Raw genomic sequence first — 69,574 nt, 5'->3', positions numbered from 1 at the left:
TATGTGCCCTGACCGGGATCAAACCGTGACCTCCTGGTTCATAGGTCGATGCTCCATCACTGAGCCACACCAGCCGGGCAAGAGGCAACATATTTGGAGGAAAGGGGTTGGGGAATGGGAGGGGAGGCCCAGGAGTGGGGGGAGGGTCCCATGGAATTCTACAGGAAATGGCTTAGGAGAAGTGGTTGGCAAAGGAAGGGTCACTTATGTTTGAGCTGATTAGAAGTAGAGAATCACTGAGTCCTTGAGAATAAAGGGGTGAAAAGAGTCACACAATGTCCATGTGCACATAGGTTGGTTAGGTTGGTATGTAAAAATCTTTAAAATGGTCTGGGAGGACAGAATTCAAATTTCTGAGAGTGGTGGCTGTTGCTTCTGGGGAATTGAATGGAGTGACAGTTAAAGGGACTGAAGTTCTTTCGCAAAGAAATCATTAAGCTCCTTGAAGGCCCAGCCTCTCATGTTCTGGGGCAAGAAGAGCTTGCATTCCCTATTTCCATTCCATTCCCGGGCAGACATAACTAATCAACCCCTGAGCTTGGACATGGCCTCAGAGTCCTTCTCCTTAGAGCTCTTTTGCATAGATGGCCAATTGCATAGACTGGGCGTGCGGAGAAACCTCTTTCCACGCCTGCCTGCACCTTCTGCACTTTTCCCAAAGCGCCAGGGTTGTTTGCAGAAGAGACTCCGAAGGAACCAGCATTATCTTGAAAGCCCAGAATCATAAAAACTTAAAGCACATAAGGCTGAAGAAACCCCATAGCTCATTTTAGTGACATGCTGATGGCCGAGTCAACTGTTTGGGCGAGTCAAGGGACTAGTCTGGAAAGCGCCTCAGAGAAGTTGGCCAAGGATCACAGTGCAACGCCTAACGGAGTCCCAGACACCCACACCCTCGCTCGGCGAGTTAGCTGCCAGGCCGCAGGTGAACAGCTCGAGTCCAAAGGCATCCCCTCGTTTCCACCAGGAAGTGGAGGAGCTGCGTCCCCAGCTCCCCTAGACCACGGGGAAGCCCTGGGACCGGGGCAGGAGAATTGTGGGAACGGCTTCCAGTGAGACCGTTGGGACGAGGCCTCAGAACAAGCCCTCGGGCTGAGGGCTGGCAGTCTTACTCCGCCCCTAGGAGAGGTCAGAGTCCCGAAGGAAATACGCCGTGAGTTGACGGTTGTAGCTTTTCCCCATGGTGCCCAGCTCAGTACTGGACACACCTTCCTGGGGACAGACAGGACTGACGGACTGTCTTAAATGATAGAAACGCCCTGGCCAGTGTGGCTCAATTGTTCGGCGTTGTCCTGGGCACCGAAAGGTTGCTGGTTTGATTCCTGGCCAGGACACATGCTAGGGTTGGGGAGGGGGGTGTTGATCCCCCGAAGAAGCCATGTAGGAGATAGCCAATTGATCTCTCTCTCTCTCTCCCCCCACATCCCCTCTCTCTCTAAAAATCAATAAAAAATATTTTTAAAATAATAATAAATAAATGATAGGAACTCAGGCTAACCCATCTCAGCTTGTAAGTTTGCTCTGTGACCTTGGAAAGCTCCCTCAGACAGAGCGGGAGCAGCAGCTGGGCCCTCCATGAAGACAGTGCGCTGGGGCGACAGGACACACCTGAGCTCCTCAGGCCTGCAGTGGCTGAGGGCACACAGAACGCACGGGGTGGAGGAGGAGGAGGAGGAGGAGGAGGAGGAGGAGAGGTGGCAGTCCCTGCCCTTGATCTGCAGGCGTTCACCACAGGAACTGAGCAGCAGTTGGGGCTCTGGGGAGCGCCCCTGTCACAAGGGCGGCCCTTATCTCTTTGCAAGAGCCACCTCCTTCCTGGGCCCCAGCCGCCTGCGGTTGCTTGAAGCTCCCAAATGAAGTTCGACCCAACCACACACCCCCAACCTGAAGACCACAGGAGGCCCTGGATTTTCCAGGGCAGCAGTGATGCTGAATCTTTGTCTCACTGTCTGAACATGAGAGGTTGGACCACATGTTCCAGTTTGGGGCCCAGAAATCGAAGTGGGGCCCCCTAGGTGGACAGTTAACGTGGACACGTTCCCTGTCCCTCCTTACCCACTCCCCTCTCTGACCTGCAGTGCACGGGGGCCACCTCTCCTGCTGGTCCTCCATTTCCTTAGCTCTCAGCCTCGGTGCCCTAAGCCTGGGCCTTCCCTCTCACTGTGGCAAGACTCAGTGGGCCACTATGCCAATGGCCTCTGGGGCCCCGGAGACCAGAGCCCTCACCGTCTAGTGTATTAGGGACCGAGGCAGGGCAACCTCCGAGTCTTGGCCAGTGGCTGGGAGGTGAGGGGAGTGCTCAGGGGCTGAGGGTCTTGGGGTGGAGGGCTCTCTGGTCATGGCAGGTGGAAGCCAGAAGCCCCTCTGCCCTCCGATCCTGGGTGGGTGCACCGTCACAGGGAGCAGAGGGGGTGACGGGGTGACAGCAGAGGTGAGTGTGATCCTCGCTCTGCCCCTCGCTAGTACTGACGCTCTGCACCGGCCATTTCCTCACCTACAAAGGGGCCCACACCTGAGCCGGCTGGGTGCTGAGCGGCTGCACCGAGACCAGCACCCCTGCTACTTCTTGGGCTGGGGAACCCGGGTCTGTGCCAGCACCCCCAGCGCTGGCTGAGCTGCCCCCAGGCCCTGCAGGACCATGCCCACTGAGCAGGACCCACCCACTGGGCAGGACACACCCACTGGGCAGGACACACCCACTGAGCAGGACACACCCACTGAGAGGACACACCCACTGAGCAGGACACACTCACTGAGCAGGACACACTCACTGAACAGGACACACTCACTGAGCAGGACACACTCACTGAGCAGGACACACCCACTGAACAGGACACACCCACTGAGCAGGACACACTCACTGAACAGGACACACTCACTGAGCAGGACACACTCACTGAGCAGGACACACCCACTGAGCAGGACACACCCACTGGGCAGGACACATCCACTGATCAGGACACACTCACTGAACAGGACACACCCACTGAGCAGGGCACACCCACATCCACTAAGAGGACACACCCACTGAGCAGGGGAGGGCCAAGGGGAGATCCCAGGGCTGCGGGTCTGTCAGGAACAGGACAGTGAGGAAAACTGCGGGGAGCAGAAGCCAAGAGCAGAGAAGGTGGGAGAAGGGAGACGGAGCGGCAGGGGCAAGGGGAGCCGCTGCAGGCACTGCAGAGACCTGGCAAGCTGCGTCACGCCGGGGGCAGAATCACTGGGCCCGGCACAGGCACACCTGTGGATCCTGACCAGCATCCTGTCTCCCTGGAGGCCCCGTCGTCTTGACACCCACAGAGTCCCTGCGTTTCCTTTCTTCTGGGGTCTTTACATAAAACAGCCCACCCTGGCCGCTGAGCAGCATTGGTCTCCGTCCCCTGCAATCTGAAAAGGTGAAACAAAGTCCTACCGTGTGGGCCTGTGACCAAAATCAATCAAAACCATACATGGAAGATGGTCTCCGAGAGGCTGGGCTCAGCAGGTCCCATAAGAGGAGCTGCTATCGTGAGGCAGCGAACACACGGCAGAGCCCACAGCATCCCTCCAGCAGCCATTGTTTGCTACCCGTGATCTGGGCCCTAGGGAAGGAACCTCAAGCTCCTGTTCTGTCCCCGAGACCTCACAGCGACAGGAACAGGGTTTTAGGAACAACGCGCAGGCCTGATGCTGGCACAAGGCACACCCGTGCTCGTCCCGGTCCGAGAGGCATTCTGAGAATCCTGGGGTGGAGGCTGGCATGCTCAGCCATTTTGATGTCGTACGAGGCTCTCTGCAGAGAATATCCGAAAAGAAATCGGCGCTGTCCTGAAGTCCCAGAACACAGGGGGCAACGTCTTCTGGCGTGTCCCTGACCCTGGCCTGATGGGGGGAAGGTGGATGAGAAGGGAGGCACGTTGCCCGAGCCCCAGGGGCACCAGGACTGTGCAGGCAGTTTGACAAGCGATCCCATCGGGGGCCTGATTGTCTCGATGCTGGACTTTTTGCTGCGTCTCCTTACTTCCCGGACATTGTCACGATGGCCCCCCGTCTCCTGTGCTGGGCAGCGTTTGTCACTAGGCCTCCGACCTGAGAAAGTCAGCAACTGGGCTGCGGCGGCTCAGCTCAACTTTGCGGAGCAGGGAGCGCAGTCAGAGCGGGTGAGTGGCCCGCCCAAGGTCCCGTGCGTGGAAGTGCGGGCTGGGATTCACACCAGGCCGGCGGCTGCCTTCCCGCCTTGCCCGGGTATCACTGCCGAAAAAAGCGAAACCTGGATGTTACAGCGCACGGGGCAGAGGCGCGTTCCAGCCACGACCTGGTTTTCACACCACAGACTCACCCTGAACCTGCCGGTGGAAAGTGGAAAAGTGCCAGATTGGTTTGGGAAGGGGTGGGGAGAGGAAGCAGAGTGGGGGGGGGGGGGGGTCAAGCTGAAATTGTTCTCTGCTGCGTCACAGGGGAAAGGAAAGGGGCGCTCTCCTCGCTTTCCTTCACAGAAGCAACACAGGAAGAAAACAGCTCACCCGGACCCTGTGCACTCTGGCAAGCGAGCAGAAACCCCGATTTCAGTTCTCGAGGAGAAACTGTTCGCAAAAGAAGGAAAAGGAGAAATCAATAGCTTTCTCTTAAAAGAAGCCTGCACTGGCTTCCGGTGGGTGAGGGCCTGTTTGTGGGACCTGGTTTTACGGGAAATCCTCTAAATGTACTATCATAAGCTGCCAGGTCTCAGGGCTGAGGGCCGGTTTGCTGAATCTACATGGACCCCGCAGCCTGGGACGGGACTTGCATGCAGGAGGCGCATAATGAGTGCTCAGTGCTCAGAACAAATGTGCCACCTGACTACCCACCAGGCTCCAGCAGCTTGCAGGGGCATTGAGGTCACAAATAGCCCCAATGTCTGCTGGCCCCGTAGTCCCCTCCAATGTTACCAGTGGGGGCGGGGGGCGGGGGGCAGGAGGGGGAGGAGGTTCTAGTGACTCTATCCTCCAGTGGCCCCATCCTCTTCTAGGTGGACTTCCAACCGAGGGGGCCGGACTCCGTGGTTAGATGTCAACGGTAAGAAGCAGACCCGTTCTTCCTAGGATTATACATCATCTCGCTCATCTTTCAAAATCGAGTTTCACTGCCTCCTTCTCCAGGAAGCCTTCCCTGATGCTCCGCCTCTTCCCCCTGTTCTTCCGATTCTGGATGAAATCCCTCCCTCCCGCGTGCCTGTCTCTCCCTGTGCGACAGCGCCCCTCACCACCCTGGATTCTGACACCTATGGCCACACTGTCAGGTCCTTGGGGGTAAGAGGGAGGTTTTCTTTAACTTCCTGGCCCCAGTACTCAGCCAAGAGCCTGGCATAGCATAGGCACTCAGTACATTTTGTTAGATGAATGAAAGGAGGAAGGGAAAGGGGCGGGGGGGGGGAACACATCCTAGGACAGTGGTGGGCAAACCGCGGCTCTCAAGCCACATGCGGCTCTTTGGCCCCTGGAGTGTGGCTCTTCCACAAAATACCACGTGTGGGCGCACGTACAGTGCGAAGTTGACTTAAAACTTTAAGTAAAGTTTATTAAGTTAATTTTAGGGAACGTTGTGGAGTGAAAGAAGATGCAGTGTCGAGGATGGAGAAAGGCATGTTGAGACGGTTTGGACATAGAGAGAGGATGAAAGAAAGGAGATGGACGAAACAAGTATACAAGACGAGTGTGGATGGGAGAGTTGGAAGGGGCCGACCTCAGCGAACGTACCTCCATCAGACTGAGGACGTTTTTAGCAAAGGCCAGCTTAGGAGGACCCTCATTAAGTTAATAACAATGTATATACCTACCTATATAGTTTCAGTTTAAAAAACTTGGCTCTCAAAAGAAGTCTCAATCGTTGTGCTGTTGACATCTGGCTCTGTGGACTGATGAGTTTGCCGACCACTGGCCTAGGGGCTACGACGCCTTCTTTTTGAAATCTGTCTCATAACGACTTGCCCCAGCGCTTGTCCACAGCCGGCGACTGACGTTTGGATTCTATTTTCTGTCAGTGGCTGAGCTCCTCCACTCCCCGCTGTGTCCTTGGCACCAAAGGCAGGAGGAAACTGGGGGAGGTTGGGGGGCTCTGGGAGCACAGGGCCTGAGGAGTGTATGGCCAAGCACAGCCTGAACTAAACATGTCCCTGAACCACAAGCAAAAGGCACTCACAGTCCCGTCCGTCTACCTGGACCTTAGTGACTCAGCAATTAAAACTGTCAGGCCACGGCCAACGGCCATGAGCAGCCAGCGATGGAGGGCACGGAGCTCGCGCTCCTGTTCACGGCTGTCACCGCGGCGCCCCCAGAAGGCCTGGAACTGGGGGTGCGCAATAGCGACTTGTTGAATGATTCAATAGGTGAGAAAAGGTCCTGAGGCCCTTAAATGTCACAGAATTTCTGCTGTAGATTTCCTGAACTTGACTCGCAGGAGAGGCCCTTAGATTCTCACTCAAGTCATATTGACACTTAGCTCACAGACAGCTCTGTCGGGCTTATTATCTTGTTCTGTATCCGCTACAGAGTAAAAACTTGGAAGAGAAGAAAAGAGTTTTACTCTGCTGTATATATATATACGTTTTTATTATCAGAAAAGTGGGTACAAAACTTCCAACAGTGGACGAGGACCAACCTGGCAACAGTGAACTCTAGATAGTGTAACGGCTCATTCCAATAGATCACAGGACATCACCGATATCCAACATAATAAGCAAGTCATGAAAAGTAGGTAAAATTAACTTCAGCCTGCCCTTCTGAGGAGACAGGAAAGTGAAGAAAAGGTTTAAGATCTCCATCTGTGGTGGACAAGAGTGAACAAGGGCCAACTTGGAGAAGTGATCCCAAACGCATTCCCTTCGCTGAGTCATGTGGAGTCTGAGTAGTTTTTTGTGGGTTTTTTTTAATATATTTTATTGATTTTTTTACAGAGAGGAAGGGGGAGGGATAGAGAGTTAGAAACATCGATGAGAGAGAAACATCGATCAGCTGCCTCCTGCACACCCCTGACTGGGGATGTGCCCACAACCAAGGTACATGCCCTTGACTGGAATCGAACCTGGGACCCTTCAGTCCGCAGGCCGACGCTCTATCCACTGAGCCAAACCAGTCAGGGAGGTTGTTTTTATTCTCGAGTTGGTTGTTGTTCATTAGCGCTGTCCTTTGGCCTCTCCCCATTGCTGTGAGTGGTCACAGTTGCCTCGATAACACTCTCGGGGTCCTGCTCATCAGGGGACGGGGTGGGGTGGCTATGGAGACCACCAATTAGAACCCACATCTGAATCCATCCTCAATGGGCTCATTTCTGGATTCCTCAGAGGGCCGGGAAGAACAGGAATACGCGCAATGCTGTGCTGATGGGACAATAGTCTCGGTTGAAGTTAGAATCAGTGGGAACCTGCGAGAGAAAGCCACGCAGAGCGGGGCTGGCAGGACTCCTGCCCTCTGCCCGTGGGGTGAGGTGTGCAGGCACGAGCCCTGATTGCCCTCTCCTCCAGGATGGCACCGGGGGAAAGCGCCCCTTCTTCCTCCAGACCCCAGTGCGCAGAGCAAGTACTTTACCCGAGGGGGCGGGCCCAGGGGGAGCTGAAAAAACGGTGCTGCACCGTGGCCCCTGTGAGTCCCTGGGACAAGGCGTCTCGCTGTCTGGCACAGGGTGGAGCACCCACCCCTTCCTGTCTCAATGGATGGCTCCACGGGCCTCTGAGACTCCCACCTTCGAGGAGGCTAGCCTGGTCTGATGACTGGCAGGTCCTGGACGGTGGCTGTGGGGGGGCCACAGAGGGCCCCCAGGACACCCACCAGGGCTGGTGCCTATAGGATCCAGCTGGTTGTCTTTGAATGTTCCAAGCAGAACAGCAAGCAAACAAAAGCTGGAGAAGCCGCTGTGGCCCAGCTCTGCCTGCGGCAGCCGAGGACACCCCACAGACACCCCGCAGGCGTCCTGGGCCTCCGGGGGCCTTGGCTGCTTCCCTTCTCAGCCTGGCCTGTGTAAGTGTCTAGTGCAGACAGACCAGGACCTGACCACTCGCAGAGCCACTGCGGCCGTCTCCTGGGAAGACATGCTTCATGATAAAACGTTGCTTCCTTCTGTTTTATGTATGACCTTTTCCCAAAAGAAAAAAGAAAGTTGGAATGGCTAGCATCATTATTCTTTTCTCGCTTTTAGTTTCCACTCCAGAACCATCTGTCATCAGAAGACAGTTTCCTTTCCACCTCTCAGGCTGCTGTCCACGGCCGGCCAGCCGGCCGGAGGAGGCTGGCCAGGGGAACAGTGACCTCTGGCTGCCCCGCAGCAGAGGGGCTGGGAGGTGCGGAGAGGAGTGAGTCGCTAGCCCCGGGGTTGCTCAGGAGAGCGGCCCCTGATGGAGCGTCCGCAGAGGCAGGCGAGGGGACCGCGCTATTGCATGGGGGTGCCTGAGACAGGGGCTTCCTCCGTGAGCCCCTCCCGTCCGCTCAGTTGGTTGAAAACTGTTGACGTTCTGTCATTGTTGGTGCAAACATTACTTGTGACATGGGGGCCGGGAGCATGTGTGGGAGGAGCCAGCACAAAAGCTTTCAACTGAGATCTTTCATCCTAAAGTCCACAGGACCCTGTGGGACCACAAGAGACAAGAGGGCCCGAGCTGCTAATGACTTGTTAGCGGATTTCAGCCCTCTTGCTGCTCCCCATGCGAGGACCAGGGGAGAGGCCAGGCTGAGGCTGCTGCTGTGCACCCCGCAGGTGGGGACGGACAGGGAAGGTGACCCATGTCTCCATGCCTGTTGCTGTCACATCACACGCCAGCCATGGGGAGGGAGGGTTGACACCTTAGGGTTCTGGGTTGATGCTGAGCTAAGGAATCTGAAGGAATCTGATTCTTCATTCGAGTTGAGACGAGCTTTACCGCAACTTTGTGAGCTACATTTTCAGACAATCCGGACTGAGGACATTTCATTCTGGCCACCTGATACCACACTTCCTCATGCTCTCCCCCAGCTGGAAGGTGGGCGTTCACCCGACAGGGAGCAGGCTAATCAGAACTTTTATTTTTATAAATATATTTTATTGATTTTTTTATAGAGAGGAAGGGAGAGGAACAGAGAGTTAGAAACATCAATGAGAGAGAAACATCGATCAGCTGCCTCCTGCACACTCCCTACTGGGGATGTGCCCGCAACGAAGGTACATGCCCTTGACCAGAATCGAACCTGGGACCCTTCAGTCTGCAGGCCGACGCTCTATCCACTGAGCCAAACCGGTCAGGGCAGGCTAATCGGAACTTTATTTTGTTTTTGTTTTTGTTTTAAAACTATACTATACACACAGGGTCTCTGGGGAGGGTGAGATCCCCTGTTGGGAGCCTTGGGATGCAGCCCTTCATAACGTTTCAGAACAGTAGGTGCTCCAGGCCCCTCCGCACTGAGCAGGCTTTGGCAGGGGCCAGGCGCTTCCTTCCGATTCCCGCGGAGACACTGTCCTCTCCGCAGACCCCCCTCTGCCAGAACCTCCCAACCCAGAGTGAGTCAGGGAGACGCCTGACCATGGCCTCCCAGGCCAGAGCTCCGGCCGCAGCTCCCTGGTCAACACTCATATGGCAGGCCTGGCCGGTCTGGCTCAGTGGGTAGAGCATCGGCCTGCGGACTGAAGGGTCCCGGGTTCTATTCGATCAAGGGCACATACTTTGGTTGCAGGATCCCCGGCCCTGGTTGGAGTTCGTGCAGGAGGCGGCCATCGATATGTCTCTCACGTCGATGTTTCTCTCTGTCTCTCCCTCTTCCTTCCACGCTCTCTAAAAATCAATGGAAAAATATTGAGTGAGGGTTAACAACAACAAACCATTCATCTGGGCCCACTGGGTCCCATCCGCTGTAGTCAGGACAGGACCACAGGTCTAAATTATGAACAGGGCTGGGTCCATTTGGCAGGGTTGTGCAGGGAGGGCAGGGGGGAGGAGGGGGGCGTTTGCCAAGCCGTGGTTGGTACCTCTAAAGAGACCTCTGCAGCCTGCCCCGTTGGGTGTTAGAGCGAGGCAGGGACCAGGGAGGGCAATGGGCCCAGTGTTCAAAACTCCTACCCGAGAGATTGCGAGGAGGCGGCCCAAGACGCCCTCTGAGAGCTGCGGCAAGCTCCCGGCGTCAGCACCATGACGGCATCGGTGCTGCGGTGGTCACAGGAGGGCTGTGCCGATATGGCCTTTCTGGGAGGCCAGCCCTTGGGGGGAAAGGGGTCCCAGTGGGCGGGCGAAGGTGGCAGGAGCGCGGGTGCCCTGTCGTTGTTGCTGCCACTTGGAGCGTGTCCAGGGTGCGGCTTGCTGCGGCGGCAGCCCGTCTGCAGGCTGGCGGCGGCGTGGCGGGGCCTGCTGCCGCTCCTGTAACGCTGCCCCCCGGCTCCGGGTCCAGGGGGCTCCCGGGCCGTCTGACACTGTCGTCTCTCCAAGGGCATCATGGGAAGGAGCGTGGAATGATTCCCGATTCCCGATTCTCTGTGGTCAGGTGAGCGTTCCCATGGGCCTCCGAGCCCCTCGGCACAGTCTCTGGTCAATTTTATTTCCTTGGCTCCTCCCTGATGTGCCCTTGGCCCAAGCGCCTCTGGGGTCATGAGGCTGGATGAACAAAGGCTCCCGGAGGCAGGCCCACTCCCCCGACAGGAATGGAACTGGCAGGTCGCTGACTCCTGCGGCATCTCCCCCAGAAGGTGCTGGTCTCCGGCTCCCACTGCAGACAGAGTTGCATTCCAGGCCAGCTCTCGCAGTCCCCGGGGGAACCACCTAGTGACGGGCCAGGGCCTGGCTGGGTGATGGCTCCCAGCGCCGCACACAAGCAGCTTGCTGAACAGCCGAGCAGGCGATGACCTTGAGCCACCTCGCTCGCGATTCAGGTCCCTCCGGGACAGAGCCCACGCAGAGTGGAGGCTAGAGGGTGGGAAGAGAAATGTGGGATATATTGAGGTCAGCTTCCGGGGGAGTGGGGGGGGCGGTCCCGCCCAGGGCAGGACCGAGAATACGGCTCTCCCCACCTTGGAAAAAGGCCACTGCAGCCACACAGATCGCGGGCAGAATGGCCACAGCCTGAGGCAGAAGTGAGCACAGGCCTTTTAGGGTGCGGTTCCCCCCCTCCCCCCATCCCTCTCTCTGGGCCTCTCCGAGACCCAGGCGCCCAGGCTGCGGAGCCTGAAGGGTCCCCTCAGCCAGGCCGGGCCCCACAAGAGGGGCCTCCCAGCCTCCTCTGCTTCTCTTGGGATCAACTCCCAGGAGGACCTCCCCATCCTGTTACTGGAGGTAAATCCGCGTCACACACTCAAATGGAGTCGATTTATCATCATTTCTGCTCCCCGCCTGTGGGTGCCCTGTTTCTGGTTTTCGAATTTTCACTCTTCATACCTGTGGGTGCATACACCGTCTTCACATGGTGTCTCTTCTGAAAGACACGACCCACCCTCCACGGGAAAACACAGCGTCACCAAATGTAAGCGCGTGTCTGACGCCTGCCACGTGCTTTCCAAAACGCACCCCGCTTTGCCATGTCACCATGGATGTCTGAGCGCCCCGGTCCTGCCCGGCCCACCGGTGTCATTATCTGTGAACTACCTTCCTCAGTTGGCAGTTAGCAATGGACTCCCTCAGGGGTGTTTCAGGTCGCATGTCTCGGAGGACCAGTGAGACCGATATGTTCCCACTGCTGTTGATTGCTTGCACTCTCTCTTTTCTAAATCGTCTTTTCCCCTCCTCTGAGCACACCTCTGCTAGAAGCCCTGCCTGCTTTTCTTGTCAATGTATCTGCTAGTAATGTTTTGTGGTATTTGCTGTGCACGTCTGACAACTTGCAAAGCTATTGTTTGTCTTACAACTTCACTTGGACGTCTACTGGGCCTTTCAAATTTAACATGTCAAGATGGGACCCTAAACTTTCCTCCCTAAACCTGCTCTATGTCTCTGGTCTTCCCCTTAGTAAATGGCCCTACGACCCACCCTATCCCCAACCCTGAGTCCTTCTGGATTCTCATCCACCAGCCAGGTTCCCTCCCCCAGCCCTCCCCATCCGCACCATCTATGACCTCTACCCTAGTCACTAGTCATCACATGGCCCTATGCTCTCTTCCTTATGGCATCTATACTAATAAAAGGGTAATATGTTAATTAGACTGGACATCCTTCCGACAAAGCCACGGTGGCAGGGCCGAGGCAGAGGCGGTTAGGGGCAATCAGGCCGGCAGGGGAGAGCGGTTAGGGGCAATCAGGCCAGCAGGGGAGAGCGGTGAGGGGTGATCAGGCAGGCAAGCAGGTGAGTGGTCCCGGATTGGAGAGGGTGCAGGCTGGGCTCAGGGAACCCTTCCCATGCATGAATTTTGTGCACCAGGCCTCTAGTTTTTCATAATTGGATATCCTCTTGTTTATTCATTCATTTGCTTCTTCATGCTGTGTACCCTATCTAGATTTCTGAGTCTATAGTATAAGCTTCAAAAGTTCAGAGCCTTTCCTGCCAGATGCATCAGTGTATGCCCAGTGCTTAGAGCCACATCCATCCCTTAGTGCAGCGGTTCTCAACCTGTGGGTCGCGACCCCTTTGGCGGTCCAATGACCCTTTCACAGGGGTCGCCTAAGACCATCCTGCCTATCAGATATTTACATGACGATTCATAACAGTATCAACATTACAGTTATGAAGCAGCAACAAAAATCATTTTATGGTTGGGTCACCACATGAGGAGCTGTATTTAAAGGGCCAGAAGGTTGAGAACCACTGCTTTAGTGGGAACGCACTAAACACATGCTGAATGAGTGAGTGAGTGAGTGAACTTTGCCCTTTAACCCTATTGACACTGTACGAAGGAGGCCTCACATCAGAGGATTGGAGCATTGGCGGTGGGAGGGCAGCCCCGGGGATAGAGCTGGGCTCTGCCCCTGCCTGTGTGATCTTGGGCAAGTTACTTAGCATCTTTGAAAATGAAACTAGCAGAACCCAGAGGGTTGGAAAGTGCATGAGATACTGTGGACTAAGTGCTTAAAAACAGATGAGCAAGAAGGAGCATCAGCAAATGCCAGCCTGGCGGGGGTTCTTTCTCATTTTCCCCTGTGGATCCTGGGCTGAGAACTCACTCCCTTCTTCCCGCTAAAGCCTTAGTGCACACACAGGGCATTTATGTTGGTTTTTGTGGTGTGCGCGAAAATGATGAACCTTTAAAAGCTTGGGAACGTACTCCAGTGTATTAAACAGAGTGAACTTCTGTATCGGCTCCATTTGTTGACTGATCTGTCTCATTTGTTACGCGTCCTTTGTTACACATTCAATTTTTCCATACGGAGTGGACAAAAGTAGGCTTACAGCTGTGAGCATGCAAAACACAGAGTTTTTATTCTTGTGTTATTATTGACTAATTATCGTATTATTTGTTTGTATTGCAACTGTAAGCCTACTTTTGCGCACCCCTGTGTACCAGGGCGCTATTTCTGGCTGTCCAGTCTGTCCCCCTGTCCCTTCGTGGGCGGGGACTGCCCTGGGTCACACGGGTCTGCCCAGTGGTCAGACTCCCCCCCTTGCTCGAGTCGTGGAAGATCCCCACGTTCTCTGCTCACAGACTCGGCACCGTGACGCCCGCGCGGAAGGCGTGTTTGTGCTGGTGTCAGTCCCTCGCAGGAGCACTTGTCCTTCTTGCCCTGGGGCTCCCTGGGACACCAGCACATCCTGGTATCCCTGTCCGCTTTTCACGGGAGCCAATTCAAACAGGCTTCTGTGCCTGTGGCTCGCCCAAAGGTAAACGTCACCTTTTTGTGGCCTGAGGAGCACCCCCGGCCAATGAGACGGCATTCCTACCTGTCACAGAGATGAAAACGCCGTCCCCAACACGTCATCAGACACTTACTGCCAACAGGGTCAGCAAAGACAGGAGAGTCCTCAGGACATCCGTAAATGAGGCCACACATACCCACCCTGCCACCACGTGATGTTCACAGCACCCCAACACCCAGCGACAGATTCGGACAAACCCAGAAGGCAGGTTGTCCCTGACCCACGCAAGTTTCTGCCAGTTCACCCCGCCGGCGCGGCTCAGTTGGTTGGGTGCCGTCCCACGCACCGAGAGGTCACCGGTTCCATTCCCAGTCAGGGCACATGCCAGCGTTTCAGGCTTGACCCCCGGTAGAGGTTATGCAAGAGGCAGCCAATCGATGTTTCTCTCTCTAACATCAATAAAACATACTTAACAAAAAGCAAGCTATCAGTTCAAGTGGCCTTTGTAAGGCCAAAGAAATAACATATGTGGAAGTACTTGCAAAAAAAAATTAAAATAGATTATTATAATTGTTGTTGCCCTTTTTTTGTTCCAAAAAGAATGTGGATACAGATTAGAAATTAATAATAAAATACGATTTTTAATATGTCTGAGGAAATAACCATTTCTCAGCCTATAAAGGTACTAAGAATAGCGTGTGTCTGTGCCTGCCCTGGGCCCTGGAGTATATCCCACCCCTTTGTTTAAAAGTCCTCGGTGGCAGCTGGCTGTTGCTGAGTGGTTGGTTCTTGTTTTCTGGGGTGTTTGTTTACCATGTGACCTTCTTTCTTTTTTAAAAAAATACTTTTATTGATTTCAGAGAGAAAGGGAGGGAGAGAGAGAAACATCAATGATGAGGGAGAATCATTGATCGACTGCCTCCTGCACGCCCCCCACTGGGGATTGAGCCCCAAACCCAGGCATGTGCCCTTGACCAGAATTGAACCCAGGACCCTTCAAGTCCGCAGGCCGATGCTGGCTGGGGCTTGACCCTCTTTCTGAGTCATGAAGTATATAAGAGAAGGTCTCTAAAGCGAGTGTCCTGGACGCTCGTTAGATTCATTTGCTGTCCTAGAGAAGACGGGAGAGAGAGTCAAGGAAAAGGAAAGAAAGGCTGGAAAGACAGAGGAGCGTTTGTCCCACTCCCCAGGCAGGGGAGAGTGACTCAGCCGGATGTACCATCAGGCAGGAAAGCCTGCCAGGCTTGCGCATTTCCCATCGCCCCGCACCTGCTGGGATCTCCTGGCTGGCACGGCCTCTGGGTCACCTGGTGTCCCCAGCGCAGGACGCCCTGGGGCCTTTTTCCTACTCGGTCAGATGCCAGCGGGTGTGGCGGCTCCCAGTCACAGGCAGAGCTCCTAAGAGCCGGCGCTCTGCCTCTCAGAATGCCGGCACACGACAAAGATCTTGCATCAGCAGAGGGTCAGTCCTTGCGATTTATTCAAAAAGACCCGAACCAACTTAGCAAGCGGAAACCCTGACCTGCTGCCGCCTCCTCGTGCTGCTCCCACCTTACTGCTGCCGGGACCCTGGCTTCCTGGTCTTTGCCCCTCGCCCGTGGCCTTGGTCGCAGGCAGACTCCTGGCGGCCACATCTCTTCCTCAACTTTCTGAGAGGTGACACCATGGAAACCCACCTCCGTGCACCCACAGGGAACACGGAGACCCCAAAGATGTGCTGGGACCAAGCAAAACTGAACCATGAAGCTAGAGAGGGAGGGAGGTAGCCTTCTGGCCCAGTCCAGGCTCGCCAGCTGGGGGGGGGGGGGGGGGTGTTGGTCTCCAGGGGAAGGCGTTCTGCTAACGTTGTTCACATCCAATTCAAAACAGCCTCTGCGGGCAGCTCACCGCCTTCGCGTATCAGGAAATGTTCCCCTTGTCCCTGCCACCTGGTTATTCAAACACAGAGAGCGATGATTTACATACATCCCATTAGGAGTCCTCCCCAAGTCAAATCATTGCTGCTACTTTTTCCATGACCCAGAGATTTGGTTGGAGATGATCGGGTCTCCCAGGAAAGAAAGGGCAGGTGATCGGCTTAGGCTGCTGTCCCCAGCTCACCCCACCCCATGGTTCAACGGTAGGTGAAGGCCAAGCCTACAACAGGCTAAATCCTTCATCTCCGATGAAGCTTCTGATGGCTCTCCCTGGTCTGGAGCTTGTGCACGATGCCCCAGGCGCCGTCTGAGTGGACTGTGCGTGCCTGGTGGAGGCCTGAGTGCCGGTCTCAGACTCCCCGATTCTCAGGGGCTTGTGGGATATCAGATAACTTGGGTCCCTCGGCACCAACTGCCTTAACAGACGCTTCCGTGAGTAACGACCCCGTGCTGCAGGCCGTGCCAGGACTGGATCAGAAGAATCCCTGACTGTTTCTTACTTGGATCTTCCGCAGACTTGGCTCTAGGCAGCTCCTAGCCTCAGGAAGTGCCCTAGGTCTCCATGGAGACCCACATTCTTCAGCCAGGACTCCTCCCACCCCTGGGACTCTCCTGTGAAAGCTGAGAGAGAGAGGGGAGAGAGAGGGCCTGGGGCCCGTTTCCTCCTTGAGCCCCTTCGAGCCGCCCCCCCCCCCCCGCCCCCTGCTGAGGCCTCTGTTGGACCGGGCTGCCGCCTGGGTTCTGGTTCCTTTGGTCAGAGCAAGTTTAAGGAAGTGCACCCGGGAGTTCACAAAGGCGCCCCGTGCGCTGGGGTGCTACGGGGACTGGGTGTCCTTTCCCTTCGCCTACATGGCTTTAGTGTTTTATGAGGACATCGCCTGCCACTGTGCCTGGCTGCCTGAGCTGCCTGCTGCTGTACAATGAACGACCCAAACGCAGCGGCTTAAAACAATGCAGGTTCATTCTCATGAGTCTGTGGACGGGTTGGGCTCAGCTGCCCTGCACCGAGCCGGCCAAGGTCACACAGGCGGCCGTGTGTAGCTGGGAGCTGGGTTGGGGCTGAGGCATCCCAGGTGGCTTTGCTGACGTCTGCAGCCTCAGCCGTGCAGCCTAGAAGGGCAGGAGCTGCCTGGGCCTCCCTCTCACTCAGACTCACACTCAGCACTTTCACCCCAGCGCCTGCGTGGTGGCTGCATCCCGAGGCCAAAGCAGACACGTTCAGGCCTCGCCAGGCCTGGCCCCGGAGCTGCCCGAGCACCACGGCCTCCAGAATCTTTTGGTCAAATCATGTCACAAAGACCGTCTGGGCTCAAGGGCAGAGGAGATGGGCGCTCGGCCGGTCGGGAGGAGTTGCATGTGGTCCTAGGGAAGGGAGGAACTGTTGATGCCATTTCTGAAAACAATTTACAACGCTAACAAAAGGAAGGAAGTCAACAAAGGGATATGTTGTGTGTGGCTCAGATAACAGACCAATTGCCATTTTTTTCAATATTAAAATTGTCTCATGTGGTCCACTTGCAAAGTTTCAAGCAAAAGCACGCAGAACTCCACTGTATTGAGTACAGGACAATAGGAAACTTTCTGGGGTGATGGGAAACATATTTTAGTATGTTGGTAGTTAAATAGGTGTATACATTTGTCAAAACTCATTGAATTCTACACTTAAAACAGGTGTATTTTATTATAGGCAAATGATATCTCAATAGAGTTGGTTTAAAACAACAACAACAACCAGAAAGCCAGCCCTGGATGGGTAGTTCAGTTGGTTAGAGCATCGTCCCAATATGCCAAGGTTGCAAGTTCGATCCCTGGTCATGGCACATACGAGAATCAACCAACGAATGCATAAGTCAGTGGGACAACACATGAGCATTTTTTCTCCCTCTCTCTCCTTTCCTTTCTCTCTAAAATCAATCAATAAGTAGAAAAACAAAGCCAAGTTAGTGAGGACTACCAGAAAGACTAGGTTTGAGGTGTGGTTAAATAAGGCTGATATTCGGGGTATGCTATATTTACAAACAATAGCAAATTCCTTCGGGCAGGGAGAGGAAGCACAGGGCTGGAGGGGATGTTTTATTCGTTCCAAAGCAGGATACAGGTTAACGTTACCATGTCCTCCTGCTGTAATTGTCCTTAACAGCGTTTGCTGTCATTTGCAGAATGTGGAGTATGTGGTTCTTGGTATTTTATAGATTACTGAAGAGTGACTACATCCTGCTTCCTGGGGTGCAGGAAGGGCTGGGGTGACCTCAAAGCAGAAACAAACAACAAAACGTGCGGGTGACTCCGTGTGAGACCATCTTGGCATGACACGGGCCGGCCCCGGGGAAGCTGACCGGTGACCATTACAGATCGCTCCGGGATGCCCTAACTCAGGAGTCAGGATCCGGCCACGAGCACATCTTTGCACATTGTTTGGGTTCTAGGAAGTGTCATGAAGGGCTGCATTGGAGCATCTGGGGGTGAGCTGGTAGGTGGGCATGTTAAGTGCGTTCTGTCTGCCAAACGCACCCTATCTGGACACATGGAGACAGCACCAGGACTGCCAAGCTCTGGACCCAGCTTTGGGGAAAGAGATGATTTGGGGCGAGCAGGAGAGGGAATAAGGTTTAGACTTTCTGGACGGGTGCAGAGGCTTGACCAAGAATGCCCATGAGAAAGGCAAGACGCTTGCTTCAATAATGGAAAGGGTCAGAGGTCAGCCCCCCTGGGTGCATTGGGTGGCTGTGGGGACAAAGGGACATGAGCCAGGGAGCCCTGGGTCTCCTGTCTTGTCCACTACGTAGACCAAGTGGTTGGTGGGAACCGGAACTGGAGCTCTGCTTTAAATGAATGGCCACTGGGGGAAACAAGCGTTAAATAGAAGCTATTGATCAGATAAAGCTCAGTGTATCCACATCCGCCTTGATCTTTATTTATCGCAGCCAGATCAGCAAGGGGCAATTAGCATGGACCACTGATTTTTGTATTTCACCGGGGGGCAATCTGAGTTATGATCAGAATTCTGCTTGCGCTTTTAACTGGTAGGGGCAGGCGCAGGCCAAACCCGCTCTAGGGCTGAAGTTCCCCGTGTAATTAACAAGCACACGCACCATCGCGGGGGGGGGGGGGGGGGGGGGGGGAATGTGCCCACCTCATCTTCCGGCCGTCCCCTCAAAGGACTCCGTTTATCCATCGGTTCGCCCCTACGTGTGAATAGCTCCTCAATGAATATCCTCACATACTCCCGCTTCCCCCAACCAAAGAACTGTTAATTTTTAAAAAATATTTTTTTAATTGATTTTAGAGAAAGGAAAGGAGAGGGAGAGAGAGATAGAAATATCAATGATGAGAGAGAATCTGTTGCGTTCTGCATGCCCCCTACTGAGCACTGAGCCCACAACTTGGGCAGGTGCCCTGACCAGGAATCGGACAAACCATGACCTCCTGGTTCATAGGTGGATGCTCAACCATTGAGCAACACCAGCCGGGGGGGGAGACATAACTGTTAAAATTCATTTCTTGGGAAACTGTTCTGCTGAAGGGCCACTGGGCAGGACCTGATTAAATACTTACATGGATCATTACTGAATTATTCATTATTGGCACAGTCTTCACTTTTGCCATTCTAAGGACTTCGGAGTAGGATGCTTTAGCCTTAAGCAAAAAGAAATAAAAAGGTCTAAGGATCGAGCGCAGGCCATGGCGACCAGAAAACGTCTCCTCAACAATATTTTGTGGAGGAAAAAAATCTTCCTGGGATTAGCATTCCTCAGACGAAGCCGTTCGACCCTGTAAGACCCAGGCAAACACGAACAGCTTTCCGCGGCGGGGGGACCAGGGAGAGAACGCGGGTTTGATTTCACAGCCGCTGACATTCCTATGCCTTCTGAGCATCCGCTCACCATCCGCTGCCCTTTCCTTAGGCTCCCTCATTCTCAAGGGCCTCTAGGCAACAGTTAATATTCTGGTCAACATTCTCGGTCCCAGGTTACCAGAGCAACCGTGGGAGGGAAGGCACAGGATAAAACCTGACTCACAGAGAGGCTGACAAAACCCTCGCTTTCCACAGCGCCTCGTAAACGACAGTGACTCAGAAATGCCAAGGACGGACCCTGACGGAGCCCAGCGGGAAAGCATGACTTCATCGGACACGGAGCCGGGGAGCCGGCACATCTGCTCCGTCCTTGACAGTGTTCCGAGCTGAGCACGGGCTCCGGGAAGCGGGGGTGTCCAGGCCCGGCCTCAGCTGCTGCCTCCCCCTGACAGCTGTCAGCCCGGGAAGGGCCGGACCCCGCAGGGCGCTCTCTCCACACTGGCCTGGCCGTGGGGACGCTACCCCGGGAGGCTGGCTCTGCACGTGCTTCTGGCAGCTCCCTCGCCTGTGCTGGAGGGGACTGTTAGCTGTCCCCACTTCCCGGGGCCCTCCTGCAGCCCGCCTGAAAACCAGAGCTTCCCTCCTCCTCGTCGTCAGGACCGAGGTCTCTCCCCGCGGCCACTCCAGGCGTGAAGAGGACCGGCTGCGCTGTGGTTGTGAGGCTCTGCAGCTGGAAGGGGGAGCTGATGTGCCCTTGGCCTCCATTTGCTAATCCTGCTGATCCCTTCTGCCTGGCCGGAGAGGCAGACACTCACCGCCCAGCGCTGAAACGGGCAGGCGACTGACTACCAGCCTCGAGGTGGCCCCTCAGTCCGCGTCCTTAAGGGCAAGAGGACACCCACGCTGCCAGGCTAAGGAGCAAGCCGACTTATTGGACACTATTGTGTGGCTCGAAGGGGCTCCGGGACGGCCAGAGATTCAGGCCTGGAGGCTGTGTAGCCGACACTCGAATCATCTTCCTGCCACTGCCAAGTGCAGGTTCAGACCCTGAGACGGGACCACCACCAGGACCTCTGCCGCTGCTGCCCCCGTGCCCTCCATGCTGCTCCCCTGAGCCCCCAGAAAAGGATTCCTCCAGGTGATGTGCTCACCAAGGTACATTGATTGGTGGGGCCACATGCCTGTGTCCTAGCTGCAAGGGATCCTGGGAAATGTAGTTCTGGCCTAAAAGTCTCTAAAAATAGGACAGGTATTCAAAAGACGCTAAGGAGTCACAGATATGACATATTCATCCTACATGGCCCCTCATTTTAGTCACTGTGGCCTGAAAATAAGCATTTAACATATACCAATACTATTCATTTATTTTATATTAATATCTATAATAATAAAAGCGTAATATGCTAATTAGACCAGACGACCTTCCGGACGAAGCCAGGGCTGCTAGGGAAGCCCGGGTTCCGGGTGCTGGAGGGAAGCTGGTGCTGGCAGCAGGGGGAAGGAAGGTCAACTCTTGCATGAATCTCGTGCATTGGGCCTCTACTGTTATTATGTTATTTATGCATTTATTTTAGTTTAACATATTTTTATATTAATTTATTTTAAATACGCTGTTTGCTGTCTCAAGGTGAGGTGGTGCAGTTGGTGTGTGTCTTGTTTCCTATTATTGCTGTAACAACTTATCAGAAACTTAGTGCCTTTAAACATCACAAATTTATTATCTTACTAAAGGCCCAGTGCACACATTCGTGCACCAGTGGAGTCCCATGGCCTGGCCTGCGGCTCTCGGACATCCCCCAAGTGGTCCCAGATTGCAAGAGGGTGCAGGCCAGGCCAAGGGACCCCACCAGTGCATGATCGGGGCTGGGGAGGGACTGTGGGAGGGCTCTAGGGAGTGTCCGGCCTGTCTCACCCAGTCCCGATTAGCAGGACCCCAGCAGCAAGCTAACCTACCAGTCAGATCATCTGCCCCCTGGTGGTCAGTGTGTGTCATAGCTACCAGTCTAACGGTTGCTTAGGCTTTTATATGTATAGATATTTCTGGAGGTCAGACTTTTGAAATGCATGCCACTGGGATGAAATCAAGGTGCAGAGGCGGCGTCTCTCCTGCGGGCCCTAGAATCTAGGGGTTGCCTGCATTCCTTGTCTCACGGCCCCTCCCAGCATCACTCTGACCTCTTCTTTTGTTGTCACACCTAATTCCCTCTCTGATCCGTCTTTTCCCTCTTTAAGGGCCTTGGAATGGCATTGGTCTCCCCGTCTCAAGGTCTTTAATCGCTTCTGCAAAGCCCTTCTCCCCACATCGGGAAACCCAGTCACAGGTTGGAGGTCCGGATGTGGACGTCACGGAGCCATCCTCATCCTCCCACATCCTACCAGGCCAGCTGCTGTCCACACCAGGCCTCCGAGAGCAGAGGGGAGTTCCCTGGAGGAGTGACTGAGTCCAGGGCCCAGTCTTCCTCCTCGTCAGTGTCACAGAACTGACCAGGCTTGAAGAGGTCGGCTCGGACCATCAGACACACAGGACGTTGTTGAGTAAACTAGGATGCCAGCAAATTCCTTTTCAGTTCGCACTATCCTTTCCAGAGGGGCTGCCTGGTGTCTGGCTGCCTGTGCGGCCTAAGTAACAATCAGAAAGCTGTTGGGTGGGTGTGACCTCAAGCAGATGGCGATGGAAATTTCCACGAGGTGTTCACTCGGGCAGCCTGAAGGCAGGGCAGGGACCAGGACCATTGTGTTCACTGCCACGTCTCCAAACCTGGCACACAGCAGTGGCTCCGTAAAAGGCTGGTGGGTGAGCCCTCGCTGGTGTGGCTCAGTGGATAGAGCGTTGGCCTGCGGACTGAAGGATCCTGGGTTCGATTCCGGTCAAGAGCACATATCTGGGCTGCGGGCTCCATCCCCAGTAGGGGGCGTGCAGGAGGCAACCGATCAATGATTCTCTCTCATCATTGATGTTTCTATCTCTCTCTCTCCCTTCCCCTTCCTCTCTGAAATCAATAAAAATATTCTTTTTAAAAAAAGGTTGGTTGTTGAATGGGCAAGGTGGCTTGAAAGAGAGTGTGCATCTCGGGACAGCCTGGTGTGTGCAGAGAGAGAATGTCTCACTGGGAGAGTGGCCAACCACAGAGCCCGGAAGGGGGAAGCACAGGGGCGACTGTGGCCGAGCCCAGCCAGGCACCATGGTTGAGTGAACTCAGCATCATGAGCTCCTAGTACATGCCTTTGGGCTCCTACTACGTGCTAGTTGCTGGGCTCCTACTACGTGCTAGTTGCTGATAACTAACCGATGCGGAGAACCTCTTCCAGTCTAATGAGGAGCTAATGAGGAAAGACAGCCCTGTCAGCTACTCGAAATTCTGACTCTTGTAGCCGGTATCCGTGCACCCACTGTGAAGGGCGATGTTCAGAATATTTAAGTGCCATGGCAGAGGCGCTGCCCAAACAGAACAGGCGCCAGCCGTCCGCAGCTGGTGCAGTGGTGGAGGGCGGTCCAGCTGGGTATCGGCGCTGAATGAATGCAAGCAGAGACACCCCCCCCCCTTCACGTGGGAATCACACTCCTCACTACACTTGTTCTGGGCCACGGCCACCAAGGAAACAGGCCCCATCCCCTGCCCCCGCCTGCTGAGCTGGTCGGGCTGACACATAAGCATCTGACTGTATTTTCCATTGTAAGTGATGGTTCAGACCTCAGTCTCTCGGGAGCCTCCTTGAGTCCCAGCACCGCTGAGCCATGGATGAGTGTTTCCCAGCCTTCGGGGTCTGGGGCCCGGCCCCAACTTCTTTAGGGCCAGGCCAACGTGTCAGCCTCCTTCCCTGGAACTCGGGGCCTCTGTGTGCTGCCAAGCGGTCGTCTTAGATGGCTGTCATTTGTGCCTCTGAGTTCATGCTTGCCTGGGAGCAGGGTCGTGGGGGGGGGGGGGGGCGGGGCTCGCAGAAGACAAGCCGAGAAGCAGTCTTCCAAGAGGCCTCTGATGTTGGAGCCGCGTGGGGGCTCAGCACCAGGTAATCAAAAACTGGCGACAGAGTTACCCTGAGAGCTCAGGCCCCGGCTCGGCAGATAGCCAGGGGCTGCCAACCAGAGCCGAGGGGTTAGTGTGAGAATTAAGCAAGAAAGTGCTGGAAGCTGGGAGCCTGAGAGTAGCGGGAACGTGCACGTGTGTGCGCGCGCGTGTGTGTGTGTGTGTGTGTGTGTGTGTGTGTGTGCGCGCACACTCGCCCTGCAGATGCAGCCGTGCACGCTGCCGTGTGTCTTAAAGGCACCATTGGTGCCAGACTGAGAGGTGCCAGGAGCCCCCCTTGCCATTACCTGTCGCTTGTGCACCCGCTTCCCACAGTGGGTTTCGCTCAGCATGTCCTAACCTGGCCATCCCAGGCGTGGGAGGGTGATGGCCGACTCTTAAACCTGTTGGCATTAACTTTTACCAAGTCCATCAGGGCAGGAGGCACCATACGAAGCCTGAAGAACAGCCGCCCTCTGGCCGCTGGGCTGGGCGCTGAGCACAGCAGCTCTAGTTAGAGCTACACTGTGTGGGTGGCTGTGTTTGCCGAGTGTGAAGGTGGAGTTGAGAGAAGCCTGGGGTGTGGGGGGGGGGGGGAGGGAGAGGCCCAACCACACTCTCTTTTGGGGGCCCCTATCCCAGGAGGCGAGCGTTCTCCCATGAAAGCAGTTAGAAGGCTGCCGGCCCAGGGAGGCCGAAAAGCTTCCAGGGCAGGAGGCTGAGGGCCTGTACTGAGGTGGGGCTGCTGGGAGACACCCCCTTTCAGAACCCAAGGTAGTGCCTGCTCAGGAGGCTCAGGGTTATTTTAAATAAAGTGGGGGGGAGGGGGGAGGCCTGACCGGTTTGGCTCAGTGGATAGAGCTTCGGCCTGCGGACTGAAGGGTCCCGGGTTCGGTTCTGGTCAAGGGCATGTACCTTGGTTGCGGGCACATCCCTGGTAGGAGGTGTGCAGGAGGCAGCTGATCGATGTTTCTCTCTCATCGATGTTTCTAACTCTCTATCCCTCTCCCTTCCCCTGTAAAAAGTCAGTAATACATTTTTTTTAAAAGGAGGGGCGTCTCTAAAATATTAAAATTTATGGAATCCCAGCATAATTTTATGGATCTTTCATTTCATCTATAACTTTATAAAACTTCCAGTAGAACGCTAAGAGGAAGGGAACAGCGGAGGACGCAAGTCCAGTGAAAACTTTCTCAAAGTGTGGCTTGGGGGTCATCTGTCTGCCTGGAAGTCACATGGGGTGTTGACCAAAGAGCCAGACTCGTGGGCCCCACCCTGGAAGCTCAAGGTGTGGCCGGTGACTCCCAGGGCTTGCACGGTCCGCGTGCCACCAGGAGGTCACGCATCACGTGAAGCCACGGAGGGGATGGCTTCCCTGCCGCCCACACGCTGCCCGGCTTTTCAGGAAGTCCCAGAGAGGAAGGGATGCTGCCTTTGGGCCTGGCAAGTTTTCTTTTCTTTTAAAATTTCACTTTAGTTCTGAGAATTCACCATGTGAGGAGGACAAAGGCATTCTCTGCCCCCCACCCGCCTCCCCCAGTGGGCCTTGAATGTTCTGCAAAAGGTGATCTGTCTGTCTTACTCCACCCTGAGGGTCATGCACGGCCAAGGTCCCTGACTCAGCGGGTCTCTGGGCCTGAGTACCCGAGCCCAAGGCAGAGGGCAGAGACCTAGAGCCCAACCAGAAAAGGGCAACAGGCCGCCCTGGATTGTCAAAGACCGATATGAACAAAGGAGCCTTCCGCCCCCTGGTGGAGAGAAGCTGCTGTGCAGCCCTCGCCAAGGCCCCGCTGCCAGGACTGGTGCTGAGCCCCTGGGAAGGGGGCGGGGGGCCAAAGGGAGGGGAGGGGGTAACCAAAGCCTTGAGTGAGGCCCTGGAAACACACCTTCTTAAGATCCCTGATCGGAGGTAGGAAGAGAAACACTGTGCTACTTGCATGTATAACTTCCACGTGGTTTTAGAATGCATTACTATAATGTACACCAGTGGTTCTCAACCTTCCTAGTGCCGCGACCCTTTAAATACAGTTCCTCATGTGGTGACCCCCAACCGTAAAATTATTTTCGTTGCTACTTCATCACTGTAATGTTGCTACTGTTATGAATCGTCATGTAAATATCTGATATGCAGGATGTATTTTCATTGTTACAAATGGAACATAATGAAAGCATAGCGATGAATCACAAAAACAATATGTAATTATATACGTGTTTTCCGATGGTCTTAGGCGACCCCTGTGAAAGGGTCGTTCGACTCCCAAAGGGGTCGCGACCCACAGGTTGAGAACCGCTGATGTACACTGTCTTAATAATGAGTACCTTCCGTTATCACGGGGTTTCAGAATCTTTTCATTATTTCTCAGTGAGATTAGGGCTGCTACTGAATTCACACACGGGACGTGTCTTGTGTAAATATGCCCAGGCACCTCGGACTGTCCAGCTGCGAGATGTGCAGAGGGCTCTGCACCAGGGCCGGCAGGGCCCGTGGAAGCAGAAGGCGCTTCCCAGGCCGGGAGCCCACTGCACCACCCAGGCACCCTCTGGGGGAGCAGGTGCCTTTGCTGGCTAAACTTCCTCCCATCAGGGACACCAACTCAGCTACACTTGAAGCAGAGACTGAAAGCACATTCTGAGAAAGAAAACATACAGTTGGACAGTCAGGTGCCTACTTAGGGCTTGAAAGAAATCAGATGGTGACTCAGGGACACCAGGCCCTTAATAAAAGCTTTACAAGTAAACGTTCACCCCACCTCACACCCGATAGGAAGGCTACTATGAAAACAAGAAAGAGAGAAAGAGAGAGAGGGAGGGAGGGAGAGAGAGAGAGAGAGAGAGAGAGAGAGAGAGAGAGAGAGAGAGAGAGAAGAAAGAAGAAAGAAAGAAAGAAAGAAGAAGGAAGACGAAAGAAAGAAAAGAAAGCAAGCTAAAATGCAAACAGCTGCCTTGGAAAATGGGGAAGAGAAGGCTCGCAGCTGGCCAGCGTAACCGTTCCTTTTCCGATCACTAAGGGGACACGCCCAGGGAAAGAAAGAAGGCCGGTGACCCGGCCTAATCGCTTTGTAAATACACTGATAGTGGGTGTTTGCTAGCGGGAGAGTGCTTATTAATGAAATTCCTCCAGCCTGAGGTCTCTGGCTCAGAGTTGCTTATGGTAAACAACGCCAGACTCCAGGGACTTATAACGGGAGAAGGTCACATTCGTTATACAACCACCTGGGATAGGAAACGGAGATTTCCGTAACCTCGACGCTCTCCCCGACCCCACAGTGCGAGCTGCCTGCTTTCCAGAAGGGCACCGTTCGCTGCCCACTTCTATGGAAGACCTGGTCCAGCAACAGGTTTTTGTTGTTGTTAAAGTGAAAATCCTCTTGGATTTCTTGCGGTTAGTGAAAGCGGGTCCTACTCATGTGGGTCTTAAAAGTGAAGTGGGCCTTGGCCGGTGTAGCTCAGTGGATAGAGCGTCAGCCTGCAGACTGAAGGGTCCCAGGTTCGATTCTGGTCAAGGCCACATGCCCGGGTTGTGGGCTCCATCCCCACTGAGGGCGTGCAGGAGGCAGCCGGTCAATGATTCTCTCTCATCATTGATGTTTCTATCTCTCCCTCTCCCTTCCTCTCTAAAATCAATAAAAATATATATTTTTAAAAAGTGAAGTGGCCTAGTGAGAACGGGGAACCTGTGCTCTGAGCACAGGAAGGACAAACCTGCAGCCACTCATGTGGGCCCAGACCCGCCCCGCCTTCCATGTGTGTCTTGATTCAGAAACTTCGATACAGGCAAGATCTCTGCTTCACGTAAACATGGTTACATCTGATCCTTCTTCTTAGCGCAAAAAATATTCATAGCCTTTCTTTAAATGGGGCCGCTATTTTTATTACCAAAAGTTCATATAAAATATTAAGAAAAGCATCAGAAAACCAAGAGATACATAGGCTAAGGACCCAACAGGCAATTCACAACGAGAAAATATAAATGGCAAACAAACATAGAGAAAGAGTCATACTTCCTACTGACTGATGCAAATTAGTGCAGAGGGGTGTGGGTTTTTTTGTTTTTGTTGTTGTTTTTGTCTTTATTTTTCTTTCTTTTTTAAAATTTATTTTATTAATTTTTTTACAGAGAGGAAGGAAGAAGGATAGAGAGTTAGAAACATCGATGAGAGAGAAACATCGATCAGCCGCCTCCTGCACACTCCCCACTGGGGATGTGCCCACAACCAAGGTACATGCCCTTGACCGGAATCGAACCTGGGACCTTTCAGTCTGCAGGCCGACGCTCTATCCACTGAGCCACACCGGTTAGGGCTTGTCTTTATTTTTCAGTGGATAGGTGTGCTTTTTTAAATGGTAATATCTAAAAATGGCCAGGGGACAGGCAAGAAACATTCTCATGCCTTGCCCTTGCTGTGGAGGAGTAAGCCTTAATGCAAGTCCTTTAAAAAGCAATTTGATGCAATGCCTTAAAAGCACCCAATAATTTAATTTCTGCAGATTTAGCCTAAGGAAAGAATTCTAAAAACAGAAAGAAGAAGTCTATGCCCTAAAAAAATGTTAAACTGAAAGTAATCTAAAAAGTACAACATTAAATTAGTGTTACATTAGTGTGCTATATCCACTCACCGGAATATGGTCCTACTATTTCACATAATGTTTATAGAGACTATGTAATAATTCACGAATATAATGCAGTGTTAAGGGGGGAAATGGAGGCTACCAAATGGTTCACATCCTGTATTTTAAAAAAACAATTGGAAGGAAACGCACCAGATGCTCTCATTGGTCAGCTTGGGAGGCGGGACAACTAGCTGCTGTCTTCTCCTTTTCCCTCCTGAGAATTTAAAGTTTTCCTTGAATGAATATTTACTACTCGCACCATAGAAACAGCTTTGTATGGTCAGAGGAAACAGGTCTTGATTAGCACAGCATAACCCAACATTCCCTTTTGATGTGGAGGAGGAGGGAAAGGAAGTGTAGTGAAATGAAATATTGTCCAGACATACGCATGACAGAAGGTAACCGCGGCAGGTTAAAAACGTTTCTCCGGGAGTTTGTTGAGCGCACAGGGATCCGAACTGGGTAGTAAGTACCAAACCCAAGGTCAGAGCTCGCCAGTGACAGGAGCTGGGGGAGGGGCTTTTGTGGAGAACATGCAAAGCAAAGCAAGGAGACTGTTTCAGTGGCCATAGTTTAGGCAGTTGCCTTATTTGGCAAAGCCAAGTTGGCCGTCTCTGATTGGTGGTTGTTAAGTTTCATTTTCTCAGCTTTAAAGCATTGCCTCTGGTCTAGGTTCTGGTTTGCTTGCGTGGACTACCAAGGCATGAGAGCCACTTCAGTGTAAGAGCCTCCTCATTTGATACTTTAACATGCATTACATCCTTTCCCTCCATGTCCAACTAGGGAGTCCCCACTGCATGTCCAGAGTGTATACAGAACCAAAGGAAATAGAAAGAGGGAGCCAGGCTATTGAAAAGGAAAGCATGCCCTAGCCAGTTTGGCTCCGTGGATAGAGTGTCGGCCTGCGGACGGAAAGGTCCCAGGTTCGATTCCGGTCAAGGGCACCTGCCCGGGCTGTGGGCTCAATCCCCACTGGGGGGCGTGCGGGAGGCAGCCCATCAATGATTCTCTCCCATCACTGATGTTTCTATCTCTCTCTCCCTCCCCCTTTCTGTCTTTCTAAAAGAAAAGAATCAATAAAACATATTTTAAAAGAAAAACACTTGCTGCATTGCCTGCACAGTATGTGCTGTGAGTTCCATCAGTCTTGCCAGAAACATGACAAGGTGGCATGCACATCCTTGAAATGGTTGAAAGAAACAAACACCGTCATGTTAAGCCCGTCCATACAGGCCACAGAACTACGGAACAAGGCAGAGCGAACCGGAGACAAAGTGGCCCCCGTCGGAGGCTCTCCAGGTGTGACCTGCAGGTCCCCGGGGTATGCGCGGCAAACGTCTTTGTAATAACACCAAGACTTTGTTACGACCCCGTTGCCATGTGCACAGATGGGACGAAGCTGTGGCGGGTAAAACTGCCGGTGCCCGAGCGTGCAGGAAGTCCGAGGCACCAAACGGTACCGGGAACCTGTGTTCTGCACGGCCACGAATCGGTGACTTTTAAAAATGCCAGTTTCGTCACTAATCATCCGAGAGATGCAAATCAAAACAACAATGAGGTACCATCTCACACCTGTCAGACTGGCTATCATCAACAAATCAACAAACGACAAGTGCTGGAGAGGATGTGGAGAAAAAGGAACCCTCGTGCACTGCTGGTGGGAATGCAGACTGGTGCAGCCACTATGGAAGACAGTATGGAGTTTTCTCAAAAAACTGAAAATGGAACTCCCATTTGACCCTGTGATCCCACTTCTAGGAATATATCCTAAGAAACCAGAAACACCAATCAGAAAGGATATATGCACCCCTATGCTCATAGCAGCACAATTCACCATAGCTAAGATCTGGAAACAGCCTAAGTGCCCATCAGTAGATGAATGGATTAGAAAACTGTGGTACATCTACACGATGGAATACTATGCTGCTGTAAAAAGGAAGGAACTCTTACCATTTGCAACAGCATGGATGGAACTGGAGAGCATGATGCTAAGTGAAATAAGCCAGTCAATGAAGGAAAAATACCACATGATCTCACTCATTCATGGATAATAGAGACCATTATAAACTTTTGAACAATAATAGATACAGAGGCAGAGCTGCCTCAAACAGATTGTCAAACTGCAGCGGGAAGGCCGGGGAGGGTTAGGGGGCAGGAGGGAGGGGGGTAAGAGATCAACCAAAGGACTTGTATGCATGCATAGAAGCATAAGCAATGGACATAAGACACTGGGGGGTAGGGGAGGCTAGGGGATTGTCAAGGGCGGGGGAAAAAAAGTCACATATGTAATACCCTTTGTAATACTTTAAGCAATAAAAAAAAAAAATGCCAGTTTCACTTGAAAATGTCCTTCAATAAAAGGATCGCTTTGATGGAATCTCTGCTCTCGCTGGTCCACTCTGTTTACTGCTCCGGTGGTGCGAAGGGAAGTGGGCATCAGGCACTCTGCCACAGTCTGAAGCACCTTGGTTGTCTCCAGGAAAGGCCCTTGCTGGGCACACTAATGTGTACGCTGCACCAGCTGATTTTCCATCACAAGCCGTTTCTGCTTGGGACCATGACAGACAATCTCAGGTCATTCGGACGTGTATTTGATAAGCTTTTCCTTTTTTTAAAATCTCTGTTGTTGAAAGTGTTACGTATGTCCCCGTTTCCCCCCACCGCCCCCTTCTAGCCACCCTGCCCCTGCCCCAGGCCTTCACCACACTATTGTCTGTGTCCGTGGCTTATGCATATATGCATGCAAGGTCTTGATTAATCTCTTCCCACCCACCCACCCCCACCGTCCCTCTGAGATGCCACAGTACGTTCCACACTTCTATGTCTCTGGATCTTTTTTTTAAAATATACTTTTTTATTGATTTCAGAAAGGAAGAGAGAGAAAGAAACATCAATGATGAGAGAGAGTCACCGATCGGCTGCCTCCTGCATGCCCTGCAGTGGGGATCAAGCCCACAACCCAGGCATGTGCCCTTGACCAGAATCGAACCCGGGACCCTTCAGCCCACAGACGGACGCTCTATCCACTGAGCCAAACCAGCCAGGGCTCTGGATCTATTTTGTTCATTAGATTCCACATATGAGTGAATTCATGTGGTACTTGTCTTTCTCTGACTGGCTTATGTCACTTAGCATGATATACTCTTCAGTCCCTCCATGCTGTTTCAAAGGGTAAGAGATCCTTCTTTTTTACTGCTGCATAGTATTCCGTGGTGTAAATGTACCACAGCTTTTTATCTACTTATCTACACAAAGCGAGCTTGCCCTTTCAAGGGAAACAACGGGTGGTATTTGTTGCTAATGACAATAATTTGGGCTTTTGAGTGAAAACGAGAATTCTAGAATATTTGTATCTGCCATGGTGAGTTTAATAGCTTCCCAATGTTTAAAGATTTTTCAGATGTGATTGGCGGTGACTTTTACAAATGCTGGTGTATTCTTTCTATTGGATAATGAAAATGTGTCAACCTTTGGGTGATCATCATAAGTCAATGAACCAATGTTTTCCTAAATGGTCAATACATGATGTTACAAAAGCATGCAGGAGTAAAAGCCATTCAAAGTCCCTTTTACCATTTAAAGTAACATATTCACCGGTTCTAGGGAATAAGATATGGACATCTTTGGGGCCATTATTCTGCCTACCACAAATATGAAACGGTTCTACTTGTCTCACTAAATTATTTTTTGTAAAATGTAGTTCTTTGTGCCCTAGCCGGTTTGGCTCAATGGATAGAGTGTTGGCTTGTGGACTGAACGGTCCCGGGTTCGATTCCGGTCAAGGGCAGAGAAAAACAACAACAAAAAATTGTAGTTCTTTATAAAATGTTATGTTAGCATGTCATTGGTTGTGAATACTTTTGAATAAATTAATATTTTAAATTTCGTAGTTTAATTTCTAATATGGTAAATGTTTATAGATATAATCCACATAAACAAAATCTCCTTCCGTTTTAAGTCTTCAGTTTTAAGACTGTAAAGGAGTAGTGAAACCAAAAAGCTTGAGAACTGCTGGCTTCAATTATTGCAACGGTAAGAGCAGACATCACAAAAACTCCTTAAACTCATGTCAACCCCCCCCCCCCCCAAGGCCACCCTAGCTGTCACATAGAGAAAATGCTGTAACGGCGATGCCATTAGGTGAACTGACCAGCATCCTTCAGGCAATTGCTGGCCATTTCTAGACGTATGGCAAAGTCCTAGCAAGGGCAGGGCTGTTTCCGGGTGTCCTTCAAGCACCCCCTTGCCCATAGTGTCACCCATGACGGGGAGTATCCGCTGCTCTGTCACCAGTGCCCATGGCTGGGTTTCGTGCCTGGAAGACTGGCTCTGTCCTGAAACCCTACTGTGAGATATTTCGGACACAGAATGTCATGGAATGTGGCTCTGCTTGGCCCAGACGGGAGACACAGAAACCGCGCCAGATGCACCCCATGGCGCACTGTGGAAAAGGCCTGATGTTATTAATGCTCATCTAAGCTCCTATCCGTCTCCTGTTCACGACAAGCAACGCTTCCAACTGCCAAAATGTCTCCCAAATTCTCATTTAAGAAAACCACCAAAAGAAACACTAGAAAAAAGGACAGACAAAAATGAAAATGTTCGTGGGCAATTTTTCTTTCCTTCAAATAGAGAACAGTTACCCATGAACATTTTCATTTTTCTGTATGTCTGTATGTTCTACACAGCATGCAAACTGCACAAGAAAAAAGAACTAGTTATTTATAAAGTACCCACCACCAAAAACATAAATGCAGTAAATACTCCTTTTTAGGAAAGTTTAAAAAGAAAAATATTGCATGGAGATTGTAAGATGCTGTCAGTCAAATGCATGGGTCGGATCAGGCTGGGCGGTGCTACAGTGACAAGTGGCTTGAACCCAGGAAGGCTGGCTGGTATTTATTGCTCCAGTGACACGCCCTTCCCAGGTGGGCCCGACCCAGTGCGGGGAGCAGCCGCCATCTGGAGCTTGGCTGCATGCAGCTCCTCTCCCGACCTGGCCAGTCACAGGGCCAGTCCTGTGCTCCCCAGGACAGAAAGGGATGATGCAACCGAAGTGAGAAGTGCAGCAAGTTTGTGGACAGTAACAGGCTGTCATTTCAACGCCACGCAACCAAAGCCCCCCTCAAATGCTGGTGAGAGGCCGAGCAAGGAAGACAACTGACAAGGGTCGAGCTGTGCTCCTGTCGCTTTCAGCCTTATTTCGCCTTGAACCCTCTCCGGGATCCTCCGAGGAATATCACTGTCTCTTCAAAGATGAGGAACCCAGGCCCAGCGAGGCGAAGTCATTGCCCCGAGTCATGCAGCAAACAAGGGGGAGCGATGGACTGCAAACCCCCGCGCATCTGGTTCTCAGTCATGTGGTTCCCACTGCCCCACACTGTCCACCCCGCAGTGTTCGGTCCCTAAAATGTGTCAAAAGAAAACACAATCTCCCCCCCCCCCCCAGACACCAAAGCCTGAAGCAGAGGCCATGCCCTCCCAACCCGAGGTCAGGGCCAGCCAGGCTAAGAGCTTGCTCAGCCCTCGCAGACCAGCACGTGAACAGCAGCTGAGCCTGACGATCTCAAAGGGGAACCACGAGGGGAAGGAGCTCGTCAACAATCCCGCAGCCACAGCCCGGCTCCTGCCACTCAGACCGGACCGTGTAAGAGGCGGTGCTGCCTCGGGTCACACGCAGACCCACGCTCCCTCGGCCCCGCATGGCCCTGCACCTGGGGGAACACTCTGTCTGCGGGGATCTCCGTTGCCACGTGTGCACCCACCACTGAAATGAGACCCATAGAACTAAAGCACATGTAATTGAGACCCCAAACAGGTCCATTCACTATGCCTTCCGTTCTGGCTTTAAAAAAGTATCCGGAAAAGGTAGGACCGGGGACCTGAAACGCACTGCCGCCCACGGCGCCTCCAGGGCGCGTTAGAATGCAGGCCCGGCTCCGCGCGGTGTAAGGTCCGCGCCCCGTCCAGTGTCAGGGTTACCGCGACCTTCCGCGGCGGCGGCGAGCAGGCCAGACCCCTGCGCGCACCAGCTCCGGGCTGGGCCGGGCTCGGGCTTGGAACGTGGCGTCACCGACGGGGCGGGGTCTGCGCTGGGCCAGGGGCGGAGTCTTGCCAGGGCGGGGCAGGGACGGGGACTACGCCGGGGGCGGTGCCTGTACCGGGGGCGGTGCCTGTGCCGGGGGCGGTGCCTGCGCTGGGGGCGGGGTCTGAGCCGGGAGGCAGGGTCTTTCCAGGGCCGGGCAGGGACGGGGTCTGCACCGGGGTCGGTGCCGGCGCGGGGGGCGGGGCAAGGCCTGAGCCGGGAGGCGGGGTCTGCGCTGGGAGGGGCGGGGTCTGCGCTGGGCCAGGGGCGGAGTCTTGCCGGGACGGGGCAGGGACGGGGGCTACGCCGGGGGCGGTGCCTGCGCTGGGGGCGGGGTCTGAGCCGGGAGGCGGGGTCTTGCCAGGGCGGGGCAGGGACGGGGGCTAGGCCGAGACCCGGACGGAGTCTGCGCCGGGGGCGGTGCCGGCGCGGGGGGCGGTGCCTGAGCGGGGGGCGGGGTCTGAGCGGGGCCGGGGCGAGGTCTGCGCGGGGAGCGGGGCAGGGCCTGGGCCGGGAGGCGGGGTCTGACAGCGGGGAGGGGCGGGGTCTGAGCCGGGAGGCGGTATCTGGGAGGGGCAGGAGGGGCGGGGTCTGGCCGCCGCCGGGTCTCGCCGGGCGCACAGCCAGCCGCGTCAACACTGCCGGTCGGAGCGCCGCGGCGGAGCAGGTGAGCCGGCGGGCGGGCGGGCAGGCGGGGCCGGGGCTAGCGGACGAAGCCCTGTCCTCCGCGGCCTAGGGGCCCCGGGTGGAGCCGCGACCCGCGGGCCGAGCCCTGCCCTCCGCGCGCCCCTCGCTGCGGCCGCTCGCGGTGCCTCGCCAGTTCCGGGGCTGCGGACGCTGCGCGCGCCGCGGTCCGGGCCTCTGCGGCCAGCGCGGGGGCGGCGGAGGGCAGGGCGCCGGGACAGCCACCGCGGGGGCCGGCCCGGAACTCGCGGGCGAAAGGGGCGCGGGGCGTGGCCCCCAGGCCTGGGGCCTTCACCCGGGCGGGGTCTGCTCCGCCGCCGACCCCCGCTGAGCTGGGCGCGAGGCGAGCTGTTCAGGGGCCAGAGCATTTAAAGGGGCCGTGCACGTGGGCGTGTGGACGGGGCATTTGTTCCTCCCTCCGGCCGTGGCACCGGCGCTGGTCCTGCGTTGCAGGGGCGGGAGGGAGACGGGAGGGGAGACGGGTCTGTCTGGGCGTGTGAGCAGCTGGACGCGGTCGCGGCCCGGAGCCGGCGATGTGGTGCCCGGGTGTTGGGCTGTTTTATCGGCACTTAGAGCTGTGGGAGGCGCCCAGAACCCAGCATTTGCAGCTGAAGGAGCCTGGGGCAGTAGCTAGTCTCCAGCCCACAGAGCTGAAGTGACTTTGTCCGAGGTCGCCCAGGTAGGAGACAGCACAGCCAGGCTCCGTCCTGGCCTCGAGTCCTGCTGCCCAGCCCGTGGGCCAGCTCCGCCCTTGGGCCGTTGGATGGAAGGCTCCTGTCTGCTGACTTCTCGAGTATTCCCCGGTGAAGGGGTGCACTGTGGTTGGGGGCTCACTGCATCCCCCGAGCAGACGGGCAGCCTGGGAGCGCCCACCGGAACAACTGCAGAGCCAACTTCACCCCAAGTTGACACCCTGGGCTGCCGAGTCTGCGTGCTGCCCGCACGGATGCCCCTGCTGAGTGCACAGCTCCTCCTGCAGACACCTGTGTGCACAGCTCCTCCTGCAGACACCTGAGCCTCCAGGGCCTTCAGCCAAGACCTTTGGCAGGAATTAGGCTCTGGATAAGCGGCTGCAGGTGCGTGAGCCTCAGGTTCCCGGCTGTGAGAATGGGGCTGAGTGCGAGTGGGGAAACGTGTCAGCAGCTGTGTTTTGGGGGCCCAGCTGGTGAAGGGGCGGGGATCCTGGCTCCAGCTCAGAGCTGCGGCCTCAGGCGGGCAGGCTGCCCAGGTTCACGTGTTGCGTAGGTGAGGGGCTCTCAGGAGGGAGGGCGGGTGTTGGAGGACTGTTGGTACCGAGTGGAGTGGAGATCGTTTCTGGTTTTCAGGAACATTCTGTATCGTTTGGGGTTGAAGTACCTGTGCAGGCCTGGAGTGTGTGTATGGGGATGAGTGTTCCTATTTGAGAAAGTGGAGGTCAAGGACGAGCAAGGCTGCCGCTCAGATGTGCCTGGAGGCCCAGGGCAGGTGTCATGCCTGTGGCCGTGCCCTGCTCGCCGTGCCCCTGTGCAAACAGGGTTTGCCAAATACGAGTTCCCTACCTATCTTGGCATCTGTCTCTCCAGGTTATTGATGATGATCATGACATAACATACTTTTATGAGTTAGTCCTAGTCCAGTGATGGCAAACCTGTGACACGCGTGTCAGAGGTGACACGCGAACTCATTTTTTTGGTTGATTTTTCTTTGTTAAATGGCATTTAAATACATAAAATAAATATCAAAAATATAAGTCTTTGTTTTACTATGGTTGCAAATATCAAAAAATTTCTATATGTGACACGGCACCAGAGTTAAGTTAGGGTTTTTCAAAATGCTGACACGCCGAGCTCAAAAGGTTCGCCATCACTGTCCTAGTCCATGGAAAGCCGTTTTGTACAGTAGTTCACAATTACCTTAAGACAGTGGTTCTCAACCTTCCTAATGCCGCGACCCTTTAATACAGTTCCTCATGTGGTGTTGACCCTCAATTTCATTGTTACAAATTGAACATAATGAAAGCATAGTGATTAATCACAAAAACAATATGTAATTATATGTGTGTTTTCCAATGGTCTTAGGCGACCCCTGTGAAAGGGTCGTTCGACCCCCAAAGGGGTCGCAACCCACAGGTTGAGAACCGCTGCCTTAAGAGCTCTGACCATACATACTACAGTAGCGATGATATCACCCTCCTCCGGGAGGGGAAACCGAGATTCAGAGAGCTAAGCCACGTTTCCTGCGATGTGGCTTCGTGACAGAGCGCTGGGATTTGATCCCAGCCAGCTGTCTTCTTAATCTTTTGAGTTTTTGCGAAAGAGGTTTCCCACATTCACCCCCACCCGCGTCCCTGCACTGCTGCCAGGAAATGTCTGTGTGGTCTCCCGACTACCTGACAAAGCAAAAAATAAATTTAAAAAAAAATATATATATATATATATATATCTATATATATATATATATATATCCCTGGCTGCTTTGGCTCAGTGGATATAGCGTCGGCCTGTGCACAGAAGAGTCCTGGGTTTGAATCCAGTGAAGGGCACACACCCAGGTTGCAGGCTCCATCCCCAGTGGGGCGTGCAGGAGGCAGCCAATCAATGATTCTCATCATAGATGTTTCTATCACTCTCTCTCCCTTCCTCTCTGAAATCAATAAAAATATATTTAAATATATGTACATATATACACACACACACACACACACTTTAGAAAAAGAAACCAAAGCCACGTGTGTTTCTTGTAAAGACATCTCTGGCGGGTGCTCAGCTGGTGCTCTGACTTTAGGACACAAATCTTTGCAAGCATTTCCACCTGTTCTCTGACCCCAGCAGCTGCGGAGGGGCTGGAGGAGGAATGTGAGGGCTCCAGGCTGGCACGCCTGCCAGCCGCCAGGGCCCCGAGGTGGTTCTCACCTTGGGCTGGCCGGGCTGGCCTGGGCTCAGGCCTTATGTCATCCGTGTTGGCCTCCAGGCCTGGAAGTGGTCAGGGTGCCTGGTTAAAATCTGAGGAAGAGAGGAATTTCAAATCAGACCTTAGTCAAGACCGGATGTCCGGCAGGGAGGTCGATTTCCCAGCCTCTTCATTGCCTGGGAGAATGGGTTGCTCAGTCGTCTTTGCCAACATAGTCTTCCGGAACATGGAAGAGAAATTGAAAGGGTGCTCACCTTTCCGCTGACTTTTTATTTTTTATTATTATTATCTTTTTAAATATATTTTATTGATTTTTTACAGAGAGGAAGGGAGAGAGATAGAGAGTTAGAAACATCGATGAGAGAGAAACATGGATCAGTTGCCTCCTGCACACACCCCCTACTGGGGATGTGCCCGCAACCAAGGTACATGCCCTTGACCGGAATCGAACCCGGGACCCTTCAGTCCGCAGGCCGACGCTCTATCCACTGACCCAAACCGGTTTCGGCATTCCCGCTGACTTTTTAAACATAAAAGTAGCATGTGTTGCATTCTAGAAAATTCAGGCAATATTTTTTAAAAGCCCGTTAGCCCTCAGTCCAGTGATGACAACTGTCCACATGCGTTGCCTTCTAGCAGTTCATGCACGTCCGTATCTAGTCACCTGCTGAAATATTAGAGGTAGGAAACAAGAGGAAGCTGTGTGTCCTATTCTTCCTGCTAATGTTATGCCTTCAGAATTCTCCCTGTGTTGAGTATTCTTAGGAAACTGGATTTGACTGGTGTGTAGACATCATTTATCTCACCAGTGCCAGAGCAGACCCTTTCCAACCCTCCCTTTTGATTGCCCCAGAGAAGCAGTGCCTTGCCCTATGCCCCCTGCCCACATGTGGTCACTCCCCATCCCTGTGCCATGCCCATGTTGGCGCTACCACCCCCTCTGCCCCATGTGGAGCACTAAGAGAAGAGGGCTTGTGAGGCGGGGGTCAGGAGAGAGACTCGAGTTTGTAAGGTGGCAGGTGATCTGGTGAGTCTTTGTAATTCACTGACCTCTTGTCCGTGTTCGGAGAAGCTGTGTGTTAAAGACAAGACACACACCTGCCCGTGGAGAAGGCCCGGGCCTTGTCAGTGTGGGTGTGTACGCGGAGAGCCCACGCCGTGTGCTGTGTGGGCCGCCCTGTGACCGTGGCCCTGGCCCGCCCCGTATGTGCCCCTCACAGGTAGGGGCAGGGATGAGCTCCTCAACTGGCAGTTGGGGACCTGAACTGTAACTGGGCTTTTGGCCTTGGGATGTGCTTTTGTCCTCTGGGCTTCTGTAAAACAGGGCACTGACTCGATGGCCTTTGAGGGCCTTGCTGGCTCTGACATAGTCCTTTGGACGTGCCCTTTTGTTTGACAAGTGTTCATGTTGGCTGGGACCCTCCCAAGAGGGGCATCAGCCGGCTTCCATTGTCCCTTCTGTGTCCCTGCCTCTGTTTCATCATTATAGCCACCATTTATTGAACACCTACTATGTGCCAAGTGCTTTACACATCATCTCTAGTCTTTACAGTCCTCTTGCGAGGTGTGCGTATTTCGCTTTTTCCAGCAGAGGAAATGGGCCACGGGATGTTAAGTAAATGGCCCGAGGCCTTGCAGCCGGGGAGTATGTGGCAGAGCCTCCTCCCCAGCAGGTGATGTCCATCACGGGACAGGCTGAGGTGGATGAATGTCATCCAGGGCCAAATACATGGACAGATGCCCGGGGCTGGGGACACAGAAGGCAGGGAAGCTGTAGACATTTCTAAGGAAAATTCTAGGGGGATTTCCTCCCCTTAGCAAACCCTTTCCCCATATAAGGGGAGACTGGGAACTCCCCAGCAGTCATGGGAGCCCTGAGAGGTGTGGCCCTGGAGAGTGCCTATTCTGCTAGGCCTGCACACAAGCAAACAAACAAAGACCAATGATGTGTCGGGGCCCAGCCCTTTCTCTGCAGCCCTGAGTGTTTGTGGGAAGGGCAGTAACTCCCAGATTGCTCTGGGGCTAGTTTCCATCTTTTCCCATGAGGCACCGGTGTTTACGGTGGCATTTTAGAATCTGTTTCCTACCGAGGTCCACTGGCCTTAAATTTTAAGGTCAAAACATGTACATTTCCCCGAAATGGAAAGAAGGTCGGAGGAACGGGGTCACCGGGTTTCCGTGATGGTTGCGGGACCTGCTGACCGGAGCGCGTTGGAGAGATTCTCTGGGTCAGAGCCCCCTGGTTCGGCTGCTTCAGCGTTTCTGTCCCTTTCAGCTGATGGATGGGGGGCGGTGGCTGTTTGCGTGTTTGATTTTGCCCCTCATCCCAGGCAGCTTTCAGTTTCCAGAACAACAAACACAGTCTCCGCACAGCACACCCCTGCCCCACCCGTCGGCCCCCCTGCACCGTCCGCGCTCCCCCAGAGAACGGAGCGCTGGTTGCTATGTGGGTGACAGGGTTTGACACCAGTGGTAGGAGAGTCACCCACCCCCACCTGCCCGTGAGTCAGCCTCCATGGGGACCTCGCGCTGCTGCTGGGTGGACAGGCATGCGCGACAAGGTTGTTTATCTGCAGGTTTGGGTGGCGACTTTTCCCTCCGAGGATTTCAGGGACCGGTAGGCCGTTCCCACCGAGAAGCACAGGGAGTGCCTCCCAGCGGCTCTGTCCTCGGAGCCGGGAGCAGAGGGCTGCAGAGGACGGAGAGCGGCTTCCTGAGCCCACTGCCCGCCGCCCAGGGGGAGGGTGCTGCCCGGGGCGGGGCGGGGGGGGGGGCGGGGGGGGGGGGGGTGCCGCCCAGGGGGAGAGTGCCGCCCGGGGCAGGGGGAGAAGAAGACAGTCTATGTTGATGCTCATTATCTCCCATTAAAAAGTTAAGAGCTTTAGAAACAGCCCTACAAATGCAATCCACGTTTATTATAGAAGCTTTAGAAATGCAGAAAAACATTAAGTAAAATTCACCCACAATCTCACCATCCAAAGATAACCTCCTTTAATGTTTTGTGATTTTGGGGGGGCAGGCCTTATATATATACATTTTTAAAGAAAATTCAGGTGACTGTGTGTGGAAGTTATATATTCATTACGTGTAACAGCCGGTTGTGCTTTGTCATGTTATTGAATATTCTCTGAAATACGTTTCTTACTGTTCCCATCATAAACCCTCTCAGATGGATAAACCATAGGACAGAGGCAGTTCCGTCATTTTCACTTTTTGTAATAATTATAAATAAATGCGACACACAGATTTTTATGTAAATCTTTTATTATTTTCTTAGGACAAATTCCAAGAAGTAGCATTTCAGGATCAAAAGGTATGAATTTTTAAAACTTTTGGAAAGTTTTACTGCCTCCAGGAAGGCGGGTCCGGCCCTGGCCTGGGTGGCTCAGTTGGCTGAACGCCATTCCATGCACCAAGAAGTCACGGGTTCGATGCCCCGTCAGGCGCTCTCCCCAGGAGGGGGCGTAAAGGAAGTGGCCTGTCCATGTTCCTCTCCCTCTCCCTCCCTCTCCCTCTAAAATCAATAAAAACATTTTTTTTAAAAAGAAAGAAAGGTGGTCCAGTGTGTAGTGGGGTGTTGGAGCCCCGGTTTCCCACACGCTCCTCCACGGTGGGCAGGGCCTGGGGACCGTCCCAGCCTCGCACTCTCCTAGCCCTGCAGCTTCCCTGGTCTGAAAGCTGCTCCCCTGCCTGCCCTGCTCCCACCAGACGCAGGGTGTTCCAGAGAAAGGGCTGTTCCTTCTGCCACGCCCCCATTATCAGGCACGGAGCAGTGGGGGTGCCAGGGTGGGTGGGTGAGGCAGAGGGAGGAGGTCAGAGGTGAGGGAGGAGAGGTGGGAGGGAGGAGAGGTCAGAGATGAGGGAGGAGAGGGAGGAGGGAAGGTGGACTGTGGCCGACACTTGCAGTTGTGAGCTGGGCCCACAACTCAATGGGCGTCTGATTCCCGGGCAGGGCAGCCCGGAGCAGGTCTGACACCGGCCTGGGAACCACGCGGGGCTCCCTCAGAGTGCGGGCCCTTGGGGAGCAGCCTGGCATCCAGGTTAAGAGCTGGGACCAGGTCCCGGGTAACGTTGAACCCATCACTTCTCAGATGCAGGGCCTCCCGACCACTCCTCCAGGCCCTGATAGCACCGGCCCCAGAGGCCTGGGAAGAACGGGGAGGGAGGTTGTGACTACATTGCTCCACACCCCAGACCACACTGGGGCGCGGGGAACAGGGTGTTGGAGCCCCCGGAGTTGCGCATCTGTCTGGGCTGCTCCGGGGGGAATGCTGAGACTCAGGGCCACGTGGTTTTAAGAAAATCCAGCCATGCCTGGGTTTCAGGCCCCCTCGTGGGTAGAAAGAATTCACCGAGGCCAGAGGGCAGCGAGGAGCTGTGGGTCCAGGCAGGTGTTTGTTTAGGTTTTCCCCCAAAGACTGAGCTTCAGAGAGGAGGACTTTGAGTTCCGGACCTCCATTAGGTGAAGGGAGTCCAGCTCTCTGTGTGTCGGGGCTACAAAGTGTGTCCCCACACTGGGCCTTGACTAGACTCTGCTGGTCCAGGAGCTGCCACCAGGGGGCAGATCCTAGTTTTAGGTCAGTGGTTGGCAAACTGCGGCTCGCGAGCCACATGCAACTCTTTGGCCCCTTGAGTGTGGCTCTTGGGTATTTTGTGGAAGAGCCACACTCAAGGGCCCAAGAGCCGCATGTGGCTTGCGAGCTGCGGTTTGCCGACCACGGTTCTAGGGGATCCTGTGGAGCAGGGGAGGCCCACACGCCCCCTGAGAATGCTGCTCCGCTTGCCTCCTGCTTTCATGACGCTCATCCGCTCACCTCCCCCCTCTCCTGCCTCCCCCCTCTCCTCCTTCACCTCCCCCCCTCCTCCTCACCTCCCCCCCTCCTCCCTCACCTCCCCCTCTCCTCCCTCCACCTCCCCCCTCTCCTCCCTCACCTCCCCCCTCTCCTGCCTCACCTCCCCCCTCTCCTCCCTCACCTCCCCCCTCTCCCCCCTCTCCTCCCTCACCTCCCCCCCTCTCCTGCCTCCCCCCTCTCCTCCCTCACCTCCCCCCTCTCCTGCCTCACCTCCCCCCTCTCCTCCCTCACCTCCCCCCTCTCCTCCCTCACCTCCCCCCTCTCCTGCCTCACCTCCCCCCTCTCCTCCCTCACCTCCCCCCTCTCCCCCCTCTCCTCCCCCCTCTCCTCCCTCACCTCCCCCCTCTCCTCCCTCACCTCCCCCTCTCTCCTCCCCCTCTCTCCCCCTCTCTTCCTCCCCCCTCCTACCTCACCTCCCCTCTCTCCTCCCTCACTCCCCCCTCTCCCCCCTCTCTTCCCTCACCTCCCCCCTCTCCTCCCTCACCTCCCCCCTCTCCTCCCTCACCTCCCCCCTCTCCCCCCTCTCTTCCCTCACCTCCCCCCTCTCCTGCCTCACCTTCCACCATAGTCTCCCTGATCCCCTCGCTTCAGCCACTTCAGCTCGTCAGAATCGGCCCTGTTAGGTCCCCCCTCCCACACATTTATATATTTTTATTGATTTCAGAGAGGAAGGGAGAGGGAGAGATAGAAACATCACTGATGAGGGAGAATCATTGATTGGCTGCTTCCTGCACACTCCCCACTGGGATCAAGCCTGTAGCCCAGGCAGTGCCCTGACCAGGAAGCAAACCGTGGCCTTCTGTTTCATAGGCTGATAGCCCCCCCCCCCCCCCCCCCCCCCCGCACACACACACAGTCAGGAGATTACTTCTTCCCAGGCTGTCCCACCTCCTGCCATCTGCAAGCCATTCCTTGCCTGACCGTTTCTCATCCCTCTTACTCCTTCAGACCTAGACATCTAACCCCACAGCGGGTAGACTGTCCCCCGGATCTGAATGCCGGAAGTGCAGGGTCCTCGGCTCCCTCCCGCGGCCATCTCGCTGCTTCCTGCGCTGAGTTCTGTGTAAGGAGCGCAAGGCGGCGAGGTGGCCAGAGGTAGGCGCTGCCATGTGCTTATTAATCGGGAGGGAATTGAAGTCACGCAGGCATAATCCAGACCACAGCCCTGAGTGCAGCCACAGACCCTGCCGCGAAGACCCTGCTGGCCTCAAAATGATAAATTATGGGGGTGACCGACTTGGAGACAAACCTTCAGCAGCAGGCAGACCTGGCTGCCTGAGCCCAGTGGCATGGAGCTCAGCCCGGAGGGCTTCCGGGAGGCGGCGATGGGGAGAGCTGGCCCCGGTGGCAGCTCAGCCTGGAGGGCTTCCAGGAGGCGGCGATGGGGAGAGCTGGCCCTGGTGGCAGCTCAGCCTGGAGGGCTTCCAGGAGGCGGCGATGGGGAGAGCTGGCCCTGGTGGCAGCTCAGCCTGGAGGGCTTCTGGGAGGCAGCGATGAGGAGAGCTGGCCCTGGTGGCAGCTCAGCCTGGAGGGCTTCCAGGAGGCGGCGATGGGGAGAGCTGGCCCTGGTGGCAGCTCAGCCTGGAGGGCTTCTGGGAGGTGGCAATGGGGAGAGCTGGCCCTGGTGGCAGCTCAGCCTGGAGGGCTTCCGGGAGGTGGCAATGGGGAGAGCTGGCCCTGGTGGCAGCTCAGCCTGGAGGGCTTCCGGGAGGCGGCGATGGGGAGAGCTGGCCCTGGTGGCGATGTCGGTGGGGACAGTCAGATCCATCAGGGGTTCTCTGACGTTTTCCCCGCCCCTTTGGGCTGCACTGGCTTCTGTGTGGTGCTGTCGTGTATACACACCGCTCAGGACAGCACATGTTGGGGACAGGCCTCTGTCTTGTGTAGTCCCTTCTTCCTGAGCCTTCCCATGGGTCCTGCCTCAGCTGTACTTTCCCACCATACACGTGCACGCGCGCACACACACACACACACGCACACATATACGCATGCTCACCCCACATGGTCTCACTTCTAACTCATGACTCTCATCTGCCTCCCGGCGCCCAGACCCAGGCACTCAGCCCCCTCTTAGATGCCTCTGCCTTTTAACCCACAGACACTCAGGCTCCTGGACCGAATTCCATCTTCTCCTGAGACAATCCCCCTCCCTGTCTTCCTCCATGCCGGGCCCACCCTGACTCTCTCCTCTGGTTTGCCCACATCCGGTCCTGTCTGCTTTCATCCTGACCCTCCTGGTCCTGTCCCCTCACGTGCATCCACTGCTGACGCCTTCACGGGAGCCCCTTCCCTCCTCCTTATCCAGGCAGTGGCCGGACTGACACTCCCAAACACCGAGCTGGTCTGCCTGTCACGCTGCCCTTGGGGGAGGGGGAGTACGGGAGACCCTCATGCCTCCCCGGGTGCCCCCACCCGTCAGCCCGGGCCCCGAGCTTTCTTCATGCCCTTCCCTCCCACCTGGAAAAGGCTGTGTCCGTCAGACCCTGTCGTCTTCTCTAGAAAACATTCCTGGTCTCAGGTTTAGTCCCTTCTCTCTAGATGCTTCTGCACCATGTGGGAACATCTGCATCATAACCCTGGTCACACTGGGTGGCTTTTTGTTTGTGTTCTTACGGATAAAAGGTGTCATTTACTCATCTTTGTACCCCAGAGCCCAGCACAGTCGCTGGCACGCTGTCGGCGCTCAGCAGGTGATGTGGCTGGAAGGGATGAGCGTGCTGACGGGGGAGTGGCCTGACTTCCCACGGGCGCCTGCCCCTGTGGCCTGGTCTCCGGAGGCCGTCCCTCGGCGCGCAGCCTCCTGGTGGCTGTGGGACTTGCTGTACAGCGGTCATTGCACACGGCGTCGGGGTTGCTGCAAGCAGGGCCTGTGTCCAGGTCTTAGAGCCGCTGGCCCTCTCTGTCCCCCACCTCCGTGGCCTCAGGGGAGGGGAATGAGGTCTCCTGTGTTTGCTTTCCCAGGCACGTCTACAGGCAGGGCCATGCTCACGTTCATGGCCTCTGACAGCGAGGAAGACGCGTGCAACGAGCGGACGTCCCTGATGTCAGCCGAGAGCCCCGTGCCTCGCTCCTGCCAGGAAGGCAGGCAGGGCCCCGAGGACGGAGAGGATGCGGCCCAGTGGGTAGGTTCCCGCCAGCGGGTGGAGGCCTCGAAACAGGCCCCTGGGTCCCTGTGCCTGTGGATGGAAGCCGGACGTTCCGGTGCGGGAGGAGGGAGAGTGACGGTGAGGACTGGCAGGCGGTGTGGTTGCCGTGGCACATCTCAGCGGTGAGGGCTTTAGAATGACCGCACATGCCCAGCCGGACGTTCCGTGCGGGAGGAGGGAGAGTGACGGTGAGGACTGGCAGGCGGTGTGGTTGCCGTGGCACAGCTCAGCGTGAGGGCTTTAGAGCGACTGCACATGCCCAGCCAGACGTTCCGTGCGGGAGGAGGGAGAGTGACGGTGAGGACTGGCAGGCGGTGTGGTTGCCGTGGCACAGCTCAGCGGTGAGGGCTTTAGAGCGACCGCACGTGCCGGCCGGACGTGGACTGCAGTGGCCCGAGCGAGTCTGCCCCAGCCCTGCCCTGCCCTCCCCTGCCTAGTGAGGAACCGCGGGTGAGTGTGGATGCGGGACAGGTCACAGGTCAGGGACGGCCGAGGGGAGCCTTTTTGGCAGATGGCAGCCATGGTGACCCAGCGATGGCTGTACCTGCGTCATGTTCGGCTTTGAGCTGGGGCTGTGTCTCCCTCCAGTCCAGCTGCTGTCACAGAACTATCGCAGACACGGATTTAATCCTCAGTGCTCTGGAGACTGGAAGCCCAGCAGCGGTGCCAGCAGATGTGGTGTCTGGAGAGGCCCACTTCCGGCTCCCAGGCAGCCTTGTCCTCGTGGCGGGAGGGGAGGGTCTCTGTGGTCCCTTTATAAAGGCCCTGATGCTCACCCGCCCCGCTCTCATGACGCATCCCCTCCCAGAGGCCCCGTGTCCTGACTCGGTCACACTGGGGAGGAGGCTTCAACACGGGAGATTGGAGGGACAGTCAGTTCATGGCCGGAAGGGGGCTGCGCTGTGATGTGACCTCTGCAGCCCGCAGGGCAGGAGGTTATAAGGTCAGGAAGTGGGGGGTGTTCTTGGAGAGGCACTAGCCAAGCCACCCCTCCCCTCAGGGAAAAGCAGCCTCGTGCTTGGTGTGGCCCATTGTGGTATTTAAACAGCTTCCGGCGGAGTGTTTCTCCCAGCCCGATCCCCTTGCTCGTTTCTGACGCCCTGTGCTCCACGTCGTGCAAGACCACGGCCACCGCACAGCACTCCTTAGCCTGCCCTTGCGAGTCTCCGTCTCAGCGCCTGGAGTTCTTGTGCATTTTAGTTGCTTCACTTCCTGTTCATGAACAGTTTCTTCTGTTCTCAGCTGAGGATCTAGGTTGGAATCCCTGCAAAGCACCTACCGAAGCAATAGTCATTTTTTAGTTTTGTTTCATTTGGCTTTGGCGTTGGCTGTTACTGCAACTACCAGAGCCGCTGATGACGCTGAATTGCCACAGTTCCAGAGCAGAAATTCTGTGGCTCATTTGTGCCTGCGTCTGGCAGGCGCCCTGCCCGCTCCTTCGCTGCTCGCTCATTTCCTCTTCCCAGCGTCCCTTCGGCCCGGACCTCCCAGACGCCACTCTGGCTCAGCTGCAGATTTGCATGCTTGGCTTTGAGGCACAAACATTCAAAGTAATTTATTCCTCTGCAAATTCCCAGTGTCTTATTTATAACCAAAGAAAGTCCGTCCCTGTGTGTGCTGGCCATTCTAGTTTGTGATTTGTGAACCTAAAAGGTTTGCTCGACCTAGCCGGTTTGGCTCAGTGGATAGAGCTTCGGCCCCAAGATTGAAGGGTCCTGGGTTCGATTCCAGTCAGGGGCGCGTACCTCGGTTACAGGCTCGATCCCGGGCCCGGTCGGGGTGCTTCTGGGAGGCAGCCAATAGATGTGTATCCTTCACATCGATGTTTCTGTCTCTCCCCCTCCCTTCCATTCTCTCTCAAACCCAATGGGAAAATATCCGCAGGTGAGGATTAACCAAAAAGAAAAAGAAAAAAAGAAAAGCAAAACTTAAAAAAAAAAAAGTTTGCTCTGTTTTCCTGTCACCTGGCCTGACTGTGCCGCGTCAGTGTGGCCACGTGAGCAGCATGAGGGGCGCCCTGTGCCCGTGCTGAGTGGGGCGAGCTCTGTAGACGGGCTCCACCAGCAGCCATGCGGCCGCGGCCTGAGACCACCTCCTCTGGCTGCCGCGGCCCGCCCGCATCTGCGGTGGTCAGTGCCGGCTCTGGCTCTAGCTGCCCTCCTACACTCCTCAGAGGGGCTGGCTGTCCCAGCTCCCTCACCTGCCATCTGCGGTGGTCAGTGCCGGCTCTGGCTCTAGCTGCCCTACGCTCCTCAGAGGGGCTGGCTGTCCCAGCTCCCTCACCTGCCATCTGCGGTGGTCAGTGCCGGCTCTGGCTCTAGCTGTCCTACGCTCCTCAGAGGGGCTGGCTGTCCCAGCTCCCTCACCTGCCATCTGCGGTGGTCAGTGCCGGCTCTGGCTCTAGCTGTCCTACACTCCTCAGAGGGGCTGGCTGTCCCAGCTCCCTCACCTGCCATCTGCGGTGGTCAGTGCCGGCTCTGGCTCTAGCTGTCCTACGCTCCTCAGAGGAGCTGGCTGTCCCAGCTCCCTCACCTGCCATCTGCGGTGGTCAGTGCCGGCTCTGGCTCTAGCTGCCCTCCTACGCTCCTCAGAGGGGCTGGCTGTCCCAGCTCCCTCACCTGCACTGCGGCCTGAGACGGCCTCGTGTCTGGAAGCAGCAGTCACCCTCCTTTCCTCTTCCACACCCGCGCCGCGTGGCAGGCCGCCCCGGGGCCTCCGTGGCCCTGACCGTGTGCTTCCCACAGAGAAGCCAGGGCCGCGAGGAGGACCAGGAGGAAGACCCTGACCGCTACGTCTGCAGTGGGGTCCCCGGGCGGCTGCCGGGCCTGGAGGAGGAGCTGACCCTCAAGTACGGGGCGAAGCACGTGATCATGCTCTTCGTGCCCGTCACGCTGTGCATGGTCGTGGTGGTGGCCACCATCAAGTCCGTGCGCTTCTACACGGAGAAGAACGGGCAGCTGTGAGTGGGGCCCCGGCAGGTGGGGGCGGGGCTGGGTCGGGGTGGTGGCCTCCATCAAGTCCGTGCGCTTCTACACAGAGAAGAACGGGCAGCTGTGAGTGGGCCCCGGCAGGTGGGAGCGGGGCTGGGTCGGGGTGGTGGCCTCCATCAAGTCCGTGCGCTTCTACACGGAGAAGAACGGGCAGCTGTGAGTGGGCCCCGGCAGGTGGGAGCGGGGCTGGGTCGGGGTGGTGGCTTCCACCGGCCAGGGCACCGCAGCTCCGTGCCAGCGGCAGAAAGGAGCAGGGACGAAGAGTCCGCACCCTGTCTGGGGCCTGGTCCTCAGGCTGAGGTCGGGGTTGGGAGATGGGTTGGAAGGCAGGGCAGCAGCGGGGATGGCCGGCAGCACGCCCCCAGGGCAGGCGTCCAGGGCTCCTTTGGGGGGGCACACGGACCAGGCAGGGACGGGCACCGAGCCCTGGCCTCCTCCCTTAGCATCTACACGCCCTTCACCGAAGACACGCCCTCGGTGGGCCAGCGCCTGCTCAACTCCGTGCTCAACACCCTCATCATGCTCAGCGTCATCGTGGTCATGACCATCTTCCTGGTCGTGCTGTACAAGTACCGCTGCTACAAGGTGAGCCGCCCGCCCGCCTGTCCCGCCGCCCCCTGCGGTGCCTCTTGTGCTGCAACCGTCGGCTTAAAAAAACCAGAGTTCCTTTTTCTCTGCAAAACAGACTCTGGTTTTTGGTACTCGTACCACCCCTCTCCTGCCCCTCCCATGGGTTAGCGGCCACTGCTCTTGTGTTTTAAACTTACACATAATCCCACCTAATTGAGTTCCTCCTTGCAGCATTCACATGTCACTTCTCGTATTCAAGGTCAGTTTTCTTTTGCTTCTCCTTCCGAAGGAATGAGTGTTCTATTCTAGGCTCCCTTTACCCCATACTTCCCTCCGGGCTTATTTTATTTTCCCATTTCCCTTTAGGCCCGTCGTACAGATCCTGGGCTGGGTCTTCCGGTGCTGGTTGGGAGGCCCACTCTCCCCCCCCACCTCCCCCAGCTGTGGAGTGGCCCCGGGGTGATAGAGGCGTGGAGTCCGCCTGGCCCCCATCCTGGGCATTGCCCCCAGAGATGCCATAGCTTGTAGGCTTCACGGAGCTTTGACGCCCTGAGGACTAGAAGGAAGTTAAACTAGGGATTACCTAATGCAAACCACTCACACACAGGCGTGAGCACGTTGTACTCAGGCTGCCGCCTTCTGTGGGGCAGGTAGAGGGAGGGGAGGAGGCTCGGCCTGAAGAGATGAGCCCCCTCCCAGCGGGGGTGGAAGGGAGGGCTGTCAGGAGGTGTGCGGGCGCTGAGCTTCTTGATAGGTAATGACCTGTGCAGGTGAGCCCGAGTTTCAGGTTGGGGTGGGGAGGGCGGTGGACGGGGGAAGAGGGTGGAGGGCTGCTTGTCCGGAGCACAGATGAGAGCAGCTGGGAGCCGGGAGTGGGGAGGCCAGCACTGCTGGGGTCAGTAGGCACCAGGTGGCCAGTCCTGGGGCTGTGCAGTCAAGTTTACTTGCAGGTCCATGACCTCAGGTGATGGCCATGGCCTCGGGCGGGCGGGGCTGCTGTGATAAAGTGTCGGCAGGTTCCACAGGCAGCCGGGCACTGGCAAGGCCACGGCCTCACTCCTGGGGGACCAGGTCCTGCCTGAGGCGCCGGGTCCCGAGCTGGGTCTGTGTGCAGGTGGGGAGGCTTGGAAGGAGCATCAGCGCTGTGCCCTGTGCTGGGCCCAGGACTGGCTGAGGAGCCCCCTCGTCCTTCACCCTCCCCGGCTTGGCAGGGAGGAGAGCAGTGTTTGCAGACCCTCAGGTGGGAGGGACTCCCTGGGTTGACTCTGTTCAAAAGAAGCCTCTCCAAGAGCCTGCCCTGCCCCCGCGTCTAAGTCAGCACCGGTGGCTCTCCTGGGACCAGCCCGCGGCTGGCTTTCTTCAGAGCCCTTGCCGCCGCCTGTCACGATGCGTGTGTATCTGTGTGTCGCCTGCTGCCCTCACATGGAATGCAGCACGCGCGGGCAGAAGCTTTGCTGGCTTCCTCGGGCGCCCAGACAGTGCCTGGCGTGTAGGGACGCCAGCATGTCCTCTGGGTGGGTGAGGTCCAGGTGTTCGGCCTAAAGCAGTTGGGTCTCCGTACACTCGCAGGGCGGCCTAGGGAGACCTTGAATTTCTGTGCCCCATGTGCCTGGAAAACAGCCGCCCCGGCCCTCCAGCCCCGCCTCGGAGGAGCCTGAGGAAGGAGGGTTCCCGGCGTGGGCATCATCGGCGCCGGGAGCCTGAGGCTGCGATGGGGCTGGGGCACACGCTGTGTGCTCACGCTGCCTGCTTCTCTCTAGTTCATCCACGGTTGGCTGATCATGTCCTCGCTGATGCTGCTCTTCCTCTTCACCTACATCTACCTCGGGTGAGTGGCAGCTGGTGGGCAGCGAGTCCTCGGGGCCCTCCCGCGGTGGCCCGAGCGGCCGTGAAGGACCTGGGTGGGGAAGGGCTCCCCTGGGCTCCGCACCCTCCCCAGGGTCTGCTCCGAGCCGGGCTCCTCTTTCCACAGACCTTTTGTTATCGTATTTTTATTGATTTCAGTGAGGAAGGGAGAAGGAAAGAGAAATACAAATATCAGTGATGAGAATGATTGATCGGTGCCTCCTACACGCCCCCTCCTGGGGATCGAGCCTGAAACCCCGGCCAGTGCCCTGACTGGGAACCAGATCGTGACCTCCTGGTTCCTAGGTCGATGCTCAGCCACTGAGCCACACCGGCCGGGCCTGCAGGCCTTATTCTGACACGGAGTGGTCTCCATGGTGGGCCACGCGTCTCTGTGGTTCCTAATTTAAAACAAACGAGCAGAGCCTTCAGGGACGAGGCTCTCTGTGAACCCAAGGAGGGTAGGACCCCTCAGAATTCACATTCTAGTCTTTGGGCTGGATCTGGGTTCTTCCTAGTTTATGGCAAAAAGGGTCTCCATTGCCCTTGATTTGGGATATCAGCCTGACCCAGGGGCACAGAGACAGGAGGGAGCGGAGAGAGCACATTCCCCGGAATGTCCAGGGGCTGAGGGCCTTCCGGTCGTGCCAGTGCACACCCACGTGGAGCAGCCCAAGAACGAGCCGTCGGCTTCCCCCCCCCCTCGTTCCAGACCATTTCCAGTGGTTCGTGCGGGACTCGTAGGAATGGGGAAGGGAATGCTGGTCAGTGGCGCCAGGAGCTGGAAACCAGGCTGGGACTTGAGGGCTGAGGAGCAGGGTGTTGACTGGCACCGGGTCTGGCTCTCGCTGAGTGCCCCGCCCCCGGGCTGGACTCGGGTCCCGCAGGGAAGTGCTCAAGACCTACAACGTGGCCATGGACTACCCCACCCTGTTCCTGGTCGTCTGGAACTTCGGGGCGGTGGGCATGGTGTGCATCCACTGGAAGGGCCCGCTGGTGCTGCAGCAGGCCTACCTCATCATGATCAGCGCGCTCATGGCCTTGGTCTTCATCAAGTACCTCCCGGAGTGGTCCGCCTGGGTCATCCTGGGCGCCATCTCTGTGTACGGTAGGTGGGCACCGGCGGGCAGAGCCTGCGGCAGGCAGTGGTCAGCGTCGAGGGCCCAGCCTCGCTGCTGCACACGCGTGGCCAGTGTGGAAAGGCCCCTCCTCCCTCCCCGTTCCCAGCAGACTTGGGGGCCGGGGGGGGCGGGGGAACCTCCCTTCTGAGAGAGTGTCCTGTGTGGACTCACGACTGCTGACGCGGTTTGTTAAAGGCAAACGTTTACCGAGCCCTCGCACTGAAGCATGACGCACTGCCAGTCCTGGGCACGGGCTGGGCACGGCACCTGTAGCTGGGGCACCCGGAGCGTTAGCCACGGTCTCACTGGCATTCGTGTGAGGGCCTCCCCGGTTCTGTTTCTTCCGTTCTAGGGCCCAGGGATGTGGGACTCCAGTTCCTCCTCTTCCCTGCTCGCAGGGAGCCCTCCCTGGCCCGCTCTGGGCTCCAATGGCAGGCTGGCGGCTGTGACTGGAGACTGTGGGTTGGGTGATAGGACGGCAGGGCCCGTCCTGAGAGCCTCACACTCGGGCTCTGGGGCACGCCCCCCCCATACCGGTGTTAGGGGGCTGGCTCCTCTCTTTGGGGGTGCTTGGGGGTAAATCTCCTTTTTAACTTTGTATTTCCAGATCTCATGGCTGTGCTGTGTCCCAAGGGGCCGCTGCGGATGCTGGTGGAGACGGCCCAGGAGAGGAATGAGCCCATATTTCCGGCCCTGATATACTCCTGTGAGTGGCCCCCACCTCCTCCCGACATGGGGTCAGGCCTGGCTTCAGAGTTCACTAGGGGGTGGCTGCCCGTTCCCTGACCCAAGCGGGGAGGAGGCCTGGGGGCCTCAGGAGGGTCTCCCCTCCAGGACGACAGCGGCCAGCAGCTTGCTGTCACACGGGGCGCAGGTGGGAAGTGAGCGAGGCAGGCCGCAGCTTCCGGCGTTGAGTCTCTGAGGGGAGGCACGTGGGGGCCCCTGGCTCAGGCCAGGTGTAGGGTGGGTGCACACGCGTGCAGCACACCTGTATCAGAGCCCCCCTTGTGGCAGGCACTGTGCGGGCCTCGGAGACGCCGATGAGACAAGGCCCGCGGGGGCCGGGGCCCCAGAGCGCACAGCCCTGTGGCTTTAATCCCTCCGTCTGTGGCTGGTGGCCCTTACTTAAGTAAGAGCTTGAACTTCCGGGGCCGGCTGTGCAGGGTGCCCTGGAGCCCGTGATGGAGCAGCGGCGGGGTTCTGGGTGACCTCTAACCAATGAAGGTCGAGTTAAAGCTCCGTCCGGGCCTGTTCCGAGGATGAGCCGGCACCACAGGGGAAAGACCGGACAGTGCCTGGACTTCATTCACATCTGTGCCCTCGTGGAGCTTGCGTTCTGGGAGGGGGCCAGGCAGTCACTAACAGGCCAGGAGGTGCGTGCTGTGTGGAGAGACGGCGCGGGAGGGGCCTGAGGACTCCGGGCAGTGGCGCTGCTGTTCACACATGATGGTCAAGGAAGGCCTCTGCCCGAGGAGGCGTGTCCTGCCCGAGGACAGCCTGGGACAGAATTCTGGGCAGAAGGAAGAGCTGCAAGTGCCGAGGCCTAAGATGGCCGTGAGCGCGCTGGGGGGAGGCGGGGGGAGGGGGTCCAGGTCACGGCCGGCCCTGCAGGCTTTCCTCAGTGAGACGTGACACACCTGGAAGATTTCAGACTGACGTGACGTGACGGGACTTGTTTGCCCTTTTTTTTTTTAATATATTTTATTGATTGTTTACAGAGAGGAAGGGAGAGGGATAGAGAGTTAGAAACATTGATGAGAGAGAAACATCGATCAGCTGCCTCCTGCACACCCCCTGCTGGGGATGTGCCCGCAACCAAGGTACATGCCCTTGACCAGACTCGAACCTGGGACCCTTCAGTCCGCAGGCTGACGCTCTCTCCACTGAGCCAAACCGGCCAGGGCTGGTTTGCTCTTTTGTTTGTTTTTTGTTGTTGTTAATCCTCACCATCGATCGGTTTCCTCCCACACACCAAGCCTGCCACCGAGGTCCTTGCCCTGGACTGGAATGGAGCTGGACCCTTCAGTCCTCGGGCCAACGCTCTATCCATGAGCCCGACCGGCCAGGGCGTGACTGGACGTTTAATAGGACCGCACAGGTTGCTGGGCGGGGAACAGTGGTTCGGGATCAAGGGGGGCAGGAGCTGGGTTTAGAGCCTGAAGAACAACCCGAGAGAGAGGAATGAGAGTCAGGGATGATGGCGTGTTCGGTCTGAGCAGCAAAGAGGAGGGAACTGGCCGTGGTTGGGAGCAGTGGGGGTGCATGGAGTGTGAGGTGCCCCCGGGCATTGGCTGCAGAGCTGGACGTGAGTGCAAGAGGGAGTCTCCAGGCCAGAGAGAGAACACAGTTAGTACCACGTGATGCAGCAGGCCCCCTCTGGACAGAGCCCCAGGAGGACTGAAAGCAGGTCTTGGGTGTGTGTGTGCAGCCATGTTCGTAGCAGCAGCATTCACAACAGCCAAGAGCTGGAAGCAGCCAGGTGTCTACTGAGGGGTGAGCAGATAAACCAAATGTATCGACACTGTGGAATACTATTCCGCCTTGAAAAGGAGAGGAGTTCTGACTTGTGCTACAGGCATGAACCTTGAGGACATGCTAAGCAGATCAAGCCAGTCACCAAGAGACAGATCCTGTAGATTGCACGTATGTGCGGTATCGGACTCATAGACAGGAAGTAGGACAGGGGAAGGGAAGTGGGGCTGGTCACTGGGTGAGTTTCCGTGCTGCGAGCTGGAAAAGTTGTGGAGATCTGTTCTTCCACAACAGCGTGCATATACTTAACACTTCAAATGGCTAAGACGATAGAGTTCACTAGAGGCCAGTGCACGAAATCCATACAAGAGTAGGCCTTCCTTTCCCCAGCTGCCGGCACCAGCTTCCCTCCGCACCCAGGACCCGGGCTTCCCTCCCAGCCCCGGCTGCATCCAGAAGGTTGTCCAGAAGGACGTCCGGTCTAATTAGCATATTGTGCGTTTATCATTATAGATGTTACATGTTCTTTACACAATAAAACGAAAACACAATTAGTTCATCAGACTGTTTGCTGATATTGTTGCCATTGTTTTGGTGAGGAGGCAAAAAAAGACAGGAAAGGCCGCCGCCCTCAGGTCGCGTGTCCCTGCTGTGGGCAGGCAGCACTGCCCGAACCTGGTCAGTGAGTGTGGACCCCTCCCCCGCAGCCTCCTGCCAGTGGGCATAGCGAACGCCAGGGAACGGGGGGCTTGTGTGGGCTTCCAGGGACCCTGGGAGCCCCTTGGCCCTGCCTGAGGCGTGACCCTTCTCTCCCCCCCCGCAGCCGCCATGGTGTGGACAGTGGGCATGGCCAAGCCGGACCCCTCCTCTCAGGGGGCCCTTCAGCTCCCCTACGACCCAGAGATGGGTGAGTGCCGGGGGCTGGTAGCCTGGGGCCCTGGGGGCGGCCCCTCACTGCTCCCCGCTCAGCCTGGCCTGGCCTCCCTGGGAGACACGAGGTTGGGGGGCAGAAGGGAAGACCAGCCCTCCTGGCATCTTGGGGACCAAACGAGGGTGGCCTTCGGTCCTCTGCCTCAGCCTCTTCCTCTTACATGGCCTGGGGAGTCTTTCCTTGGCACCGGGCCAGGGGGCGGGCAGGGACCCTGAGCTCCAGAGAAGCCTCTGACCAGCTTCTGTCTCTCCCTTCCTCTCCCACCCTGCGGGGATGCCGGCATCTCCTACTGGACCCAGAAGAAGACTCCTGCGACAGTTTGGGGGAGCCCTCGTACCCGGAAGTCCTTGAGCCCCCCCTGCCTGGCTCCCCGGGGGAGGAGCTGGAGGAAGAGGAGGAAAGTAAGGTGCCCATGTCCAGAGGGTCTGTGGGCCCTGGGCGGGGGGAGATGGGGAGCCCTGATGTCCAGGGCGGAGGGCGTGAGGGAGACAGACGGCCTTGCTGGCGTCCAGGAGGAACCCGTGGGGGTAGGTCCTGTCGGCAGGCCGCGGGCCTCGCACATGCAGGCTGAAGCCTGTATTGGGCCACGGTCACCGAGCCCCAGCCGTGTGCCGGCCTGCACTGTGCAGGGCCCGGCTCTGAGACTCACCTCTCACAGAGTGGGCCCTGATCACGGACACTGAGTCGGGGGAGGGGGGCTGTGCAGGAGAACTCGGGATGGGGGCACCGGGGTTCTGGACCAGGTGTCGGGGGTCAGAGGGAGACCTGAGCTCCCAGGTTCAGCCACATCAGGACAGACATTGCCTTGACCAGGAGGAGCGCCACCTGGTTGGAGTCTGGAGGGAAAGAGGGTGTGCGGGGGGAGGGCATGGGAGGGCGGCGTGGGAGGAGGGCATGGGAGGGCATGGGGGGGAGGAGGGCATAGGGGCAGAGGAGGCGAGCAGTTCCCTTGATACAGGCCGACTCAGGTTTATTATAGGAACACTAGAGGCCCAGTGCACTAAGGTAGGGTCCCTAGCCGGGGCCTCCCTTCCCCAGTTGCCGGCTGCTGGCCAGGGCCTTCCTTCATTCTGCGCCGCCCCCTGGTGGTCAGTGCACGTCATAGTGAGTGATCGAGCTCCCAGTCGTTGAACTCGAACTCCCGAGGGGACCCTTTGCATATTGGGCTTTTATACATATAGATATAGAGTCTCACTGTCTGCGGTGAAGAAAGTGGCCCTGTGCGGTGTCCAGGGGCAGGTGTATAAAAGAGACAACCCGAAAGCACCCCAGAGCCTCTCATTCGCTGTTCAGTAAGGGAGAGGCTGCTTGCAAGTACGTTCCCTATTTCTAAGGGGAAAGGTCTGCAGAGGACCGCTGGGTGTGGTGCATGTTCTCACAAGCAGTGAAGTTAAATCCCTAAAGGGCACTTGTGATTCAAACCCAGCACTGAGTTGCACGGCCTCCCACCAGCCCTGGACAATGCATTTTATTTGACTTTTTTTTAAGTAAGTGCCAAGCACCAGGATTTTTTGGTTTTTAAGCACCAGTTTTGCCCGAGTTCTCGGACATGCCAGCTTTTCACAGCCCGGATTGCAGGTCGCCCAGCCCCTGGGTTCCCCCTTGTCCCGCTGGCTACGGTTTTCCGAGGCAGCCGGTCCTTGCCCCAGAGGCCAGGTGAGCGGGGCCGGTGGTGAAGTGACCCCGTCCTGCGCCCTGAGCACCCCAGGCTCTCCTCTCGGTCCCTGGTGTCTGGCTGCTGCCTCCCCCTGGGATGATGGACTCTGTCTCGCCCACACAGGGGGCGTGAAGCTGGGCCTCGGAGACTTCATCTTCTACAGCGTGCTGGTGGGCAAGGCGGCGGCCACGGGCAGCGGGGACTGGAACACCACGCTGGCCTGCTTCGTGGCCATCCTCATCGTGAGTGGGCAGTGGGGCTGGAGGTCTTCCTGGGGCCCCCGGGGATGTTCAGGTGCTGTGGCCCCTCGAGGGAGAAGTGATGGGGGCCAGGCAGGGTTTCCAAGATCCTCAGCGTGAGACCGAGGTGTGCACGGGCTCTGGGCGCCCACAGACACAGGGAGGTGCAGGGAGGGGTCCGGGGCTCTGATGCGAAGGTGGCCAGGTGCACGGGCAGCTGTGCGCTGGGGTCACGGCACCTGAGGTCGTGGCAGAGGGAACAGGTTGAGGGCCTTGCCTGGGCGCACACGCCGGTGAGCTCAGTCTCTGACTCCAGGGCTGGCGCGTTCCCTCCGTGCCCCCCACACCCCATGGGTTCTGAACCCAGGGTCTCCCAGGGTTCAGGAGGGGACCCCATCACTTTGAGCCCCAGCAGTGGAATTGGGAGGCTCCTGTAGTCACTTAAGGTGGCCAGACGGACCTCTGGGGGAAACGAACTGTGATGACTGATCTCAGGGCAGCGGCTCTGAGGGGCGAACCCCGGCACCACGTGGCACGTTCAGGCTCCAGTCCATCGGGGAGGGTGCTGGGCCCCAGGCTCCGCCCCCTCTGCACTGGGGGACCTGAAGCCGCCCCTCCCAGGGCACAGCCGGCACCTGGCTCTGACAGTTCGTTCCTGCATCTGCCAGGCGGGGACGGGCGGGCAGGACCGAGGGAGGAGGCACACGCCGTCTTAGATTCCCGTGGTGCCAGCATTCAGTCGAGCCCATCCAATTCTAGAAACGTGTGTCCCGAGGGGCGGCCGCTGCCCTCAGGCCGCGGGTCCCTGCTGTGGGCAGGCAGCAGGCAGGTCTGGCGGACAGCAACGTGCCGAGTCAGGAGCCGCTTTCAGGCTCACCCACTGACGTGCAGGAGTTACGGGGGGAACCGTCCTCGGCCCTCAGCTGTCGGGAGGACCCGGGAGGCTGTGGGTGCCCTTGACAAGCCCTGCACCCAGGCCGGGCTGTCTGACTGCCCCCCCCCCGCCCCCCGTGTCCGCAGGGCCTGTGCCTGACCCTCCTGCTGCTCGCCGTGTTCAAGAAGGCGCTGCCCGCCCTGCCCATCTCCATCGCCTTCGGCCTCATCTTCTACTTCTCCACCGACAACCTGGTGCGCCCCTTCATGGACACGCTGGCCTCCCACCAGCTCCACATCTGAGGGCGGCCGCCGGGGGTTGTGACCAATGCACCTGTACAGTCTCACACTCTAGTGCCATGTACTTTTAAGACTTTTATTTCCTTAGAAAAAAGCAAACGAGAATAAAAAAAGACCGTTTTACTGCGTGGAGAAGAACCGCCTTTTGGTGCTAGTTTGGCCACCAGACGGAGGCTCTCCCTTCCCGAGCGCTCACGGGGAAACAAGCCCCCCAGAGGAGCGGGGGGCGCGATGGGCCGGCGCCTCGGGGCCAGGATGTGCGGGCGAGAGGAGGGGACGAAGGAAGGTGCGCGCACAGCAGGCCGGGCTCCCGCAGGGCAGGCCGCACCAGGCACCCGGTCACTGGCCGGAGAAGAAAAGCCCATTTTCTCTGCGAGGAATGTGGCCAGTGCTCTGTCTAGGACGTCAGTATGTTATTACCTTTAGAACCAAGTCCTAATCGTGTTACAGCAGTTCCCCTGGGAAGTGGCTTAATATTAATTAATATCAATAAAAGATGAATCCTGTGGGAGTATTGCAGTTTGGTCTGTTGGTCAGTGTTGGCCTCATCCCTGCATCGCACGGCCACTCCTGGGATAGCAGGTCTGGGCACAGGAAGGAGACTCACCCAGTTACGAAGGAGAGATTGGGCCCGGCCAGTGGCTCAGTGGTTGAGCGTCCCTGTGATCCAGGTCTCGGTTCCGTTCCTCAGGGCACATGCCCAGGTTTCTGGCTTATCCCCAGTAGGAGGCGTGCAGGAGGCAGCCGATGTTTCTCATCGTTCATTGATGTTTCTATCTCTCCCTCCCTTCCTCTCTCTGAAATCAATAGAAACATATTAAAGAGAGGCTGGCCGAAACCGGTTTGGCTCAGTGGATAGAGCGTCGGCCTGCGGACTGAAGGGCCCCAGGTTCGATTCCGGTCAAGGGCATGTACCTTGGTTGCGGGCACATCCCCAGTGGGGGATGTGCAGGAGGCAGCTGATCGATGTTTCTCTCTCATCGATGTTTCTAACTCTCTATCCCTCTCCCTTCCTCTCTGTAAAAAATCAATAAAATATATTTAAAAAAATAAATAAAGAGAGGCTTATGTCCCCCACCCCCATCTCTGCAATCGTTTCTCTAACTAGAAAGTTCCCTAAGCAAAGGTGTGCGAGAGCCGTGAGGCCCGGTGGCTGGCAGCTCGGAGCTATGCCAGCTGCCAGTGCTAAGCACAGCCTTGTGCTGGCTTCAACCGTGCCTGTCGCCAGAAACCCTGCAAGGCAGTTGCCGAAACAGAGCGAGTGTCCTCAAAGGGTAGCAGCGCGCAGCGGGGCGAGGTCAGAGCCGGGCTCAGAAACGCGCCCCCTTTCCTCTCTGGCCACCTCGGCACGGTGGGGGTGTGGAGGGGCGGCTCTCCTCTCTAAAGGAGTCACGGTTGGGAGGACCACATAGCCGCACAGAGCAGGCCCTGGGCCCATGACCATCAGGCCCTGCGGAAACACAGGCGCGTGTGTGCTGCAGACGGGCTCCGTGTCCTTGTCCCAGAAACAACGGCGTGCGGAGAGCTGCTGTTCGTCATGAGAGGAATGGGGGTTCTGTGTTTTGGTGTCTGACGGAGCCTTCTTTCCCCTGGGCTGTGCGTGGGAGAGCGGGGGCGGGAAGCCAGAGCTGGGTTGGCCCGTGGTGTTCCTGGCCTGTGGTAGGGATCTGAGCTGTGAGGGGCTGTGACTATCTCGCATCAGACCCAGGGTGGCATCGGAGTGGAGGGGGGCTCTCAGCAGGTGGGGCTGGTCCCTGGCGGTGACAGCTCCCAGGAGATGAAAGGGGAAGAAGCACAGGGGAAGCTCACTCGATGTGGCCGTGTTTATCCGAGAGGGGCTTCTGAAGAGGAGATCTGACAAGAGTTTGGGTTTGTTAGGCTTCAAGAGGTCCTTTGAAAGGCCTGACAGGGTTCCCTCGGGGGTAGAGCAGAAGGTAGGGGCGCTTCCGGAGGGAGGGAGGGATGGGTGCTCCCATAATGAAGGGTTATAGTGAAGTGTTAAGATGGGAAAAAGCAAGTAAATGTGAGAAGGCCAAAGGGTAAGAACCATTGTGTGGCCAGGTCAAGGTGTGGGTTTAGTTTGTGATGAGGTTAAGCCTCCTTTTACACGTCTTGGCTGTGCATCATGTTGCCTTGTTGGTTATTTGTGCCTATCTCCTGCCCGTTTTTTCATTTGGACGGTTTGCCTTTTATTTATGGAATAGAGGCCCAGTGCACGAAATCCGTGCACAGGGTGGGGGGTGGGGGTCCCTCAGCCCTGCCTGCACCCTCTCCAATCTGGGATCCCTTGGGGGATGTCCGACTACCAGTTGAGGCAGGGGATCAGGCCTAAACTGGCAGTCAGACATCCCTCTCGCAATCCAGGACCACTGGCTCCTAACTGCTCACCTGCCTGCTTGCCTGATCACCCCTAACTGCCCTCCCCTCCTGGCCTGATCGTCCCTAACCGCCTCTACCTCATCCCCCACCACCGTGTCTTTGTCCGGAAGGAGGACTGGACGACCGGACAATGTCCGGTCCACCTGGTCTAATCAGCATATTACGCTTTTATTAGTATAGCTATTTAGGCCTCTTAAGATATATACTCTGGAGCAGCGCTAATCTCTGGTCAATTAGATTCGTTCGGATACTCTTCCCCGGCTGTGGTTTCTCTCTACCTCCCTTAAGGATCTTACGATGCCACGGTGATTTTTAAACGTTGGTGTTGTTAAACGTGTTAGCCCTTCGCCTGTACGCTGTGCCTTTGAGTCTTCTTTAAGTGATCTCCCCGGCCCTCGATGCTTTCTAAAAACTAAAATTTTAATTTTCACATTCAGATTTTAAATCCACCCGAGACTTATTTCTATGTATTGTATTTAGAAGGGACCCACTTTGGTTTCCCACTTGAGGTCTGGGGCCTGTGCTCTGAGGGTTTGGAGGGGCTGGCACAGGCAGAGGGGGCTCCGTTGTCACCACAGACACTGGGGCACGGTCTGCTCTGGGTTCAGGAGGAAATGGGTGGATTTACATCAGGGAACTTATAGATAAGTGTGTATTCCAGGCCATGAGGAGATGCAGACGTGAAAAGACTCAGTCTCCAGGGCCTGGGAGTCGACTCCCTGAAAGAATTTTTTGTTTCCAGAAGCACAAGTCAGACCCAAGGGGACTGGGCTGGCAAAACGAACAGCAGCACCGAGCTGGCCAGAGACACCTGTGCCTGAGGACTCGGCACCTGAGCACCTGAGGGGACCCCGCCCTTTCCGGACCCCAGCAGGCCACACCAGGGAGCCAGGTGTGAAAAAATGTACGACAGTCCACATCACAAAAGTCTTTGGGGTCCTCAGTAATTTTATTTTGTTCGTTACTCCTCGCCTGAGGATATTTTTCCATTGATTTTTTTTAGAGAGAGTGGAGGGTGGGGGAGAGACACAGAGAGAAACATTGATGTGAGAGAAACACATCAATTGGTTGATTCCCGCCCGCTCCCCAAAGAAGGCCAGGGATCAGTCCCCAGGCCGTTGCTGTATCCACTGAGCCACACCTGCTGGGGCCTCACTAATTTTTAGGAGTGGAAAGGGGTCCTGAGACCAAAGGGCTGGAGGCGGCCCCAGGAAGGCTGCTGCTTTGGTCCGGTGGGTTTCAGTTCTGCTGTCCTTCACCACTTCGCCTTTCCAAGGGACTCCATTTGCGGGAGTTTCTCCTCCTGTGAGCTCTGAGCCGGGATGGCCACACGAGGGCAGCAGATCCCGCCGGGAGCCACCCTGCGGGCCTCGCCCAGGCTCACGGGTCCTCCTGCAGCCGAGTTCCTGTGGGGTCTCCTGCCAGCGGTGCGGGAGAAACGAGGGTGCGAGGCCCAGGTCCCTGCCTGGTGGAGGCCAGGCCCTGCGTGCTCCCTGCAGGAGCCAGGAACGAAGAGGACCGGGGTTTTGATGGCCGGAGCCTGGCCACACGCAGGGGTGATGCGTTCAGCGAATGCGCACCATCACCTCCACGTGCAGGGCTGGGCTGGAAGCCCGTCTCCGGGAGCCTCAGCTCCAACCTGGACGTGTTTGTTCCTGTTTCCATGGTCGCCGAGGGAAGGTACCCTGTGCTCTCTGCTGTGTTGACGTAAGAAACGTCCAGACGCTTTTTATTAGAGCGTCCCTGAGCCCAGCTGACGGCAGTTGCCGGGAAGCAAGGTCTCCGAGTCTCTGGAGAATGACAGTTTGGCGGTTCCTTTAATGCATTGGGACTTGAGGAAGGATTTAAGGACGAATGCATGCACGTGGGAGAAAGCAAGGCGGAGACTGAATTGCAGAAGAGTTCATGTGTCCTCTTAAGGGGGGTTATGCTTATTTCCAAGGTGTGTTAAGCTAGATCAGTGGCTCTCAACCTTGGCTGCACATTATCATCACCTGGGAATCGTTTTAAAATCCTGATGTCTGGGCCTCATCCTCTGGAAATTCTGTTTCTTTGTTACCAATGTTGTGGTCCCCACCCCATAACAAAGAAACAGAATTTCCGGAGGATGAGGCCCAGAAATCAGGATTTTAAAAAGATTCCCAGGTGATTCTAATGTGCGGCCAAGGTTGAGAACCACTGAGCTAGATGCACAGGAACAGTGGACAGGGCTAGCTGAAGACAAAGGTAAGTTCTATGCCTGGGGCGTGACTACCACCCTAACCCCCTGCCCAGCCCACTTTGTGCACCACTGTCGGTAGCGTGTAGTATCAAGTGGTCAGGCGAGACGGGGGCAGAGGCCTTCCGCTCCCCTGTTAGCTCATCTCAGGAAGATGGAGGCAGAGGGCACATGCGGCGTTTTACCCCAAACCAGGGCCTCCTCTGCATCAGAGCAGGTCGTGGACATCGAGCAATGAAAGAAGGACTTGTGGCCACTTAACTCAGAGTGACCTCCGCCTCCCTGACCTGGCCGTCCAGCGAGTGCTCCTGACGCCACACAGCATCCCCGCATGCCGGCCTGGCTCGGCGACTGGTCAGTAGAAAGGGCCTGAGCTCTAAATTCGCAAGACAAGGCTTCCAATCCCAAGTCTCCTGGGTCCTGGTCGGTGCTCTTTCCTTTCACTATAATGCCGACCCCATGTTTGTTTCCCCTAAATACTCATCATCGTACTAAGTCAGCCCAACCACACACAGACTATCAGCAGTCCACGCGGAAGGGTGGCCTAGCAGTTAAGAGCAGGGTTTTGAGGGAGCAGGTATGGTCCTGGTTCCACCATGTGTTAGCTGTGTGAGCTTGGACGAGTTGCTGAACCTCTCTGTGTCTCATGGTAAGCCCTCAATAAACAGTAGCTGTAAACGTCACCACCTTTAAAATGCACAACTTTTCCAGGTGTCAGAGTCAAGAATATCAGAAGTCTTCTAATTCAGTGTTTTCTAACATGTGTTCCCTCTCTTGCCTCCATTGTTGCAGCATTTGTCAAGTTTATTTGCCTGCAGAACCCCTTTCTCCCATCACCTTTGAACTTCCAGGTTGCTGGTTTTGGCACAACACATCCTAACCATCGGCCAGTGGAGAAATCTGGCTCCTCCCATAAGAGATCAGGCAGCCTCAGCTGCAATATCTCGAGGTGATCACGTGGACAGTCATGGTCTCTAAGAGAGAACGCTGACGGAGGGTTTGTCATGTGCCAGGTGCTAGATAAGCACCAGGCATCATTATCTTATTTAATTCTTTTTTTAATGGTTTTTATTGATTTCAGAGAGGAAAGGGCGAGAGAGAGAAACATCAAGGGTGAGAGAGAATCATTGATCGGCTGCCTCCTGCACGCCCCCCATTGGGGATCGAGCCTGCAACCCAGGCATGTGCCCTGACTGGTAGTTGAACTGCAATCTTCTGGTTCAATAGGTCGACACTCAACCACTGAGCCACACTGGCCGGGCTTACTTAATTCTTATAATCACACTAAGACAGAGTTGTCTCCTTTGACAGGTGTAGAAACTGAGCCTTAGAAGAGCTAGGTGACCTGCTGAAGGCCACTGGGCTAGGAAGCACCAGCCGCAAGCCCAGGGCGGCCTGCCTGTGGGACCAGCCTTCCCCACCAGCCCTCCTGCTGCCTGCAGCCGCCCGGTCCCCTCTCACTGTGGGAAAGCCCTCCCTGTGCCGAGCTGGAGCTGGTCCAGCCACGCCCCTCTCCCAGGCGCACACACAGTCATCACTGGTTTCAGTGCTAATATCCTGTTTGCCATTGTTCCTGGGACTGGACCCCTCCGGCTCCTATGTCTTTTGCTCAAGTACTTCAGCATCCCTTTGGGCCAAAATCCTCAAAGCTGAACACAGTTTTATCTACTCCACTGTCGTATGGTAATTGCATTTTTAGGAAATACTACCTTCCCAAAAACATAACTTTTTTTTTTTAAGAGGAGTTCTTATCTAATATGAGATTTTTTTAGATGGGGTTAGAGAATAGAAAATTTTAGATGTACAATAACACAGTTATTTTCTCCTGCAGGAATTTTTTTTTTAATTCTTTTTTTAAAAATATATTTTATTGATTTTTTACAGAGAGGAAGGGAGAGAGATAGAGAGTTAGAAACATCGATGAGAGAGAATCATCGATCAGCTGCCTCCTGCACATCTCCTACTGGGGATATGCCCGCAACCCAGGTACATGCCCTTGACCGGAATCGAACCTGGGACCTTTCAGTCCACAGGCCGACGCTCTATCCACTGAGCCAAACCGGTTTCGGCTCCTGCAGGAATTTTGACCACAAAGCTGTTTTTCAGAGCTCTAGTAGCATCGCTGTGACACCTTAAACATCCTGTCATTACCTCTGGCTTTTGCTCAAGTGTGATAGTCACTCTCTCTCTCTCCCTCCCTCCCCACAGTAGCGCCATGTCAACAGTTTCTCACCAGCCGCACCGCTTCTGTTACCTGCATGACTAATTGTTTAGTAAAACCTAGCAGCTGGGCTACTCATAACAGTTTTTCTCCTCCCGGACTCTGTGCTAGTTCCCGATTGTGGTCACTTTATAACCAATAGCAGTCCCCGTGATGGGAATTGTTTCCTAGTTCATCAGTGTCATAGTGAATTCTAGTTCCAAAAACACCACAGCATTAAGATCACTTGAACTCTCGGTGGGTTTTGACCCATGTATGGTGGCTTGGAACTACCCCTCTTTTGCTCTGGACTTGACCTTCATTAATTCAGCTCCAGATCTCATCACTCTGGGCAGCTGCATTGCCCAAGGGAGCTTGTCTTCCAGCAGAATCACTCCCCCGCAGTCCTGCTCCACTTCTGCTTGTATTGTGGAGCCCCATGGAGGGTATTGCATCTGTTCAAGTTCATCTGGTCAGACCTGGCCCGTCGTGTCAGCCCAGGCGACCGTCTGGGAGGCTGACGCTCCTTCGGCCTCTGTGAACTGGTAAGCAGGAGCCCTACACCAGGGTTTCCCGGTGGGTCATTCTGTGGTGATAGACGTGCTCTGTTCTGTGCATCGTGGGAGCTCCTGGCCACATGTGGCTATTGAGCACTTCACATGAGGCGAGTGCCACCTGCACTGTTACATGGTAGTTGTAATTTTAAATTGTATTTCACTGAACGCCTTCAGCTTTTGCATGTCTGGAAACCTCTCTCTCTCCTTCAGTTCTAAAAATGTAGGACCCAAACCAAGAATGAACCAAAGGCGGGGAGACAGTGGGGCCATCCAGGCAGCCACGAAAGACGAGAGTGTATCTGACTCCCTGTTCTCCTCCGGGTCAGGACGTGTGTGTTGACTGGGAGGAGGGGAGAAGGTTTCCCAAGTGCCAAGTGCCAAGGCGCAAACCCTGAGATAAAAAGTCATAAATAGACCGAGGAGCTGACCCAGAGCCAGGCTCCGTGTCCTTGGGCTGGTAGACTCGGAGGCCAGGACCCGGTTGGGGGGCTGGGGCTGAGCAGCTGCGGTGGAAATTTCCATGGGCTGTCCCCCAGTTCTTGAGAAGCTCTGGGGCTCCACACGGCAGGAGGAGGGCACGGGTTACGAAAGTGGCACAAGATGTGGTCCCAGCTCACAAGGAGCGAGGTCCCTAGGGAACAGGCGCGGGGCTGCTTGCCAAGCAAGCCGGTCAACAAGCAGGTTGGGAAAGACGGAAACAGCGGTAAGGTCGAGGCGCGGAGCCAGTCAAGATAAAGTCACTATCACCTCCCAGTTATTAGGACCCAGTTCACCTTCTAAGGGGAATGTTGGAAACGCACACCTCACATTAAAGGTAAACGTTGAGCCCGGCTGGCGTGGCTGGGTGGCTGAGTATCCCCTTATAACCAGGGGATCACGGTTCTATTCCCGGTCAGGGCACGTGCCTGGGTTGCGGGCTCAATCCCCAGTGTGGGGCGTGCAGGAGGCAGCCATTCCATGATTCTCTCTCATCACTGGTGTTTCTCTCTCTCTCTCTCTCTCTCCCTCTCACTTTCTCTCTGAAGTCAATAAAAATATATTTAAAAAATAAGATAAAGATAAACGTTGACTCTATTACTTTAGGTACTATGAAGGGGGTCACAAACTATATGTTAATTTTAAAATTAAATTCATTGGGATAACATTGGCTAATAACAAAAACATTTCAGGGATACAACTAACTTTATAATGCAACATCTGTTTAATCTAGTGTATGCTCCCCACCTGAGGTCTAGTCTTATATTATTTTCTTAAAAGGAAAACAAATGGTCCTATATAATAAAAGGCTAATATGAAAATTGATGGAACGGCCAGTCGCTATGATGCACACTGACCACCAGGGGGCAGACGCTCAACGCAGGAACTGCCCCCTGGTGGTCAGTGCGCTCCCACAGGGGGAGCGCCCCTCAACTAGAAGCCAGGCTCACGGCTGGCAAGCACAGCGGCAGTGGCGGGAGCCTCTCCCACTTCCACAGCAGTGCTGAGGATGTCTGACTGCCAGCTTAGGCCCGAGGGCTCCCAGACTGCAAGAGGGCTGAGGAATGCCACCCCCCACCCTCCGCAAGTGCATGAATTTTGTGCACCGGGCCTCTAGTTTATTATAGTTGCTAGTGTCTGGGATATTCTTAAGAATTCAGGTTAAAATTGCAAGATCACTTTTTAATACAGAAATCAATGAAAAGTTATCAAAAGACCTCAGTTCCATGTCTTAGTAGTAGTTATAAAAAGCTTTAAAGTGTGTAATTTTGTAAAATAGATGTTACAACCACCCCAGGAACTGGAGGTGTGTGTGTGTTTTCCTCTCTCCCTGGTAAGATTCAGGTTGTGTGTTTGTGTGTTGCGTGCACACGTGCACGTGTGTGAACCCATGATGCTCATCTCAATGCCACATTCCTGATGCGCTGGTTAGGATGCTTTGGGTTGCAAGTAAGAGAGACCATAAGGAGAATTTATTGGTCCGCGTGGCTGAAAAGTTCAGTGTTCGGGCAGACTTCCAGTATGGTTTAGTCGGGGTTCCCACTCCACGCCTCTGATTCCCTCTGCCTGTCCTCACTTGTGGCCAGATTCCTTTTCAGGTTGGTTTCTCCATGTTTGGAAGGTGCCTGTGAAGAGCAACTCAGCTGGAATTTCTTGACACTGACAATTAATCTGGGGAGAGAGAGAGGCTACTGCTTCTCATAACCACTGACCATGAGTCCTGTGCTTCGTTCTGATTGGACCATCCCAGGACCAATCCCTGTGCGCCTCCCGTGTGCTGACTGACTCCGGCTCAAAGAAACCTGTCACTTTGGCATATGGGTTGGGATTGGCCTGCACCATAGGGGTCCACTCCCGCAATTGGGTGAGGCCAATGCCACTCACACTGATGGTGACTACGCAATGGGGAGGAGACAGGGGTGTTGGAAAGATATTCCCAAGGTCTACCATACCTTGGCAGCAGTTTAAATTTTTTTTTTTTTTTTTTTTAGATTTAAAGAGTACTTTCCAGATATAAGGTGCTATGGGAAGTATCAAGATACGGAGTTTACAGTTTATTAGATATAAAAAGAAAATTGACAAATAATTACAATACGCTATCAAGTGTAATGTAACAAAGAGGCATGCAATTGCTAAAGCAAAGTCCTGTAAAAGTAAAAGAGAGAGACAGAGCTGCTGGCTGAGGTGATCAGAGAGGCGTCATGTAGCAAGTAAATTGGAATTCGGTCTTTTTTTTATATACATATTTTTATTGATTTCAGAGAAGAAAGGAGAGGGTGAGAGAGATAGGAACAATAATGATGAAAATCATTGATCGGCTGCCTCCTGCACGCCCCCTACTGGGGATCGAGCCCACAACCCAGGCATGTGCCCTTGACCGGAATCGAACCTGGGACCCTTCAGTCCGCAGACCAACGCTCTATCCACTGAGCCAAACCAGCGAGGGCTGGAATTCGGTCTTAAAGAATGAGTAGGACTTGAGTGATTACAGCTTGGAGGGGAGGACCCTGGCGGCAAGGGGGCAGCAAGAGCTAAGCCCTGGAGGCAGAACGCCGAGGGGTCGGAGAAAGGTGGTGGCCAGGTTAGTTGGAGCACAGGTTCTAGAAGTCATTGCCAAGGCAGGAAATGTTACCCCAGTACAAAGCTATCTCGGGGTTCAGATAATACCCAAGTAAGTAGGATGAATGGTCCCACAAAGTTAGGATGCACAGGTGATCCTGTCTTTCAGATTTTTCTCCCATAAAGAAAATGGGCTTCGTTCCCCATGGGCCTGATTAGTCACAGGAAGTTCAGCATCTCTCTCCTGGGGCTCCTTCACTCACGTGTCCCCAAACCCAGAGGCGTACACAGTCCAAAGTCAAGGGGGGTTGTCTGACTTTCACATCAAGCCGGGACCACTGGTCTCTAGTCAGTCTGGTGGCCACACCAGTCCCCGGGTCTCCGTGGCTCCTCAGCAAGGACAGTCCACACTGGTCACTGGAGCTTGGAGCAAGTTTGTCACTGGTGACCTGGCGTGATCCCAGCGCTCTGCAGTTCAGGTCACAGCTCTGCCCCAGGGACCCTGGGTGAGAGG

General features: G+C 55.6%; 1 protein-coding gene across 8 annotated transcripts; it reads left to right on the top strand.

The window, feature by feature from the left end:
• The first annotated feature begins 34,674 nt into the window (after nt 1–34,674).
• PSEN2 (presenilin 2) lies at nt 34,675–59,176 on the top strand. 8 transcript variants are annotated; one of them, XM_036354833.1, is made up of 13 exons: nt 34,687–34,767; nt 40,951–40,986; nt 43,475–43,621; nt 45,488–45,648; nt 48,417–48,631; nt 49,106–49,247; nt 50,993–51,060; nt 51,965–52,185; nt 52,806–52,904; nt 55,494–55,577; nt 55,901–56,002; nt 57,382–57,500; nt 58,518–59,176. In XM_036354833.1, the coding sequence occupies exons 4-13, from the start codon at nt 45,508–45,510 to the stop codon at nt 58,671–58,673; spliced, it is 1,347 nt and encodes a 448-aa protein (XP_036210726.1). In that variant the 5' UTR covers nt 34,687–34,767; nt 40,951–40,986; nt 43,475–43,621; nt 45,488–45,507; the 3' UTR covers nt 58,674–59,176. The 8 variants fall into 8 exon arrangements, 6 of the variants coding, with proteins under 6 accessions (XP_036210725.1, XP_036210728.1, XP_036210723.1 ...); XM_036354834.1 differs by lacking the exon at nt 34,687–34,767 and adding an exon at nt 34,801–35,860; XR_004975025.1 differs by lacking the exon at nt 43,475–43,621 and having other exon boundaries at nt 34,685–34,767; nt 55,904–56,007; nt 58,518–58,538.
• Nucleotides 59,177–69,574: the final 10,398 nt, after the last annotated feature.

This window comes from Myotis myotis, unplaced genomic scaffold (genome assembly GCF_014108235.1).
Source record: "Myotis myotis isolate mMyoMyo1 unplaced genomic scaffold, mMyoMyo1.p scaffold_m19_p_21, whole genome shotgun sequence".
NCBI classification, from domain to species: domain Eukaryota; kingdom Metazoa; phylum Chordata; class Mammalia; order Chiroptera; family Vespertilionidae; genus Myotis; species Myotis myotis.
Note: the sequence above shows the minus strand (reverse complement) of the source record. Positions and strands in the feature narration are given on the sequence as shown.

What these genes read in the sequence shown, in the direction of transcription:
- PSEN2 (XM_036354832.1), top strand. Translation starts at nt 45,508, where the DNA reads ATGCTCACGTTCATGGCCTCTGACAGCGAGGAAGACGCGTGCAACGAG. An exon ending in ACAAGTACCGCTGCTACAAG is followed by an intron (nt 49,248 to 50,992) that starts GTGAGCCGCCCG and finishes GCTTCTCTCTAG; the next exon opens with TTCATCCACGGTTGGCTGAT. An exon ending in GGGCGCCATCTCTGTGTACG is followed by an intron (nt 52,186 to 52,805) that starts GTAGGTGGGCAC and finishes TTGTATTTCCAG; the next exon opens with ATCTCATGGCTGTGCTGTGT.